The sequence below is a fragment of the Salvia splendens genome, chromosome 21, assembly GCF_004379255.2.
Source record: "Salvia splendens isolate huo1 chromosome 21, SspV2, whole genome shotgun sequence".
Classification (NCBI taxonomy): Eukaryota; Viridiplantae; Streptophyta; class Magnoliopsida; order Lamiales; family Lamiaceae; genus Salvia; species Salvia splendens.
In genome coordinates this window covers 19,546,372-19,617,175 of record NC_056052.1, presented here as the reverse complement: position 1 = coordinate 19,617,175, position 70,804 = coordinate 19,546,372, and the positions used below count along the sequence as shown (strand labels likewise).

Here is a 70,804-nt window from a genome sequence, read left to right as displayed (position 1 = left end):
CAGAGAAAAAGACATTATAGCATCAACTTTTACAACCAGAGATTGCCCACCGACAACTACAGTAATCTTATTTTTCTTTCTATAAACTTTATTTAATTTCACTATACTTTTATCAATATGATTAAAAACAAGACTAGAATGGCATTAATTACACCATTACATGATAGTGCAAGTTTGAGGGTTTTCATCACTAAAGTAGTTATCTCTTTTCACATGATGCCCATGTTGATGCTGAGCTACTACTCCACCATTATACCCATACCCATACCCGTACCCGTATCCATCGTAAATGAGCTGCGGCGGTGGTGGGAACCCATACCCGTGGTAATACGGGCCGGCCGGAAAAGCGTCCTGGCTTGGCCTGACATAGGGAAAAATCGACGGAACACCGTGGACTACGGCCGGGCCGGGCCCCATCATCTGCATAGCTGCCGGCGGCAATTTAACCAGTTCGGGCTTTCCGGGAGGCGGGGCTCCGCCGTCGGCTTTCGGCTTTTCGGGCCCTTTGGGAATGTCCTTAGGCTTTTCCGGATTGCCCTTGGGCTTCTCGGCTTTAGGTTTTTCGGCCTCCTTGGGCTTTTCCTTAGGCTTTTCGGCCTCCTTGGGCTTTTCCTTAGGCTTCTCGGGCTCCTTGGGTGTTTCTTTGGGCTTGAGGTCTATAATCTTGATGCTTTTGATGGATTTTCCACCCTTGCAACATAATTTGTCACGGATCCTTTCAGGGCTACAGCAAACCACCGTGATTTTCACTTCGTTCTTCTTTTCATCATACACTTGGTCCCTAATTTCTTTTGTTTTGTCACAATAAAAGTACATTTTTTAATTACAATATGTTAGGTTCAAATCGGTCGGAGAATTAGAAAATGTGCAATCAGAGTCTACCATACTTTAATAATATGAAATCTCTTGAAAAGTGTGAACAAAACTGATCTGTGTGTTCTGTTCGGGTGTGGTGTGCATCACAACTTATATTTGAGGTAATTCAAGAAAAGAATGTATAGAATCACCACTACAAAGTGGGTAAAAAATTCATTTACTCATAAAAAGAGAGAGAGAGAGAGAGAGAGAGAGAGAGACTGACGGGGGAATTTACAAAGAGTTTTTCTGATCTTCTTGTAGCAGCATGGACATTGGAGATCAGCCTGTAGCACCATTAGAGTTACCTGATTCACACAAAAAAAATCAATTAATTTGCATAAATATAATCAAATGGATGGGGCAAAAAGGGAAAGGCATACCTTCTCAGTTGCCATGACTGTGGTTTGAGCTATGAAACTTCAAGAGAGAGAGGAGAGAGGGGCTGCCTTCGAAAAGAAAGAGGGCAGTGAATGTGTGAAGGGTGAAAAGTGAAGATGCAGTTGATCAATTAAAATTAGTAGGAGAGAGAGAGAGAAAAAGAAAAGTGGGACTCTCTATATTGCTGACTCTTTACTCTGTGTGAGCATGTGCTGGCATTGCTTTCGATAGCCACAACCCACCTTCCAATATTCCTCCCTCGTTTCTTCCATTCCTATTTTATTTTATTTTATCCAGATTTTACATACGTATTTGCATCAAATTTAACCTTTTCCGGTAAATGCAGCAAATTTCGATGAGCAAAAGAATTGGATGATTTAATTTGGTAATCAAAACGTGGAGCGTTTGCCACAAAAATTCATATTAATATCGGAGCTTTAAATATAATGAAAAGCGGTGCATCATTTTGCCAAAATAATACACGCGGTGTTTCCGAAACTTCCGTAGTTTATTTTTATTTGTCGGTTAATCGCTCAATTTGTTTTTTCGAAAAAAAAATTATATCAATTTAATTAGTTTCCAAATCTCCCCTAATTTCTTCACAATTTATTTTGAAAAGGAAAAGGAAAAGTAAAACCGTAACAAATTAAAGAGATGTGTAAGAGAGAGAGAGAGACTTGTTATGGGGTATGCAGGCCTCACATGGGCAGCCGTCTGAAATGTCAATATTTGTGAGCCATATTTGTGGAGTAAAACAAGAATCATTTTCGAATCTTCAAACACTTCCTTCACCGTTCGGCAAATGGTATCAATTCCAATACTACATGCAATAATAAACCCATGACCCATGATTGAAGATTCAATGTCTTTATTTTACTACTATAATGATTTTTTAATTATAGTAGTAGTAGTAGTAATAGTTCGTCGGAGTACTAACAAAATTAATCATGATAAAATAATCCTCTAGACAAGGGAAGGGTGCATTTTCCTTATTTACATATTTATCAAGAAAAGAAAATTTGAAAAAAATATAATCATATTTTAGTGATTATTTTATCTTATTTATTTGAGTGTTGTTGGCTCACTAGATAAGTTGATTGTGAAATGAGTTTAGATCCCGATAATTTCTTAAATAATGAAACAGATCCGAAATTAGTATTGTGTTATAATAAGCGAAACTCTTAAAAGTTGGTGTGGATTATTTACTTTTTTGGCTAAAAACAGTAGTATGAAGTGAAGTTTCGACATGTTGGTAATTAATTATTTATACCAACTGTAGTAATTAATGAGTAGAAAATTGTATTTAAAAGAAACAGTAAATGTATATACTCGTATTTAAGAGGTGGCCAACCATCATCACTATTTTGGTTACGATTATCTATCGGCAGACTTTGACGGTTCTATAATTATATCGTCATTCATTGTCAGTCTTATCATCAATTACGTGGCAAAACACATATTGAATGCTGACATACACTTCTTCAATAATATTTATATAAATTTTGTTGTATTTTAATAATATAGCTGCTTGATTCCACTTTTGTGAGTAGTGATTCCCTTACATTTTAATAGATTGAATTAACCTGTTAACAGTTTTCTGTTTATAAATACCCATCTCATTCATCCTTATATAATTATATTGGCACACGAACTTCATATCTTTTTGTCCTAATCAGATTATTAACTCTGAAGCCTCAACAGGTTTTTTTGTGGCATACAAATTCACAATACTGAAATTTCAAAATTTCCATAATATTTTTAATGTAATTAATGATGTATGAAAGGTTGCGAATGTCCCTGTAAAACTGTTTTGGTAATATCGTCCAATATCAAAGTTGAGAGCATCTGCAGCTGCATGTCCGTTCGTCCGTGCCGCTGGCACGGCACACCCCTATCCGCCCTTGCGTTCTTGCCGTTGGCACGGCTCTGCTCGATACATAGAGCACGCCCGTGTCGCTGAGCAGGACAACGTGATACGTTTCTATTGGCCGTTGGCATTTTCTTTTTCTTTTTTTTTAAAAAAAATGAAAATAATACCAAAAAAAATCGGATTCCCAAAAATATACAGATTTTATTACCATTTTTTTAAAAAAAATTTTGAAATTTTTTTAAAAAAATTTAATCCCAAAATCATCTATAAATACATACATTCATCATCCATTTGGGCGAAATTCGGCCACGAGTAGTGGGTTTTTTTAATTTTATGAATTTAATTATGTAATTTTTAATTTTTAGGATTTTAATTATGTACTTTTTAATTTTTAGAATTTTAATTATGTAATTTTTAATTTTTTTGTAATAGTATTCCAGATATTTTTAATGCATTTTAATTTTGTGGAAATGTTTTTATTTAAATTGAATAATAGAATGGTGGGAACCTTGAGTTTGTCCTTGCGGAAGAGCACGAATGTGGGTGTTGTGCTCTTGCCTAAGGACAGAGAGTAAAAGTGGATCCGGGCCCACATCCGTGCTCGTTGGCAAGAGCACGGATGAGGATGCTCTGATAATTCGATCCTATTGTGGTTTGTTAGGTTGTGTGATTGATGACAAGTTTTATACTTTTATTTATATACGGAATTTTCTAATATGTTCTAAACTCAAATTCTAATACGTATATGAACAAAGCTTATTAGAATTTATAGGACTTAGATCACGAAAGTAGATAGAAATCAACTAGAATAGATCTAGGATATTGGAAATTCTAATTTTCAAAATTTACAAGTTATGTGGGCTAGAGTTTATATCTTTAAGCCTAGTTTATTACTTACAAAATTATAATGAGACAGGTTGGGGATTCATAGCGTTATATATTGGACTCTCATTAATCAAATGAAGCCTCTATTTAATTTTCATTCAGCAGATTATAATTTTGGGGACTCATTAATTAAATGGAGCCTATATTTAATTTACATTCAACAGATTATAATTTTGGACCATTATTGAAAATAAATGTGACAATATATGTAATCCCAAATTATGAGTAAATCATACTTCCAACTTAATTTAATTATTTCTCATATTTAAAATATAAATATCTACCATTTATTAATTTAAATCTGCTGTTAACTTTAATTAACTAACAACTTATGTCCTGAATGTTATAGTTTAAAAAATTATTATTCTCCATGGAATAAATTTCAATCGGCCGAGCTTCCGAATAATAAAATATTTTATGAATATCTCTTGAGGATATTATCAAATTAGCCCCATTTGGGCCACGATTCAATGCAATAATAATCTTAGCACCGTCAGACAATAATTATCATTGCTCAGGATATCAGGTTTACTAATTTGCGAAAAAAACATGTACATATTGATAAGTCAAAGTAGCACTGAACTAGTATCTTATGCTCAATGTTATCTACAAAGATTAAGAAATAACAATCACCGAGACCCCGTTTTTCAGTACATAGCAACAAAGATTTATCTCGTTATTAGATCCATTCAGTATTTATATCACACCAGTGTCATTAACTTTCCAGGTGACAACTTTCAGACTAACACTACAATCTTTCACGATAGGTAGTCAAAGTTTATGCATGTTGTAAAATATTGTTTTATTTCTGCAAAGAATCGACCGAGTCACAACTGTATGCATATTCTAGTACTCGATCTACGATGCAGAATACTTGGACTCGTTTCTTTTAAGACAAAAATGTTTGACCACATTAATGAATAAACAAGTACAATGTGACAAAAGTATTTCATCTCATTACGAATATATGTGGATGTATAGTTTTGTTCGAAACATGCTTTAGTATATAAACTTTAACAGACTTGTCAATATGTGCAGATTTAATTTTTCACAACCTACTAATTATGTCATCTTGAGCAGCGGTGAACAATATCTGAAAATCACTAATATTGTTATTTTATACTCCCTCTATCCGCGAATACGAGTCTCGTTTTTTCATTTTAGTCTATCCGCGAATAGGAGTCCCGATTCACTTTTGCCATAAATAATAATAGGGTCTCACCTTCCACTAATTCATTCCACTCACATTTCATTTAAAACTAATATATACAAGTGAGATCCTTATTCCAATAATTTTTTTCCACCCATTTTTCTTAACATATTTTAAAACTCGTGTCACCCATAAATGAGACTATTAATGGCGGACGGAGGGACCGAGGGAGTATAATTATGTGTCGGCACGCCAGAGAAGATATTATCCTTGAGAGATGTTCTGAAAAAGGTTTAATTGTACATAAACTTAGCTAATTGGAATTTATTTCAGTACAACAACAATGATCTTTAGAGCATCCACAACGTCCGCGCCGCTGGCACGGTGGTGTCTCGCCGCCGCTGCGCTCGAGCCAGGGGCGGATCCAGAAAAAATTGCCAGTAAGGGCTCCACTAGGGCCGAGTTGAAGTGCAGTCGAGCAGGGGAGCGTTGCCGCATTGGTGTCGCCTTGTCTCCGTGCAGCAGGCAGCAACGCTGGTGTCGCCGTGTAGAACAGAGAAGCGACGTTCCGGGCCTTCGGATGGCGCGGGCGGCGGCTGTCCGCAGCGTCGTGCCTCGCCTCGATAGAGCGATGCGGCACCGCTAGCGAAGAGACGTTTCAGAGATATTTTGGAATTGGGGATTTTCAGTTTTGCTGCTTTTCTAGTTTTTTTTTTTTACTTTTTGTTACTGAGTTATTTTTAATTAGTTATTTTGAGTAGTATTTTTTATTTTGGGCTGAAATCAAATTTTATTTTGGACCTTTTTATGGGCTGAATTTTATTTATACTCACTTGTCTAACACTTCTCGGGCTGAATTTTATTTATTTCCTGTGATGGGCTTAATTTTCTCTAACTGTATATGTATTATTTAACTTTAAAGTCATCTTCTTCCTCACAATAATCATCCACCATTGTTAATGCTCTGCAAATTTTTACTTCTTTCATTAATCTCAGCCCTTTCTATTAATTATTTCAAGATAATTTGTTCTACATTAGCATCACCTTAATAAGGGCTTAACACGATATTTTAAAATTTTTAAAAATTTATAAATACAAAATAAAAAAATAAAAAAAATGGGTAAGGGCTTAAGCCCTACCCTATTACAGTGTAGATCCGCCCCTAGCTCGAGCAGCGCCGCGCCAGCGAGCAGGACACGTGGCGTTGGGCGATTGGGCAACGGCATAGCCGTTGCCTTTAAATGTTTTTTTATTTAAAATCAGTTTTTAATTAAAAAAACCGATAAAAATTAAAAAAAAATCACTTTCCAAAAAAAATATATCCGTTTATTACCGGTTTTTACACCTTTTTAATTTTTTTAAATTTTTTTCCCCAAAAAATACACACTTTCATCTATAAATACCCCCACTTTCATACTAAAAAATTCACATCAAACTACACAATTCTCATCTTCATTCTCTAATATCCATTCTCATCTTCATTCTCTCATATCAATTTTCATCTTCATATTCTCATACCCTACAACATAACAATGTCCGGCCAAGGCGATGACCACCCTCCCTCTCACAGTTGGAACCTCGAATGGTTTTGTAACGCCCCACTTTCTGAACCCTAATTTTTGAACCATGAAATTTTGCATTTAATGCTTTTAATGCCGTGAAGTATGCAAATTAAATGATGAGTGAATTAATTGCTTGATTTCTATGTGACCTAATTTTGTTTTGGAGTTGAGATGTGTGTGGAATAGTCAATCGTGTTGAATTGTGACGTGGCTGTTTGAATAATTGATGCGGGGTGAAATATATTGTGGTGAATTATTTTTTCTAAGGGTGAGTGAGATTAAATAGGATCATCAATAATTACCTTGCCCTTTTTATTTGAAATTTTCGACCACTCCTATTTATTGGAGAGGGATTCTATTTTCATTGGATTTAATTATTTGTTTGGGATAATTATCCAAATTAAATCCAAAGCCAATTATTCTTTATTTTCTTCATGAGGAAAGTCGACCCCCATGCTTGCCCCATGGAGATTTCGAAAATCTCCTAATTGTGGAGAGGAGGAATTATTCATTATACTAATTGATCCCCTATTTATTCCCTCCCATGAATAAATTCAAAATCCTAGCAAATCTTGCCCTATCTTGTTCAATTAAAGATTTGAAATTTATTCCTTGTGGAAGAAGCATAATTCACGCCACTTCCCTATTTTTTTATTGAGAGAATTATTATTTTATTATGCTCCGTAATATTTATTCTACTCCATGAAATACCAAATAAAATCATTGGCAAATTAAATAGCCAAGATTTCAAAATCTCTCCACCAAATTCACGCCAATTCCCACTCCCTCATATCTTCCCCAAATCTTTATTTAATTGCAGGATATTTTATTCCTATCTCTATAAATAAGAGATTAAACCAAACCCTAACCCTAGCCCCCACAATTTCACACGCCTACTCCCTCTCTCACACGCCCATTCTCTCTTCCCCACTCCTCCCACACTTGTTCTTCTACTCTACTCAAGATCCTTTCGATTCGCCGAGAGTTTGTTGAAGAATCAAGAGTTATATTAGTTTCTACCTATTGTTTCGTTCAAGAAAGGTACAATCAAACCTCTATTCTTCATTCCTCTCCATCTAAACATTCTTTTGACTCCCTCATGCATATAGTGAGTGTAGGGATTTCAAATCTAAGGATTTAATCGGTGAGAATTTGTATTTGTATGTGTGTATGCGTTTTGAATGAAATTGTATGAAGATTTAATTAATCATTGGTGAATGATGTATGATTATATGAAAACATGAGTGTGAGGACTCTTTTAAGCATGTATGTGTGTTAAAACCATGAAAAGGTTGTGTTTGAATGAATGGGGATGAAACCCTAATTCGAATTTTTAAGCATTGAAAACTGTGGATTCGGACAGTAGATTCCGACAAGATTTTTACCGACCAAATGAACTCCTTTTTATTCGATTCTTTTTTCTGAGTACACGACCTATCTCATGTTCCATGACCTATCTCATGTTCTTCCAAGCTCTCATCAGAAGTAAATTCTCAAATATCTATGGGTTTTATTTGATACCTCCAAACCCTTTAATTCTCAGAGTGGACGGGTTGAGTCACATGGAACTCAATCATTGCATTGTTATTCTTGTTTCCTTGATTAATTTTGGAGCCTTCCCGACTAAAGACATCCTTAGCAATGTTGCAACAATTTGAAATCTGTTCATATCCAAGTAAGACTGTTGGGTCAAATTTCGAATCCTTGATACTAGATGGTAGGCAAATGCAGTAGTCGACTCGGATATACGCAAGGAATAAGTTTCTTTAGTCAGACATGCTCAAAAATGACACACCACTCCCGGGAGAAAAGGAAGTGGGATGATTCTCGGACTCCATACAACGGAAAACGGTACCAGTCGAGTCAGCATCGATCTCAACACGGAGGAGGACAACATACTTCTAGTCAGAGAGGAGACTACCAATCCAGGGCACCACAGTGCAACGTGTGCTCTAAGTATCACTTCAGAGAATGTCGGCATCAAAACGTTACCAATTGTTACAAATGCGGAGGGAATGGTCACTTCTCTAGGGAGTGTCCGAGCAAAAAGGGAGGATTGGGATCGAGGCAGAACGATCAAGGATCCCGTCAGGAATCAAGGGCACCGCAGAGTGAATCATGGGAAAATCGCGATCAACCTCCGCGACAACAACAACCTTACCGCCCAAGACTCCTTCCTCAGGCTAGAGCATATTCCTTGAGACAGAAACAACCCAAGACTGAACCAGGGAGTCACGAGAAGGGAAACCTGGCAGGTATGGGCAAAATCCTCGACACACCCATTGTTGTATTGTTTGATACGGGCGCATCGCATTCTTTCATATCTGAATTATGTGTGGACACCTTAAGTTTGCCCGCTTACAAATCTGAACATACGATGATGGTGTCCTCACCAGTGGGAGGGACAATAGAAATCCCTCGAACATGCCCGAACGTAGAATTTGTTATGGGAGAACTTAAGTTAGTCGCTCACAACTTACAAGTCATGGCAATGGGGGATTTCGACATAATCCTGGGGATGGATTGGTTAGCTGCGAACTTTGCTACTATTCTTTGCAAGGAGAGGCAATTATCTCTGCAAGCCCCAGGGGAGGTACCCACCATATACTATGGAATCTCGATGAACCGGCGAACATCTATCATCTCCGCGCTTCAAGCTAGTACGATGGTGAGAAAGGGGCGTCCCGCCTATCTTGTCTATCTACAAGGAGAGGAGGTAGGAGAGAGGAATGTGGAAGATGTTGACGTTGTACGAGAATTTCCAGACGTTTTCCCCGAAACTTTGCCTGGGCCACCGCTAGATCGACAACTGGAGTTCACAATCGACCTAGAGCCAGGGTCGGCGCCTGTGTCCAAGGCACCATACCGAATGGCGCCTAAAGAGTTAGAAGAACTCAAGATACAACTTCAGGAGCTTATGGACCTGGGTTTCATTAGGCCCAGTGTCTCACCGTGGGGAGCTCCTGTGCTATTTGTCAAGAAGAAAGATGGGACGATGAGGATGTGTATCGACTATAGAGAGTTAAACAAAATGACCCTCAAAAACAAATATCCACTGCCAAGGATAGAGGACCTATTCGACCAACTCCGAGGAGCCTGCGTGTTTTCAAAGGTGGACTTAAGGTCCGGATATCACCAATTGAGGGTCCGAAGGGAAGACATACCGAAGACCGCGTTCCGCACAAGATATGGTCACTATGAGTTTGTGGTAATGCCGTTCGGATTGACAAATGCACCCGCAGTATTCATGGATCTGATGAACCGAGTATTCCACCCATACTTGGATAAATTTGTCTTAATCTTCATAGATGACGTACTCGTCTACTCGAAGAATGAGAAAGAGCATGAGGAACATCTACGAATCACCTTGGAGACGTTGAGGACCGAGAAGCTATACGCTAAATTCAGCAAGTGTGAGTTTTGGCTGAACGAAGTCAATTTTCTCGGTCACATCGTGTCGGCAGAAGGAATCTGAGTGGATCCCGCCAAGGTTGAGGTGGTACAACAATGGAAGGCACCTTCGACACCAAACGAGATTCAGAGTTTACTGGGTTTGGCAGGACATTACCGAAGGTTTATAGAAGGATTCTCCAAGATAGCGAGGCCAATGACCCAACAACTCAAGAAGGGGGTGGAAGTCAATTGGAACCCGAAGTGTGAGACAAGTTTTCAGCTTTTGAAGAAGAAACTGACCACTGCACCAATCTTAACTGTGCCAGAGCCTGGAATGAGTTACGTGGTCTACACTGACGCTTCGAAGGTGGGACTAGGATACGTGTTGATGCAGAACAACAAAGTGATCGCCCAATCATCACGACAATTTAGACCGCACGAGTTGAACTACCCAACCCACGACTTGGACCTAGTAGCAGCAGTACATGCCCTAAAGAATTGGAGGCACCATCTCTACGGAGTTCGATGTGAAATCTTTACGGACCACAAGAGCCTGGAATATATCTTCGAGCAGAGAGATTTGAACCTGCGGCAACGAAGATGGCTCGAATTAGTAAATGACTAAGTTGCGGCATCAACTACCACCCTAGCAAAGCCAATGTAGTGACAGATGCTTTGAGCCAAAGGAACCATTCGCAACTAGCTGTTTTTCTGACGGAAGAGGAAAGTCTAATACGAGAGTTTAGTAAAATGCATTTGGAAGTGGTAAGGGCACCTAAAACAGTGGAAGGCCGAATTGCCACCTTAGTGGTAAAACCTAATCTAAGAACGAGAATCGTTGCAGCACAACGGATGGATACGAAACTTGAAGAAATTCGAATTGAAGCGAGAACTGGCAAATCTGGAAGTTTTAGTGAGGAGTCCGACAACGCCCTCACTTCGAAAGGGATACTGTGCGTACCAAACGATGTGGAACTCAAGAATGAGATCATGAGTGAAGCTCATGAGACTCCATACACCGCTCACCCAGGAAGCACGGAGATGTATCAAGACTGGGAAAAAAAGTCCTTTTGGTGGAAAGGCATGAAGAGAGACATAGCGGCATTGTGGAGCGCTGCTTAGCCTGCCAGCAAGTGAAGGCTCTACATCAACGACCGTACGGAAAGTTGCAACCACTAGAAATTCCATAGTGGAAATGGGAGCACATCGCCATGGATTTTGTAACGGCATTGCCAAAGACGCAAAATGGGATTAATGCCATATGGGTAACTATAGACCGACTCACTAAGTGTGCGCATTTCATACCGATTCCCGTAACGCATGGATCGAGCAAGCTAGCTCAGATCTACATAAAGGAAATAGTGCGACTGCATGGAGTCCCAGTGACAATCACGTCCGACCGTGGCTCAAAATTCACTTCAAGATTTTGGATGAGTCTGCAACGCGAGCTTGGAACTCGATTGAATTTTAGCACGACGCTTCACCCGCAGGCCGATGGACAATCCGAGAGGGCGATCCAAACTCTAGAGGACATGTTGAGAACCGTGGTGCTCGACCGCTGAGGAAGTTGGGAATCAGTGCTACCGCTGATCGAATTCGCTTACAACAACAGTTTCCAAGCAACGATACCCATGGCGTCGTACGAAGCCTTGTATGGAAGAAAGCGTAGATCGCCGCTCTATTGGGACGAAGTTGGCGAACGAAGAGTACTTGAACCCGATGCAGTTAAAGAAATGATTAAAATTGTTAGACAAATTCGCAAGAAGATCAAAGAAGCTCAGGATAAAAAAAATCGTACGCGGATGTCCCGCGAACCGACTGCAATTTCAAGCCGACGACAAAGTTTCCCTCAAAGTATCCCCATCGAAAAGGATAACGCGTTTTGGTGTCAAGGGAAAGTTGAGACCACGATTTATCGGGCCTTATGAAATTCTAGAAGGAGTAGGACCCGTTGCGTACCGATTGGCGCTACCGCCAAGCCTTGGAAACATGCACAACGTCTTTCACGTGTCGCAATTGCGGAAATATGTGTTCGATCCGAAGCACGTAATTCACTCAGAAGAAGTTGCTTTGAACTCGGACTTGAGCTACGAGGAGAGACCCCAAATGATCCTGGACCGAAAGGTTCATAATTTGAGAAATAAGTCTATTGCTTGCGTAAAAGAACTGTGGAGAAACCACGGGCACGAAGAAGCCACGTGGGAGCTTGAGGACAAGATGATGGATTTGTACCCAGAACTCTTCCCATGAAGGTACCAAATTTCGGGACGAAATTTCTTTTAAGAGTGGTAGGATGTAACGCCCCACTTTCTGAACCCTAATTTTCGAACCAAGAAATTTTGCATGTAATGCTTTTAATGCCGTGAAGTATGCAAATTAAATGATGAGTGAATTAATTGCTTGATTTCTATGTGACCTAATTTTGTTTTGGAGTTGAGATGTGGGTGGAATAGTCAATCGTGTTGAATTGTGACGTGGCTGTTTGAATAATTGATGCGGGGTGAAATATATTGTGGTGAATTATTTTTTCTAAGGGTGAGTGAGATTAAATAGGATCATCAATAATTACCTTGCCCCTTTTATTTGAAATTTTCGACCACTCCTATTTATTGGAGAGGGATTCTATTTTCATTGGATTTAATTATTTGTTTGGGATAATTATCCAAATTAAATCCAAAGCTAATTATTCTTTATTTTCTTCATGAGGAAAGTCGACCCCCATGCTTGCCCCATGGAGATTTCGAAAATCTCCTAATTGTGGAGAGGATGAATTATTCATTATACTAATTGATCCCCTATTTATTCCCTCCCATGAATAAATTTAAATATCCTAGCAAATCTTGCCTTATCGTGTTCAATTAAAGATTTGAAATTTATTCCTTGTGGAAGAAGCATAATTCACGCCACTTCCCTATTTTTTTTATTGAGAGAATTATTATTTTATTATGCTCCGTAATATTTATTCTACTCCGTGAAATACCAAATAAAATCATTGGCTAATTAAATAGCCAAGATTTCAAAATCTCTCCACCAAATTCACGCCAATTCCCACTCCCTCATATCTTCCCCAAATCTTTATTTAATTGTAGAATATTTTATTCCTATCTCTATAAATAAGAGATTAAACCAAACCCTAACCCTAGCCCCCACAATTTCACACGCCTAATCCCTCTCTCACACGCCCATTCTCTCTTCCCCATTCCTCCCACACTTGTTCTTCTACTCTACTCAAGATCCTTTCGATTCGCCAAGAGTTTGTTGAAGAATCAAGAGTTATATTCGTTTCTACCGATTGTTTCGTTCAAGAAAGGTACAATCAAACCTCTATTCTTCATTCCTCTCAATCTAAACATTCTTTTGACTCCCTCATGCATAGGGATTTCAAATCTAAGGATTTAATGGGTGGGAATTTGTATTTGTATGTGTGTATGCGTTTTGAATGAAATTGTATGAAGATTTAATGAATCATTGGTGAATGATGTATGATTATATGAAAATATGACTGTGAGGACTCTTTTAAGCATGTTTGTGTGTTAAAACCATGAAAAAGTTGTGTTTGAATGAATGAGGATGAAACCTTAATTCGAATTTTTAAGCATTGAAAACTGTGGATTCGAATAGTAGATTGCGACACGATTTTGACCAACCAAATGAACTCCTTTTTATTTGATTCTTTTTTCTGAGTAAACTTCATGATATCTTCTGTGTTGTGTGTAATTTTCAACTCATTTGGACAAAATATGAATGTTTGGTGAATTTTTGAAGTTGACTGCACAATTCTGCTGGAAAATGTTTTCTCGACCAGTAGGTTACGTTTTCGATTTGACCGACCTAAAAAGGTTATTTTGACATGAATTTTAACTGAAAGTTATTTGATGAGTCTACTGTATTGTGGTAAAATTTTAGCTCCAACAGAAGTCGGGTGTGTTTTTAATAATTTTTATAAAATGGTTGCGCAGTGCTGCCAAATTTCTATCTTTACAAAAACAACTATGTTGTTATAAGTGATATACATGATATATATATGTGATGACGTGATGTGTTATTCAAAGATGGGGAAAAAGGGAAACGTTAGGGACATGCATAATATTAAGTCGATGTTTGTGACTGATTGATAATATATATTATCTAAAAGTGATAACTCGTGCGCGAAGCGTGATAACAAAGGGAAAGCAGTACTTGAAATCTAAACGGTCGAGGTGGGCTCTCTTTTAAATAAGGACGATGTCCTAAATGCTTTATTGATGAAAATTTCTATGATTATCATGCCGTGATTTGTTTTAACGTGTCTATCTGATGTGGCTTTTGCTACTGTTATATAAATCGAATTCGGGTCCTCGTAGGGCCGCAAACCCTACGTGGATTAGTGTACACCTATGGTAGACTATGTGCTAGCGTACGGACTGGCCGGTCTAGTGGCTTGGTTTGTGGCCACATTCCAAGTCATGTATTGGCAGATATGGTTGACATCTATGGGAAAATGACTGCGCAGTTGCTATTTTGAACAATGGAAAATATTTTGGGTGCCTCCGGCCTTTCTAAAGCTCAAACCCCGATGGTTACTTACGTATGGCATGATAACATATACTCTTATTTAAAATGTTTTCGGCATGAGCCACTGAGTATTTTTATAGTACTTAGCCCTGCATGTGTTTTCCCTATGTGCAGGTTGAGCGGCGACGAGCGGTTGGTGGTGTTGAGCAGAATTAATAATATACTATGTTTGTTTTGAAACTCCGAGTGTCGTTGTGTCTTCACACATGACTTCACTCTTCTCTTGGATGCTTCCGCTGTGATATTTTCTTTACTATTTTTTTTAACTATGAAACTGTTTGTTGGGATGTTTGAAAACTTATTATCTTTTGAATAAATGCTAAACCTTTAGTCTTTTTATTTATTAAACTTAAATTCTTGGTCAGACTTTTATTGAAACCCTAGTCTTCTATGTCTGTTCATTAAGTCATTTTAATCACGATCGCCCGCTTTTATTAACCCTAAAGGGTGGTCGTGACAGGTTTGGTGGACAACCGTTTCCTAATCCGGAAATGGAATATTCGGCCTCTCATCAAACCCAAGATTCGGTCGTTCCGGGTGGCTACCGCCATACCCTATCGACGACCAAGGTGCCTCCCAAGGGCGATACGGGTGGACACTGGAGCCTAGGCCGACGACCCCCTCCCAAACTCCGCCGGCTCCTACTCGTAGCGGTGTCCGGACACCGTACACTCCGGTGGAGATGGATAAATTGTTCAAGGCGTACTTCGAAATCTCCGAAGATGCGGAGGTTGGCACGAATTTTTAATTTTTAGGATTTTAATTATGTCTTTTTAATTTTATTTATAATTTGTATTATTTATTGTGATTTTTTAATGAATTTTAGTATTATGGAAATGTTTTTGTTTAACTGAATTTTAAATTAATTGTGCTCGTCCTTGCGGAAGAGCACAGCTGTGGGTGTTGTGCTCTTGACAGAGAGCAGGCAGAAAAAGTGGGGCCGGGCTCACAACCGTGCCGCTGGCAAGAGTACGGTTGTGGATGCTCTTAAGAATGGGCTGCTTTTAAGTTAACCCGTTCTGTAATATGGCCTTTTCTAAACCGGAAGTGATGTATATATGTCCAAGAACATTTTGTTAGGTCTAAGTCTTTCATCAAATGTGAGTCAAGTTTGTTAGGACTTGGTATTACACCCTATCATAAACCTATGTCTTTTGCATTGCATTTGACTTATGGAATCAAAGAACTTTCATAGTGAAAACTACTCTATGAATAGGAAATAAAAACCAATTATACCATCTTAGATTGAATAACACCCTACAGTCCAATGGACATTCCATCCCGAAATCACTCACATTTCATGCATCGATTGGCATCTCGAAAATCATTAACATTTGATTTTCATTGTTAATGTACTCCCTCCGTCCCCGAATAGGAGTCATGGTTCATAAATGGTAAAGAGGCCACATATTCCACTAACTCATTTCATTTACATATCCTTTAAAACTAATATTGTCCATATTTGACTCGGCGCAGGTTTTAAGAAAAGTGAGAGGAAAAAGTTAGTGGAATGTGAGTTCCACATTTATATATTAGTTTTATAATAGATGTGAGTGTAATGGGTTAGTGGAAAGTGAGTTCCATTTACCAAAAATGGAACACAAAAAAGTGAACAATATTTCACGGACGTACCAAAATGGTAAAAGTGGAAAACATTTTACAGATAGAGAGAGTATATACAAGTGGAACTCATATTCCGCTCTTCCACCCTCTTTTCTTAATAGTATTTCTTAAAACTCGTGCCGAAAAGAAATGAGACTCCTATTTGCGGATTGAGGCAGTAATACATTTTTTTTTTGTTCATGAAATTGTTAACTTGTTGGTCTTAACCAAATATATACTACAAATTATAATTGAAAGATTTCACAAAATAGAATAATCTTTAAAGTTCAACCAAATGTGATCTCAAAATGTCCAGTTGAACACTATAGCCATGAAAAATAATGGGTGAATTGATTTTAAAGCAAGCATTGCTGATTGGGATGAATATATTGGGATGGTGATGTAATGATAATGAAATGCCATTGCTTCCACAGATAAGAATCAAAACATAACGTTAAAAAATAAAAAAATATGTAATTAACTATTAAAGAAAACGAGAATGAGCACTTCACTTTCAACTCCAAAATCATATCCATACCAAATTACCAACCCTAGTTTAATTGCACTCTTATCCTACTGCCAACAGTATTCGTAATATTTAAGTAAAAATAATCACTGATATTGGAATCCGATGTCTCCAGAGTTAATAGTTACTTCGATCCTTTACATATTTATATATGATTACTGATTAGTAAGTTGGTATGGCTCGATTTTTACTTTGATTAGTGATATGCCTTTAAAATATTTACAAAAATTAAGCCCTTTAAAAAAGTTGTAACAATTTTCTAGTACGAAGTATAAAATTTATTGATCAAAAATATGAATAGGATCGATGATCAGACACATCATATCATAAGAATGCCGATTAATAATTTTTGAGTTGTTGAATGACTTAATATAGTTAAACACATTAAGATAGATTTTAAAGCTTGTTTTAAAATTTAAAATATTTTCTTAATATATTTAAATTATCTAATTCTTTTTTCTATTATTTATTATATTCATAAAAATATCATAGTGGAAACAAGACGTCTTCGGTTAGTGATAAACGATGAAGTGGTGAAAAAGAAAGTAACGCATAAACATTTATTTTTGAATCTAAGAGCATCCGCAGCGGTGGCGAAAGACGTCACCGCCGTCCGCGCCGTTGGCAAGGCGCAGGACCGCCGCCGCTGCAGCCGCGCCGCTGGCACGGCGCTGCTCGATGTATCGAGCACGTCCGTGCCAGCGGACGCACACGTGGCGCGCTCCCATTCGTCAACGGCATAGCCGTTGTGTTTAAACTTTTTTTTATTTTTTTTTTAAAAATCGGTATTTAATTATAAATAATGCTAAAAAATAAAAAAAAATATTTTCCAAATCCCAAAAATATGGCCGTTTTTTCCCGTTTTTCTGAATTTTTTTGATTTTTTTTTATTTTTTTTTCCCCAAAATCATCTATAAATACACACATTCATCATCCATTTATCACATCAAATCATCTCTCATTCATCTCTCATTCATAATTCTCATACAAACTATCAACACATTCACAAAGGCGGCGGCCCAACGCTTATCCTTGAGGCGGTCGCCGACTACCGCCTATGGATTTGGCATGCATATTTCGGCGTTGCTGGATCCAACAACGACTTGAATGTGCTATATTCGTCACCACTCTTCAATGATGTGATGAATGGTGTAGCACCGGCGATCGACTTCACCATCAACGGAAATATATACCGCATGGGTTACTATACCGCATACGACGGTTGGCCAGAGGATCGAGACAAGACACACAATGCGCGATACTCAAATCCACAATCAACTACAAGAAGACCTAATCAACCACATGTGGGCGAAATTCGGCAACGAGTAGTGTCATTTTTAATTTTTAGGATTTTAATTATGTAATTTTTAATTTTTAGGATTTTAATTATGTAATTTTTAATTTTTAGGATTTTAATTATGCAATGTTTAATTTTATTTGTCATTTGTAATATTTATTGTGGGTTTTAAATGAATTTTAATATTATGGAAATGTTTTTGTGTAATTGAATTTTATATTAATTGTGCTCGTCCTTGCGGAAGAGCACAGTTGTGGGTGTTGTGCTCTTGCCAGAGAGCAGGCATGAATAGTACCGCCCGGGCCCACAACCGTGCCGCTGGCAAGAGCACGGTTGTGGATGCTCTAAATGCATTAATCTTGATTTTTATTTTTCTCCCTCAAACAATTCCGATCAAATTAAAGATGATGTGGAATACACTTGAGGGCAGTTTGGTAAAAAAGATAAATAACATAACATGATGAGAACATATGTTAAGATCATTTTTAGTCATTAGATGTATTATCTACTATACCTACATGGCGAAAGGTGGTATATAATTAACATGACATTTCATTAGCCTACAAATACACAAATTTTCAGCATTTTCTTATTTTTCCTTCAACATTTTTTTTCGAATTTAATACATAAACTATGAGATTTCTGATTTTTTTCCCGGTGAATAATTTCAATCAAATAAAATTATTTTCTGAATTACTCTAATCTAATTCTTTTCTAAGTTGTAATGTTTAACTTTTAGACAATAATTTTAATTAAAATTGAAGTTATATAGAACTATATCAAAAGTCTTGGAGAATTAACAAATTTTAAGAGATTACGAATTGAGATATTTATAATATTTGTCTATCAAATTGCATTTAATTGTGATGATAATTATTTTCATTTTTATATACCAATAATTATTATTGCTTTTTTTTGCAATTTAACATGATTATGTAAGAACTCGGAGACAAATTTTATTTTGATTATATATTTTTTTATTTAAATAATTAATTGTGTGGTTTAAAATTTTTCTTGAATTGTTGATCTAAAAAAAACCATTCTCTCTAAATTTCAAAAAATATAAATTAATAATCATACATAAATTTCAAACAAAGTCTTGGATATTGAATGATTTTATAAAAAAATCTATCGCTATGAGAAAAATCAGAAAATTTTAAAAGTTTGAGAAAAATTCTAGAATAAGAAAAATTAAAGATAATCTCAAAAGTTCATGCATAAAGACAAATGATCTTTTTCTATTCAAACGACTTCGTTTTAATACTTCACATATATTATCAACCTGGCACTTCTGCTGAACACATCAACTTCAATTTAGAAAAAAATAATTTTAAGAAAAATTAGAAAAAAAACTCAAAACTCATGTGTTTACATGATTATCGTTGAACTATATAGATATTTGTTTACCAGGATTATCGTTGAACTATCACACAAGCTGGAACAGTAGACAATAGTTGCACTGGCTAGGGATGTCAATCACACCGGCTATATTAGTTTTTTGGTCAATTTTACACAGGTTACGGGCTTATCTGATAAAAACTAATTGAGTTAGAATTTTATTAAATTATACTATCTTTAAGTCTAACCTTCTAAATTTAGTATGTTATTCGCACCATCGATCAATTTAGAAACAAACCATCTAAATAGTAGTACCATGTTATAGGGTAGTGATAAAATGCAAACTCATATGTTGTACAAACTCAAAACTTTTCAACACAACGTCAACACAATGTCAACACAGTGTAAAATTTCAAGATTTTAATGTCAACACAATTTCAATACAATGTCAACATAATACCAACACAATGTCAACACGGTGTCAACCGTTGACACTGTGTTGATTAACAGGTCCGCGTGCAATAACTATTGATAGAAATCTATGTGTTCCATCCTAAAACCAATTGGTGATAGGAGGAGGGGCCCATGAGACTTATATACTAGTTTCAGTTTTCTCTTGGCACCGATGTGGGACAGTTATATGTTATATTTTTTAGTTTCAATTGCCAACACCCTCCTAGTTTCAGTTTTCTCTTGGTACCGATGTGAGACAGTTATATGTTATATTTTTTAGTTTCAATTGTCAACACCCTCCCTCAAACCCTTCAAGGTGAACCTTGGAGGGGTTGAACTTTAGTTTTCTCTTGGCACCGATGTGGGACAATTATATGTTATATTTTTTAGTTTCAATTGCCAACACCCTCCCTCAAACCCTTCAAGGTGAACCTTGGAGGGGTTGGACTTTTTTTTTCTAATCGATTGGACAATCAGTCAAATTTTTTTCGATCGGTTGGGACCACTTGGCCCAAATTTTCAGCCCAGTTATACTGCTGGGTCAGTCATTTTTTTCGGTTTAAGCCCAGATATACTGCTGGGTCAGTTAAATATGACACACAGTCGGCGACCCGCTCTAATACCATGATAGAAATCCATGGGTTCCATCCTAAAACCAATTGGTGATAGGAGGAGGGGCCAATGAGACTTATATACTAGTTTCAGTTTTCTCTTGGCACTGATGTGGGACAGTTATATGTTATATTTTTTAGTTTCAATTGCTAACAACTATCCATGTATTTTTTACCACTTTTTTCTCGGTTTTTCAAATGTGGAGTCTGAGTTTAATTTGGAGCAATTCCTCCATGTAATATAATATAGATTGCTGAATTAAACGCCAATGTTGTGCGCAAATATAGTAAAATATTTTCATAAAATGATTGCACCACGCCAAACTCCACATAACCAAACGGACCATATTATGTAAGGTGTTACACCAAAAAAGTGAATTATTAGGGTCTTAACAATGGAAACTTCACGTCATATAACAGTGTGATAAATAAATACTTGGATAAGTTTGAATTTTGTGGCCAACCATAATTTATACTAGAGACTTTTGATATTCCGCAGCAGTAATCATTATTTTAGGAATTGCACAACTCTGAAATCATTAAATTCTTGCTAAAAAGGTGGTGGTTTGTGGCGTTCTCAATAATACTATAGTAATCCACTTGGAATAAACATTCTTCATTTATTGAACCATTGTTTATTTAAACTTATGTGTGGAACTTGGGTTCTCTACTCTACACTATCTTTTGAACTCATTGATTAATTTTATAGAAAAGTGGGAAGAATTTGAAGACATCCATTTATTCAGTATAGAAGGTAATTAATCTAAAAACAATAGTACTATAGAAGGTATATGAAGCATGATATGTGTCTAATTCTTTTCCAATAAAACAAATGTTTCAACATCAGCATGAATTAAATATCTTACATGTTTAACAGAAAGTAAGAATAATTCCAAACCAAATCCTCAAAACTTTCAGAGTAGACAATGCACCTATGGCTACTGGCTGGCTTGAGATAAACTGAGCCCACCTAGATTCCATTATTTTTGACATAGCCGAAACAGACACCAAAATTCGTAACGATTTCCGTCGGGAACAAATATAAGTAATGTACATAGGTGTGGTGTTATTTTTCTCTTTTTTTATTTCAATTTTTTATTTTGTGGGTGAGAAAACACAGTAAATAAGAGATGACTTCTACCTAATTCTTGTACCATGGATTCGACTGGAGAAACAGAGATGTTCGGTGAATACATTTTTCTATCAAATCCAATTATCCAAATGCAATCAAGGTTTCCAACTGTTACAAAAATGATTTGCATGTAGAGGTTATAATAAGCATTTTTTGAATTATATATAAGGCTAATAGTTTATAGTACTTTATACCCTCAATTTTGGTATTTTTAATTTATGACCACAATGTTAATTTACTTTTTAAATATATTAAAATTTCTGTATTATTGTATTTATCATCTTCAATATTTTGGCATCACATATCTAATTACCCGCCGCTAAAACATATTTATCGAATTAAATTGAAAGAACGAAAAGGAATAGTGAGAATCATGTTCTATGGGTCAAAATTTTGATGTAGAACTAAATTAAACAAATTTGAGAAACTCAATTAAAATTAAGATCATGAATAATTTTCCAAGTTAATGTTATAAATTAGTACTATATTATCATATATATAGAGGTTAATTTCGGCTTTCATGCTATACGCACTTTCTCCGAAATCCAAATTAATAGAATAATTGAAATTTTTTCAAAATTATGATAGTGACAATTTTTAAAAATTGCAGGATTAATTAGAAACTATCCTATATGATTTAATCAACGTCAGCCTGTTAGAGCCCAAACATAGCCATTGACCTAAAATATTTTCGTAGGCTAAGCATGAATGTAAACATACAAGGGGCAAAGTAGAAAACGGCCTAACATATGTTTTCTTTTTTACTAGAAAGAGCCTTAATTATGTCTTTATAGAATTAGGAGCATAATCAACCAAATAAGCCCAAAATATTAATATGAATCTATAGGTTATGTGGATTCATGTAGATCTAAGTGAATATTGGCATAGCTTTGACCAATATTTTTTTAATATAATTATGTTAAGGGTAAATGTTTGATTTTTTCTTTATCGTTTGGGCTATTTACTTGAAAATGTCTCACCGTTTAGGAAATTATTTAATACCCATCGTTAGGGATGTCAATCGGGCCGGCCCGTCGGGTTTCGGGCCAACCCTACTCGGGTTGCGGGTCAATCGGGTGCGGGCTAATCGGGTTGTGATTTTTTTCGGGTTATAAAAGCTCAGCCATAACCCTAAAAGCTCGGGTTTTGGGCTAGCCCAGCGGGTTAATCTGGTTGCTACCGATAATATTAACATGCGATCAATCCAATAAATAATGATTAAAATTACAAATATTCATACAATGTAAAACATTTAATTATGATATATTTGAGATATATGCTTAAATTCAATCATAAACATGATCAAATACTAATATTTGAGATATTTCGTAGAATTTTAATGCATGTTTTAGAATTAAATTTTTTTTGTGAATTTGAAGTTTTTAATTTATTTATCAATTATTATATTAATAAAAATTCAATGCATAATTTGTATATTTAATATAAAATTGAAAGTTATTTTTTTAGTTAATATTAATCAATAAAATGTCGAATTAGGGGTAAAAAAATAGAATAATAGAAATTTTATAGGGTTTTCGGGTCTGGCCCTAATGGGTTGCGGATTAATCGGGTGCGGGCTAATCGAGTTTTGATTTTATCGGACTAGAAATTTCCAACCCTAACCCTATAAATTTGGCGGGCTATTCGGGCCAGCCCACGAGTTACGGGCTACATTGGCATCCCTACTCATCGTTTCGTTTTTGGGAACAGCATGGGTTGCAAAATTTGGCGAGTACATGCAGATTTAGCGGCGTGCCACATCTGTCAAATTTCACCGAATATTAGCAGGGTCGGTTCTGGTCAGGTTAAGTTGGCATGGTTAAAACATATACATAAGCACCATTCAAAATAAATATTATCTACTTATTTGAAATTGACACAAAAATGATGCAACAATTAGAGCGACTGCATGGTTAAAGTTGATTATTTCACTACCCCAGCCTCCACAGGCAATGGAGGAAAAATTATGTTGACAATGTTTGAGATTACTTTCTAAGTTGGTGCTTCAATGGGCATTTGAGGTTCAAACTTGTCTTCCCTTCCATCTCTGCATTTCAATAGACAAATATCACCCAAAAGGCCCAAGTGCGGTATTTACCAAGAGAGAATTGAGAAGAGCACTTCGAAGGAGAATAGATAGGAACACTAACCAATTCTCTAAGGCCATGGCATCACCACTACATGATAATATGCTCCAACTTCTTTTTTGAAGAGCTGAGGTTTCTCATCACCAGTGAATCACCTTCATTTAAGATAGCATGTATAGCATTGCAAATGAATGCAGCGGATCAGCTATTGAACAATCCGAAAAAAATCAAGAACTGCTACTTGACATTTATCTGCAAATGAGCTCCCCAAAAAGGTGAGCTCGCCTCAAAATCATGCGGGAATGAACTCAATGTAATTTGGTGAAAATTGGAAGATAAGGACTCCCAAAATCACAAGCAACAAGAATAACTGCAAAGAAAAATACGAAGTGTGCACACACACCCTCTTCTGTAGCTTCAGTGTTTCATCAGCACTAGTAATGAATTCACATTTTACCCTCTTCCAAGAATCTTTCTTAAATGTCGTGGTTTTATCTCCGGACTTGTATAACATTTCGCACTGCTCTGCAAATGTTCCAACCCTACGGTTCTGAACCATTTTTTATATTAGGATATACTCAACTTCTGCTTCAATCCTTTGCACAAACAGATTCTCAAGTTCTCGTTGTTCATCTCTGTTTTCGATTTCCATCAACTTGGAGAGTAATGTCCAAGGAGAATCAGGTATACCTTCACTAATTGGCAACTGCACGAAGCTTGTTTCACGAAATTCGGCTCCAGCATCCGTAAACTCAGGATTCGCGTCCAAAATAATAAATTTCACAGAAGTAGGTTGGCTGATTTCCTTGAACTTTAGCACTTCTAAACATATGCACAGTAAACAAAATACCAATCAATCTTGTAAATCAATCAGAAGTCCAAAGTATATACTGTAAACATTTTACATAGCTTGACAGCAATTAAATAGTGAGGTGGAAAAGCTAGAGATAATAGTTTCAACTTCTTGTTCGAATGATAACAATTGTTCCAAATTTCCAATCCAGTCTTATAAGATAGATCAGCATTGCAGAATATCTTCGAGCAATCCACTGTAATTTCAAAAGCAAGTAATAAAACTAAAGAATTTGTTGTCAAATAATTCCAAAGCTAAAATGTCAAAACCTATTCAATGATCGTTTTTGTGAAACCCCAAACTACTAGTATGAGCTAAATAGTGATGAAAAATCGTAAAATGTAGGAAGCAAAGAGGAAAGAAAACATGGCTAACCATTTTCTAGTGCTTCCTGAGCAGTTTTCAGCACATTGATAGACTCAATTAGAAGATCCGGATATGAAGAGGAAGCACGTTCGTCTGTTTCTTCTCTACCATAACCTTGAACTCCGTCTCCATTTTCTCCATAGATACAAGGACACTGCAGAAACACAAAATTGGAGTTACGACGAATCAGATTCTGCACAGGAACAGGAATCGCAGAACGTGGAACTTCCCACTTGAATTCAGTAGGATCAATTGTTTCAGGATTCGATTGAATTTGTAGGCAGGGGGACTGGAAATGAAATTTAACTATAAATCGAAATTAACTGATCAATCGTACCTGGGAACAAGGCTCCATTGGGGAGAATTCGAGGAAGATTAAAATCGGGGTATGAACCCTAGAAAAGGCTTAGATGATAGGAATTAGAATAAAGTTTCAAAATGGTCCTTAACATATTGCGTTTTTTTTTAATTTGGTCCAAAGCATTATCTTTTGAATTATTCGGTCCCTCACATTTGAAATCGGATCACATTTGGTCCATTTTGGACGGTTCCGTTAAATTTTTTACGGTTTTAATTACCGGGTCACAAATCCGTCACTAACTGGAGAAACTGATGCGTCACAAACCCGCCGCCTCATGGCTCCACCGCTCCCCGAGAAACGTCTTCACCGCGTCCAAGCTCGGAAAATACGTCGGCTCCATAAATATCAGGCTCAACAGATCGTCGGATTCAACATTCCCCTACGCTTCCAAGCTCCCCATCACCACCGCCAGCAACGGCTTGTAACCGAAGTAAAACCTCTTCACCGCTGCCTCCACCGCCTGCATCGCCTGCATCAGGTGAATTTTCGCGAAATCCTCCTTCCTCCGGTAAAGCTCCATCGCCGCGTTCTGAATCCTCGGTCCGCCGGTCGGATCCACCTCCACCTCCAACACCGCCGGCATCGTGTGCTTCAGATCCTTCGACGATTTCGTGATCTCGACGAGCTCGCGCGATCTGAAGCATAACAGCTCCGAATCGGAACTCGGCTTGATCATGAGCTTATTTTTCAGCTGCAGGAAATCGTCCGGATCCATCAGCAGATGCAGATCTTCGATTTGATTCAAAATCGACCACAACTTCTCCAGCAACCAGCAATACCTCGCCTCTCTCTCACACCGCCACGAATCGATTTCCTCTCCGATCCTCGCAATTAGCTCCCTCGCGACTCGGATCCACGACTCCAGAACCTGATGCGTCGAGTAAACCGTCTTATTTTCAAAATTCTTCGACTCGACGTCGTCGTTTAAGCACCTCTTCAGCGCGTGCACCGCCGCCAGCTTGCAGATCAGTTTGCAATCGTCCTCGCATAGCTCAGCGATGATCTCGATCTGCCTCATCGCGAGAGCTTCGATCCTCCTCCACCACTCCCGCCGGTTCACGTATCAGTGACGGATCAGTTTCTCCCGGTTAGTGACGGATTAGTGATGGATTTGTGACCCGATAATTAAAACCGTAAAAAATTTGACGGAACCGTCCAAAATGGACCAAATGTGATCTGATTTCAAATGTGAGGGACCGAATAATTCAAAAGATAATGTTTTGGACCAAAATAAAAAAAAACGCAATATGTTAAGGACCATTTTGAGACTTTAGTCTAGGAATTATTTCTTCAAAATGTCGTGAATAAAGGTCATTTTTTGTCATAAACATGTGCTACGAATTTGGTCCTAAACATTCACTTTCATAAAAACAGATCCATAACAAATGCCACTATAAAATTAGCATTGATCGTTAGTTTTTTGAAGGACGAATTTGGTCATAAACATTCACTTTCACAAAAACAGATCCATAACAAATGCCATTATAAAATTAGCATTGATCGTTAGTTTTTTTACGGAACTATAAAAAGAAGGACTACTTCGTCGACATTTTCATTTAGTATGAGCCGATTTTTCAAAAAATAACTGTTTTGCACCAAATTTATATTTTAGTTATATATTTAGGATCAAAATTGACCTTTATTTCTAATTTTGAACAGTTACAAATGGATATGGCGGGTGATTTCCAATTAGTTTGCGCCGATTGGTATTCATGCGGGTCCAATGTTATGGGCTCAAGAAAATGAAACTAAGGCCCATTTAAAATCACATAATACAGTTTCTAGTAATAGTCCAGTTCTAAAAATCTACTCCATCCATCAACCAATACAAGGCGAGTTTTGAGCAGGCGGGTTTTAAAAATTATAGTTGAAAGTTGGTTGAAATAGCTAGTGGAAGGTGAATCATATTAATTTTAGAGTAAAGGTCAATTTTGTTCATAAACATATGATCAAAATATGAATTTAGTCTAAAATATTCACTTTGTGAAAAATAGGTCCATAACAAATGAAATTCATGTCGGAGTGGTCCTTTGTTTGACGGTGCTGTAAAAAAACTAACGGTCATGTCACTGTGCAATTAGCGTTGACCGTTAGTTTTTTACGGAACCTTCAAAAAAAGGACTACTTCAGCGACATTTTCATTTGTTATGGATGCGTTTTTAAAAAAGAATGTTTTGGGCCAAATTCGTATTTTGGTCATATATTTAGGACCAAATTGACATTTACTCTTAGTTAGTTTTATAATAAAATGTGAGTGAGATAAAGTTAGTAGAATGTGGGGTCCATTACCAAAACAGTAAAAAGCAAAATGAAAGTTTATTTATGAACGAATGAAAATAGCAAAATGGAAAGTTTATTGGTGGATGGGGCGTATTCCCTTTTTAGTAGTCCTATAAGTGAGACATTTCCTCTTACTTTTTCTCTCTATTTTTTTTTCTGGCTCATACTTTATTCTCATTTGATTTAGCCAATAAACACTACTCCCTTTGTCCCTTAAATTTGTCACACTTTGACCGGACACGGGTTTTAAGAAATATAATGAAAAGTGAGTTGAAAAAGTTAGTGGAGAGTAGGTCATACTTTTATATATTAATTTTATAATAAAATATGAGTTGGAATAAGTTAGTGGAATATAAGACTCACTATTAAATATGGTAAAAAGTAAAATATGACAAATTTTGTGGGACAGATAAAAATGGAAAAATGTGACAAAATTTAAGAGAAGGAAAGAGTACTATAATTTTTATCCAAAAAAATATGTGGTATGTAATGGGATGGAGGAAGTAGAACGTATTCAAGTGCTATTACAATATTCTCCAACCACCAAGTAAAACCAATTAAACTCGTCAGTCGTTTATACTTTCAAATTGAGAGCATAAGTTTTACTAGTATTATTTTAAATTATTGTTTGTACTCTAAAAATGCAGAAATAAAATTAATACCAAAAACTACAAAATCATATACTGATATAGCAAATAGAAAAAGAAAATGAAGAGACTGTTGCAAATTCAAGAGTTTAATATTAATAAAGAGTAATTACTTACGTTTCATGCACAACAATTTGTGTTGTGTTTATCAACACTGCAGAGAATCTGTTCTGCCACATATAATTATAGTGAAATCTTTTAGGCCATTTTTAATATGACGAAATGGAGATAAGTCATTTCTATCTATTTTATTCCTTTACTTAGAATATTCTTTTTTAAAAGTCAACATTCTAATTTTTATATGAATAGTCATTCTTTCGTCTGTTATGAGAATCGACATTTCATCCTTGTTGTTATTTTATTGTAGTTTGATAATATTAACATTTAAAAGGTAAAGTCTTATAATTATTATATTTAATTTTTTTATAAAAAATCATTCTCTAAGGAGAAAGTTATTTGAGAAAGTATTATACATTTTCTCATTTAAAAAAATTATTTTTACCTCTCCATTTCCATCAATGGAGAAGTAAGATATTATAACTACCATATTTATTTTTTTTTCACGAAAAATCATTATCTAAGAAGGAAGGTATTTAAGAAAATATTATATCTTGTACAATTTTTTTTAAATTAAAAAATAATTTACTTTTTCCTTTTTAAATTTGTTACTACTATTTTCTATATACATTATTCTCTTGAAGATGATCTTATACGATCAATTCTAGAAAATTGAAATATTCAAATAGTAAATTTAGGTATATCCAAAGAGTGAATTGCAAATTTGATATATGGTCTATGAAAATATGTCACTTCTTAAAAATAAATTGCACCAAAAATATGATATATGGTGGATGCTCTTATATCTACATTGAATTCTAAGTCATTCTTATCTTCATTTCATTCATTTATTTGGACGCTCCTATATCTACATTGAATTTTTTAAAAGTTATTCTAGCTTCATTTCATTCATTTATTTGGAATTTTTTCCCTTAAGAATCCCCATTTCATTTTCCATATGGATAATCATTAATTTCTCTATTATGGGAAAACCCATTCCTTTCTATTCTTATTTTTTATAAAAACAACCACCGTTCGAACCTACAGTCGTGGCGAGCTAAAGTAAAATAGCCATTCCATTCCGTTCTTATTCCTTTTAATTTTATATTTTGATCAAATTATATTATATGTATATTATATTATATGAAATGAGCTAGATTGGTCCATTAGTCTCATAGAATAATAACAATAATAATAATAATAATAAAAATAAAAAACTTTAAGCAATAATATAAGTTGGGTGGAACTTACCGATTTCAAATCAAATTTTGATGGTTAGTAGTAATTATTTATGGATTTTGAATGCAGCTAAATAATTGAACTAATCCACTTAGCCGGAAAATAATGAGTCTACAGGTTTAAATTAGCAAATAATAGAGCATCAACCATTATTTGCTTCGGAAAACTGTTGCAAATCTCAATTAATTTTGCGTCCAGCTAATGGCTTGCACAAAAATTGAACAGTATTCTCTTTGCTAAGGAAATATTAGTACAGTATAAGCTAGTTCTTTATAGTTAGCTCGACAGAGTGCATAAATAATTAACCTATATAGTAATTATTTAATGTATGATGATTTGATTACCTCGATAGGCTATTTATATGCAGTGCCCTATTAATAAATTATTATATTTCCCATATTAATGTAAAAGAATAAATGTAAAAATAATATTTAGAGACATTTAATAATATACAGCTGTGCAGGTTCATTGAAAGAAGAATTTTTAGGGGGGGTGATCATATGACACATGATTGCAGTTGTTTATTTATTTATTATAAAATGGCAGTAGTTTAAAGGAGGTGAAATAATGTTGTTAAATTAAGAAATTGGAAAGAGATTTATTAAAAAGAGGTGCAAGGTCTTGGAGGCACATGCAGCCAGGTTGCCCGGAGAGGAACTGCACTGTGCTATGCCCCATTAATATATTAAACTAATTAATCACTTATCAACAATATAGATTTTCAAAATCATAAAAATGATTGTTTAATCGAGGGGGGTTAATTTAAAAATCTAATTATGGATTACTATTTGTTTTTGTGAAAAGAAAATGTGTCTCATTGTGATGGAAAAAATGATGAAGAGATGAAGCCCCGGTCTCTATTTCGATTTGATTTCGGATTGGTTTGAGCCGATTTTTTTTTCTCTTAATATTTGCAAAAACTGAAGTAAAATTGACAAACACATTTTCCTCTATACAATGAACAACACATTAGTGTTATATATTGTAAATTAATAATAATCCAACCGTTAAGATCAATTACGATAATCTTAATATATGTTGAAGTCCGATTTTAAAACTCTGAATAATTTTACTCCTTATTTATTGCATTCAAATAGAAAATCCTATATACCCTATAGACTGAGCTCTGTTGATTGAGCACGTGTATGCTTGCTTTGAGTACACTAACCAGCTATTCAAATTGATATACATTTATTGTACACAAAAATTCTCAGAACCATAGTGTATAACCATTTGTGAAAATTTTCAGTGCAAATAATTGGATCAGAAATCGTTCAACTTAGCAATTGTGTGAGTAGCAGGACTAGATTCTGTTTATATTGGTATTGAATTCTGCCAAAACCTAGAAAGAATTTAATTTATGTTTGAAGATGGCCACCAATTACTGGCAGTGGTAGGGGTGTTGGACCGGTCTTGGTCCAATTTCCACAGCAATTTTGTGTCGGATGACACAGACACAGACACAGACACACAAAACAAACTCCCAATTTTTGGAGGGAAAGAAAAAGAAAGAAAAATACCACTTCAGTTTTCACATAGTATCTACAAATCGAGACGCAGATAAACAAGTCTGACCAATCTTTGGCTTCTGTGATTAAAAACAGATAAAAATTACCTGCTGTTTTTAATTAGTGGAATTTAGTAATATTAGCAATCCTACAACACTAAAAACAAAAAGTGGAATACTAAGCCCAACGAAAATCTATTAAAATAGGAGCCCTTGTAATATCCAATATTCAATACTGCTCTATTTACACACTCTGCAGCTCCTTTTAAAGCATTTATTGCCTTATTTTATGTTCAAATCCACAGATCCAACCCACACTTTAGATTCTCCCATATGCACAGCTTGTTCAGAGAGAGAGAGTTAGAAAGATGGGTTTCTTTCCACAATGGGTCTCTCCCTTTCCTTGAGCTTTCAATGTAAAGCAATGCATTTTTTTTTGGCTAAAATAGTTCATCCAATCATTCATACAAGAAAATCTCTACACTAATTTTTCTGTGATCTTGAACAGTGTCAAAAGCTGAGAAAGTCTGGCAATTCAGAAGAAGAAGATGATGATTCCTGAAATCACATGTTGATTTCAAAAAAGTCTTATTTACTGTTGCATTCATCCTCTGCTCCTGTCACAATCACCCCATTCAATTCAAGCTTGCTGAAAAAAATGGTATGGTTACTTCCTCTTCCCCTGCTTCCTCAGCTCTCACTCTTCTAAAAAAAGAAAAAAACAAAAACCAAAACATTGGGGGGAGGGGCCTCCGCATTCATTAACGCAACATGGATGCTGCCGCGCAAATCTCCACCGTCGATCTCACCATCAAGATCGCTTCAACCCCGTTAAACTCATCTCCGTACAGCTCGGCGCCGGTTTCCCCTCTCTCGTCCGCATTCGTCTCCGCGCTCCAGTCCCCTTACATCTCCCCGCGACTGAACTCCGCCGACGACGCCACCACCGACACCCTCTCCTACATCGGCTCCCAATCCGATGACCTCCCCACCACCTCCTACACCCCACCGCCGGAGAAGCTCAAGCTCGTCTCCTGCCTGCCGGAATCCGCGCCGCCGCGGATTTCATTCTCCTTCCCAATCCCCCGCATTTCCTTCGCTTCTCCGGCGGGAGCCAATTCGAAGCTCCGGAGCTGCGATGTCTACATCGGCTTCCACGGGAAGAGCCCGAATTTGCTGAGGTTCTGCAAGTGGCTGAAGTCGGAGCTGGAGTTGCAGGGGATTGCCGCCTTCACGGCGGACAGAGCTGTGTATGCGGATAATCAGAGCCACGAGATTGCTGATAGGGTGATCTGCTCTGTCACATTCGGAGTAATCCTTGTAACCGATTACACTCTGCTGAACCACCTCAGCTTGGAGGAGATCAGATTCTTCGCGCAGAAGAAGAATCTGATCCCTCTCTTCTTCGACACGGACGCTAAAGAGGTCGCGAGCCTCTTCAGCCCCCACGCCGACGGCAACAAGGAGTGTAAGGAGGCGTTGGATGGCCTGATGCGATGCAATGAGTTCAGACTCGAGACGAATGAGGGGAGTTGGAGGAGCTGCGTTTCGAGGGCGGTTGGGATTTTGAGAGGGAAGCTTGGGAGGAAGAGTGTTGTAGAGAGGGAAATTGATGTGTGTGAGGAGTTGCCTTTTCAGAGGAATAAGTTCTTTGTTGGGAGAGAGAGGGAGGTTTTGGAGATTGAGAGTGCCTTGTTTGGTTGCTTGGAGCAAGAATGTGAAAGCAAAGTTAGTAACAAGTTCATTAGTATGGATGTTGGGAGGTGTCAGGAGCCGAATTTGGAGGCGTGGGTTGAGGTCGAACCGACAGTTAAGAGAGCCACCAAGCATAGGAAGTCGAAGGGGGGTAGCGTCGTGTGTATAACCGGGCCTCCGGGAGTGGGGAAAACGGAGGTGGCTTTGGAGTTTGCTTATCGTTACTCGCAGAGGTATAAAATGGTGCTGTGGTTCGGAGGGGAGGCGCGGTATTTCAGGCAGAATATACTCAACATATCGGTGAATATGGGACTGGATGTGAGCGCGGATGAGGAGAAGGAGAGGGGGAGGATCCGGAGTTTCGACGAACAAGAGATGGAGGCTTTTAAGAGGGTGAAGAGGGAGCTGTTTAGAGACTTGCCTTATTTGCTGATCATTGATAATCTTGAAACAGAGAAGGAATGGTGGGAGGGGAAGGATCTCCATGACTTGATCCCGAGGAACACGGGTGGGACTCACGTCATCATCACCACGCGGCTGCCTAGGGTGATGAGCTTCGACACGGTGCAGCTGAAGACGCTGCCCCTTCCAGATGTGATGTCCCTTGTGAGAGGGAGGCGGAGGAGGGAGTTCTTGGCCGGAGAGGCTGAGTTTCTTGACAAGTTTGCTGAGAGGCTTGGGAGGTCGAGTTTCGGGCTGTGGGTCGTGGGGTGTCTGGTTTCCGAGCTTGGGATCCTTCCGTCGAATCTGTTTGAGGCGATGAACGAGGTCGAGCACGATGAGGTCAATGGGGGCTCTGGATTGAGTAATGAGGAGCAGCAGTTTTGTAGAACTAGCCCTTTCTTGATGAAGGTCTTGTCATTCTGTGCTGCTGTTTTGCAGCAGTCGAAGGGGAATCGAAACCTCCTCGCTTCGAGGATGCTTCAGGTCGGGGCGTGGTTCGCCCCATCGCCTGTCCCGGTGAATCTGCTAACTGCAGCTGCCAACAACGCAGCGTGTAAAACGAACACATTGAGGAAATGGACAGAGTGTCTCAAGCTCGCCTTGTGCTGCTGCTCGGGTTGTGTGTCAAGCCAGACGTGGAAGGGGGAGGAGGAGTCTGCCCTTCTATTAGTCCGGCTCGGGTTGGCGTGGAAGGTGAACCGCCAGCCTGGCTGCTGGATTCAGTTCCACGCCATCACACGGATGTTTGCTAGATGGAAATACGGCTTAGGTGCAGCTAATGCCACGGTTCAAGGAGTGAGGAAGCTCGGAAATCCATTGGCTACATCCGACCACCTCTGGGCGTCAGCCTTCCTCGTCTTTGGGTTCAAATCCGAGCCCCCTTTAGTGCAGCTCAAGGCGATCGACATGGTCCTGTTCATCAAGAGGACGGCTCTCCCTCTAGCGATAGGGGCTTTCTCGACGTTCTCAAGGTGCAACTCGGCCATAGAGCTCCTCAAGGTGTGCACGAACGTGCTGGAGGAGGTGGAGAAGTCGTTCGTGTCGCAGATCCAAGACTGGTGCCATGGCTCGCTGTGCTGGAAGAAGGCACTGCAGTCGAATCAGAGAGTGGACGAGTACGTGTGGCAGGAGGTGACGCTTCTCAAGGCCACGCTGATGGAGACGAGGGCGAGGCTGCTGCTGAGAGGCGGCCACTTTGACAGCGGGGAGGAGCTATGCCGGACGTGCATTAGTATCAGGACGGTGATGCTCGGACACAACCACGCGCAGACGCTGGCGGCGCAAGAGACGTTGGCCAAGTTAGTGAGGATGAGGAGCAAGATATGAACACTGTTTTGGTAGCTAGCTCAGTTTTGCTCACAATGTAATGTTTCTTGCTTCTGTTTCTTAGTTTGTTAGGTCAAAATTTTACAGATTTTTTGGATCACACTTTTTTGTTGTTCATCACTGTTTTCACAATGTATTGTTTGGAATTGAACATCTAATTTATTGGTTAACTGAAACATAATGAATTGAATATAAAGGACAAGGTGTTTTAAATAAAAGCTAAATAGTAGGCCAAGTGAATGAATCGTGTGTGATTATATACATACCCATTAATCAACAATGCCTATACATAAGAATATCGTACGAAATGATTTGGAAATCAACTATAAAATCATAAAACATTCATAATCACTTAATATACCTATTTTTAGATTTATATTAAAACAATCTCAAAATACTTTTCAGATTTTGATTATTATATTCAAGTTCAAATCATTTTATATTAATCAAAACAGAAAAAAAGGAAGAAAGAGAAATAAAAATAAAAGGATACAGAAAAACTTATATAAGTAGTAAAGCTACGATGAAGAAGAAGAAGATATGAAATACTAATCTAATTTAATTTTATCAAAGTTAATTAGTGGGCTTACCCATATTAAGTATATATTACACATTTTTATTGATTAGTTAAACTAATATTATGCCTAAACATACTACACGTTTTTTATTGATTAGTTAAGATATATACATGTTTAAATAAGGATTACAATAGACTAACAAAATAAACTACTAAATATGCTATTATAACTAACAAGGGTCCAATATTTAAACATTACGATACATATGGAAATTCTATAATTAAGTAATTTTTTATTTAATATAAAATAGATTTTATATATAGTTACTATTTAATTTAATTTAAGTTACTAACAAAGTGTCATGTGTTGGTGCGTAATTTAGATAAAATATCTAGGTACGATTGAAAAATATTAAAAGTAAGTGAGTGAGGAATATTCTTTTTAGTTTGAATTTAGTAGATGGTGGGGTAAAATCGCTATTTAGTATGACATTTATACTGAAATGAGTTTAAGTTTAGTGCAATGATTGGAGATGCTCTTATCTAAACAAATACCAGGAGGCTATTCTATTGAACAGATATTTTTTGGGTATCAAAACATTGAGTGATGCTCACATAATAAGGAACAATTCATTAAGTAAAGAGGTGCCAAAAGTTTATAGTTCTGGCGGTTAACCGTGAAATCGTAATCGGTGGGTACGGTTTCGAACCGGAATCGTGAGAATTTACCCGAACCGAAACCTTCGATTTTAGAACCATGGTTCGGTCAGGTTCAAAATTTTCTGAACCGAAACTGTGAAAAATCCCTGAAAAATCGTAAAATCGAACTGGAACCGCAAAAAACGGGCGGATCGAAACATGAAAAATCATAAAAAAACCGCCGGTTCGGAACCGTAACCGCGAAGCACCCTTGCGGTTTGGTTCCGATCAGAAAATTTCTAAAACTGGAACCGACAGTTTCAAACCGTAACCACCGGTTCCGGAATTGTGGGCACCTCTAATTAAGTGGAGTATATATGATTAGCAATAATTCTTCAGCAATAAGAAGAATCTTATTACTACCTACCATATTTAGAAAATTTCTAAACAATGTCTTTCGTGTGTGTGACTCTATGTCCAGAAATATAAGAGCATCCACAACCGTGCTCTTGCCAGCGAGCATGGCTGTGGGCCCGGCGCCACTATTTCCGTCCGCTCTCTGGCATTAGCACAACAACCACAACTGTGCTCTTCCGCAAGGACGGACACAATTCAATTTAAAATTCAATTAAACAAAAACATTTCCATAATATTAAAATTCATTAAAAAACCACAATAAATATTACAAATTACAAATAAAATAAAAAAAACATAATTAAAATCCTAAAAATTAAAAATTACATAAGTAAACTCCTAAAGATTAAAATTACATAATTAAAAGCTAAAAATACCCCGCTGCGCATGCTCTAACAGAATAAAATGGAACACTTGATGCCCTATTTTCTCATATTCGCATATTATTACAAACTCCCTCCGTCCTAATAAAAATGAGATCCACTTTCCGTTTTAGTTTGGCCCACCTAAAATAATCTATTACTAAAAATGAAAATATTTTTATTTCTGCACTTTCTATCTCTCTTATTTTATTCTCTCCATCTAATACACAAAATAAAACTACATAAAATCTCGTGCCGCCTAAGAAATGGTCATCTTTCTTGTACAGGGAATGCTTGATATAGATATATTTACATAATTACATATTTACCCCTATTGTGCTTAGCGATAACACATGTGCATGAACTAGGGTAGGGATCGAACACATGTACATGAATTAGAGTAGAGATCGGAGATGGAGTCTCACATAATCCATATAATATCCACGAGCAGGCATCGACATATAGGGCCTATATCATGGTTCTTAATAGATAGCACAAATGAGGCAAAAACAAATAGGGGTGCTTCAACGGTTCCTGGGTTCTTGATTAACCAGAACTGGAACTAGAATCGGCCGGTTAATTGAGGAACCGGAAATCGGAAAATCAGTTCCGGTACCGGTTCCAACTTTTTATATAAAACTGGTTTCGGTTAGGAACCGGATTACAATTCAATTTTATTTTCTTATAATTTAATATACTAATAAATCTAATTTTATTGAATTGAAATAAAATAATTTGAAACATTGAGTGATTTTAAGATTTAAACAAAGTTAAATTTGCAAGCTCTGTTTTCTGAAGTATTTAAAATGTTTAAACCGTGATGCTTTGAATCTATAATTATTTCCCCAATCCATTTTTTATGAACTAACTACTATGAGTAGAACATCATAAGTTTGTTTTTAATTTCCAAAAGAACTATACAAATACAATATCATTTCATATGATTTTAACTTGTTTGTTAATGATTTATTAACTGTTCCATATTAAACCAAAGAGTCACAACAAGATCAATTAGTATTGGAAATTCCATTGAGTATTTATTTAGCAAAAAAAAGGGAAATGGAAGTCAATTTTAAAACTCCTTTTAATAAAAATGCTAAATTTTAGAACTCCTTTTTTTGTAAAAGAATTGTCAACATAAACTAATCCGACCTACTACACTTAGCATCCTTTTACCCATTTATGAATATTATTGTATTGTTGGTTTGCATTTTTTTATGTATTTATTTAAATTTTTAGGTATTACTCCCTCCGTCCCTGAAAATTTGTCACATATTTCATTTTTCGTCCGTCCCTAAAAATTTATCACCTTTCACTTTTACCATTTTTGGTAGTGGAGCCTACTTCCACTAACTCATTCACACTCACATTTTATTATAAAACTAATATATAAAAGTAGGACCCACATGCCACCAACTTTTTCAACCCACTTTCTATTATATTTCTTAAAACCCATGCCGGGTCAAATGGTGACGAATTTTGGGGGACGGAGGGAGTATTTGTTAAATTTTTAAATGTTGGATTATTATTTTATGAGTATTGAATTATTTAAAATTATGAATAATTTCGGATTAAAATTACACATCGGTTCCGGTTCCGAACCGGAACCAGTCGGTTCCGATTAGGGTTGAAACGGTACGGTATACCGCGCCGAAATGGCCATATCGCATACCGTACCGTACCGTACCGTGCGGTATGACCAAAAACCATACCTTTACCATACCGCTTTTGTCGGTATACCGCAATTGCGGTATACCGAAAAGTCGGTATACCAAAATTTAGATATCGTTACCGTACCGCTTTTGTTGGTATACCGTACCGTGATTTCGGTATACCGCAATATGCGGTATACCTTGATTTCCGGTACATACCGTATTTGCGGTATACCGCGGTATATACAAAATGCATACCTTTAAAAACTGTCGGTACGGTATGATACCGTACCGAAAAGTAAGGTATACAAAAAATTCGGTATTTTTGGTATTTTTTTGGTACGGTAAGTGCGGTATTTCGGTATATTTTCCTAGTCCTAGTTCCGATTCTGGTTCCGGTTCTAGGATTTATGAAAAATTAAAACCTGTTAACAGGTCAACCGGTCCGGTTAGAATCGGAACCGTCCAAATAAGCAGGCCTATAAACAAATATTTTAGAGTACCCATAAGGGTCTATGTCAGTGTTACACACATATTTTAAATATTTTTAGGAGTTAGACTTGGTTTGATTTGAGTTGATTCAATATTGTAGACCGTCCAATAATCTTTTAAATAGTTATTTTGGAAAGTTTATTAAGTTTTGAAAAAAAAAGTTCAAATCTATTCATCTTTAAAGAATAACAATCTCATTGTCTTCAAAAGAGTTTTGCACAGATATCTTACACGCCTCGATAATACTAGCATTTTAGAGAAAGTTATGTCTATTTTACAAAAATTGCTAGAAACTATGCGAAATCGGCAGGCAGCCGAAATTACATCTAGGGTCATAACATGCCCAATAGTCCCCTGACTCTGAAAGCGCGAGATTTAAAGTATACTCAAAGCATGTTTTAACGTCACGTGAAAGGACTGCGAGTTAGATGCATCACAAACCTAGACTTGCTTTTTACTATAAGTGGGAGAGTTTTGTAGTATGATACTGTATATTTGAAAGCATGTTTTGAGTACAAGTGAGATTGTTAGCGTTTATATACTGTAAACATAATGCATCGAGCTGCTTGCATATATAAACTCTACATTCACTTTTATCCGTTAACGAGAAGAAATATTTTTGTCACATTGTGTTTTGCTTAGTCATTTATGTTATATTATTGATACGATCCTATATCTCCCAATTATTTAATTAAAATTTGATTCATCATATCTTTCACATATATGTTTAAATATTTATTTCTTGTTCATAAGTTAGGGTAGTAGTATTAGGGTTCGTTTGATACCATCCAATAACTCAGAAAAGAGTCCCATTTCTCAATTATTCCAATGTTTGATACACATTAGATTTTTCTCAAAGCCCACTAAGCTAAAGTTAGCCTGCAAAAAGCCCGATGAATTATAATACTCCTCACCTATTAACTTTTCCAAGAGAAATGGGAGAAATTATATTCCGACTTCATTAAATTTTCCAGAAAAAAAACATCTTCCCAAAAGAAAACCCTCGTCTTCTCAACGCTGCTTCTGGTTCGAGAAATTCAAGCTCTTCTCACCCGCTGCTTCTAGTTTGAGAAATACAAGCTCTTGTTTTGGATGAAAGCTACAAACGACACTGGACGAACAACACGAGGTTGTATTTTGTCTAAATTCATCTTTGTTGGTCCTCAATTTTCGCACGACAGATTTTATGCGAAGCTTCTTGCCCTACTTTTTGTTTAGCAGATTTACTCCATAGAGCACAGATCTGAGGGGAAATCAACTTCAGCCCTAATTTTCAAGGATGAAGCTTCTTTCTTCTTGTCGCCTTCTGCAACTTTCTGGGTTCCATAGGTAAAAGCTTCACTTCTTGACAATTCTTATAATTTTTTAGTATGGGTTCATAATAACTCCCTACGAAATGCATCCTACTTTATTCTAAATTGACATATTGGGTGATATGTTACTTTTGAAATCTTCTTGTCCAAATTCAAATTTCTATATACACCATTCATATTTTTGTTTATGCAAAATAATAGAGCGAGTTCACCATGCCAATTTCAACCGACCTGGTGGTTGGAATTATTGGCGGTGGCATGTATGGCCTTCTGTGTGCTTTCTATCTCCAGAAGAGAGGCATTAAGTCCACTGCTTTTTACACGGTTCAGTGCTACTTATCCTTGAATCTGCAATTGTTTTTTTTTTTGTTTCTCATTTAGGAATTTTCTCAATTTCGAAATGGGGATGGAATGTTGTTCTAATGTGTAGTCAAGAAATCAAGTAGCTGTTGTGGTTGGTTATGGCATGTCGAAATTTGATTGCTTTTTGCAGGGAATTTATGTCATAACATGCTGCATAGCTTTCGACATGTTCCATAGATCACTTGAGAATTCATTTTTAAACATAGTCATTGAAAGATGCATTTGAAGATATGTGCAAATAATACGGACATAATCCTTTCATCAATAAAGAATGAGTATAAGGTATGTATTGGCAGTGATGAAAATTACACAATTGAAGTTTATAAAGTTGTTATGCTTTGTTTATGTTGTAGTTATGCTTGACAAACCTACATGATGTAGCCATCTCCATATATGAATGTTTTTCCATTTGTGCAGTTGAGTTTGGAATAGCTCTGTTCTGAAAAGAATTTTAGTTACTTACAATGAGTACACAGTTCCTGTCAAACGAGGAATTATTTTTGCTAATTCAGGACATCATTCGTACACACCAACAACAAACCTCTGTCATTCTCCATGATTTTTTCCAACTGAATAATGTTGGTAGACGGTCGAGAGCAAACAATACACGACGTTTATTTCGTCGTTTAGCCCGCATCCCCACCCAAGTGAAGCGTTTAAATAGATTAGTAGGTGTCACTGACCACTCTTGCTTAGATAATCTGCGTATGGATAGTAATTGTTTTGGGAGGCTTTGTATACTTTTTAGAGAACGGGCTGGGTTGGTAGACAGAGCGTTTGTTAAAGTGGAAGAACAAGTAGCAATTTTCTTATGTGTATTAGCACACCATAAAAAAATAGGGTAGTTAGCTTTGAATTTTGGCGCTCCGGGCATACGGTTTCACACTATGTACATGTAGTCCTCAACACCCTAATAAAGCTTCATGCTCTATTGGTTGTGAAGCCTACTCCAGTACCAAATGATTGTGTCGACAATAGGTGGAAATGGTTTAAGGTACATACAATTAGGATTTTTTTTATAAACGAAGAATATTCTTGCACATACCCACCTGGATGGGAGGGGTCAGCTGGTGATGCACGAGTCCTACGAGATATTGTAACACGCGCATCACTAGTTGTGTTTATCAATGTATTTCTTCCAGGCAAGGGTACACATTCTTCTAACCATTTCAAATTTACTCGTAGGTCACTATTATCTATGTGACAATGGATATGCGAATAGTGAAGGATTTTTAACACCATATAAAGGAGTTAAATACCACCTAAAAGAATGGGGTCCAAACGCTGAGAGGCCCAAGAATCCTCATGAAATATTTAACAGGCGGCATACGAGTGCGAGAAATGTTATTGAAAGGGCATTTGCGGTACTTAAATTGCGCTAGGGCATTATCCATAGCTCATCATTCTACCTGATAAAAATACTAATTAGGTTGATTATAGCTTGTTTTCTATTACATAATTACATTCGAGGTGAGATTATTGTAGATCCAATCGAGGAGTTAAGAGGATAAAAATGTAAACGACATTGGATTGCAAGAAGATCATGACAATTTAGTGTATGTAGATGTCATTGATCCAACGCCTCAATGGAATGACCTACGGGATCAAATTGCTGCTGAAATGTGGGTGCGTGGGGTATATATTTGAAGTGTTGATAAGCACATTCCCTGTTTTTTTACATGCACAATATATACACATTTGTTGCACATTTCAATCTTTCAATCTATTCGTGACTAATATATTGTATACCCTATTCGATACCGGATGAAGTCCCACGAAGTTCATGATCACGATGATGCCCCACAGTGCCGATGTGGGCAAGGCAAGATGGTGGTTCGATGTAGCGGAAAATTTGCCAATAACCCTGGCCGTCACTACTATAAATGCCCATATAATGGCAAACATGCTCAATCCTTTATATGGTGCGACGAATTTGGCACCCGCGTGCAGACTATCAAAGATGAAGGATTCCTACATCAGCCGCCAGTTTAAAGGGGGTGTAGTACTAGTACTAAACTGTGTCGTCCACGGTGATTGATAAACCTGCCACTGAAACTGCCACTTCTATGCCCATCCGGTCACGGACACTATCTGATCTTGAAACAAATGTTGATGTAATTTTCATGAGCATGGTTCTTGTTTTGCTGGTGTCATCCTTGGAAAGATGTTGTAGAATTTGCATTTTTCCTTTTGGATTTTAGTTTCTCCTAACTTATGTACCTATGTGATGTTGATCCTGTTACATTAGACCTATTGTTGACTGATTCATCTGCTTGATTTATCATATTTATATTTCTGTTAGATTTGCTGTCATATATAAGAATGCAGTGGCCACATTGTCTTCAATTATCATCAGCGGCTTGATTTATCATATTTATATTTATGTTAGTTTTGCTGTCATATTTTAGAATACAGTGGTTACCTTGTTTTCAGTTATCAGCTATGCAGCCTTTTTGTTGTCATATATAAGAATACAGTGGCTACCTTGTCTTCAATTATTAGCTATGCTACCTTTTGCTCATTCATGACCATTGTTTGTAAGTCGTCCGATATATCGCGATATATCGCGATATATCGCCTGTATCGGTAGGCCAAGGGTCGATACACACCCAGATGCGACTTAGGCGACTAACATTCGAGTCGTCCGATATATCGCGCGACTCGACCGATTAGTCGCCTGATCGAGTCGAGGACGACTTAATGGGCTTCACTCCAGATTGGGCCAGGCGGACAGGTAGGTGTCTATTCAGCCCATTAGGGTTTCTTTATAAAAACCCCCACTTCAGCCCATTAGGGTTTCTTTATAAAAAACCCCACACCCCCTCCCCACGTCCTCCTCCTCCCAGAACTGATGCCGCCCCTCCAAGGTCTAGGAGGTCGTAATCTGCCAAGGGCTGCTGCAATGAAAAGGAAGAGTGGATCTAAACATGCTGCTGCTGCAAGTAAAAGGACTAAGCAACCTAGGACAGCTGCAATTCCAGTTGAAGATGAAGTGTCAAGTGAAGAGGATGATGAAATGGGAGATGAGAGTGGATCTGATTACGAAGATGATGAAGAGGGTGGTGGAGGTTCAGCTGCAGGGGCTTTCCAAGTGGATGATGTTGTGCTTTGAGTTTGCTTAATTGCTTGTTAGTTGTTATCATGCAAATCGTTGAACATGACTAAATCATTGAACAATATGATGCTGTGTTTTTTCCTGTTGTAATTTGAAGTATATATTGCATATTTTACATGTGTAAAAGGGCAAGTCGCCCGATATATCGATATATATCGGTCTTGAGGGACCTGGACGACTTGTCTGGTGAGTCGCCCGACTTACTATCGATATATCGACTAAGTCGCCCGATATATCGGCTGAGTCGATATATCGGTCCTCTGGCGACGCGGTTCGATTCACCGACTTAAAAACATTGTTCATGACTTGTCATCTCTTAGCACATGGAACTAATATGAGTCTCTTCTTGTGGTGTCTTTTTTCCTGAAATTGTGAAGCCTTGTCAAGTTAAAGACTACTCTACGTATACATCCAAAGCTAGACAAGTTATATTTCAAAACAATTGCATTGATTTGTCAAGTTGGGTCACAACAACTCCATAGAGTTGTCCCTCAATCTGAATTTTAACATTGATGTCTATGTTGAATAATAAGAAAATCAGTGTACCTTTACTCTACACTCGTTGGGTAGTGACAAAGGATTTACAGTTAGGGCGTGTTCAAGTACCCAGTAATGTGCTGAATTGGGCTGAAATCTTGGACTTGGAGGGTGTTCAAGTTTCATGGGTTTGTCTATTGAAGCCCGTTGGTATTTTCCGGGCCCGAACTGTTCAGTCTTGGTATACATTGAATCAATTTCAGGTAAAGGAGGTACTTTATGAAATCTGGATCGGATTTCGGATCCAGATTAGAAGTTGAATTTACCATTTTGACCCTGCAATTTTGATGACACACTGATTTCAGCTTCTCCTTTACCCCCATTCAACAAATTTCGGACGAACCCTAGATCTAAATCACTTGAACGCGCGCATTACCATTTGGCTAATCTGGTGGACTAGTGCACTGTTCGGCTCCAACAGGTCCCCATTCAATCCAGGTGTGCCCTTAATCGGTTGTTTCGTTGCAATTTACACAGACTGATGAATGTTGGTTTTTTTTGGACAATTATCAAGAAGCAGGAAAATTTTCAACATCAGAGTGTAGGGGTCGACACCGTGCTTCCGATCTTGTCCAGATATTCCCTAGGTAAGCCACAATTACACCACCAAAAAGATATTCCCTAGGTAAGCCACAATTACGCCACCAAAATTCGTTGATTGTTTATGTTCCCTATTCAATTGGTTTTGGCAAGGACATTGCTCCCGCATCCGTCTTATTTTGGGATAATATCGATTTGGACTTTGTTTGTTTCAGAATTTATAGTCTGTTAAGTTTGTATGCACACAACACCAGCGCGTATGTTATTTTTGGGTGTAATTCAACTGTGTGTGCTGACTTGATCATCCGCCTACTTGCTCATCGATTGTTAGGTAGTTAAGGCCAATAATCACACCCAAAAAGATGAGTCTTTACTCAGCCAAAACAGCTCATCTATGTTTGTTGCTCGAGGACATTATGCTCCTTTATCGTGAAGAAACCACCACATTGTTACGTCGCTACATCCGTGCCCGTTGTCGACGTCAGCGGCGTAAGGTTGTTGAGCACGCTCGGCGACATAGCGTGCTTAACAAAATCCCTGCACAGTTGAAGTACTTAGACCGGTTACTAGACGTCACAAATTCTGCCTGTGTATCAAATTTACGCATGGACCGTAACACGTTTGGTAGGTTGTGCCGTCTCCTTTCTGAGATGGGAGGGTTGACAGTAGGTATATGCCTTGGTGTCGAAGAGCAAACGACAATTTTTGTATCTGTGTTGGCACACCATCAGAAGAATCGAGTTATCGGGAATACTTTTTGGCGTTCAGGTGGAACTGTATCGTATTATGTACACAAGGTACTTGCTGCTGTACTTAGCCTTTACCCAGTGCTCCTAGCGAAGCCGGCACCCGTTCCGGATGACTGCACCGACCCTCGTTGGAAGTGGTTTAAGGTAATACGATCACAAATGTATATTCTGTTTTACTATAAACTTTGATTATATGGTTTTTGTTGTCTTACCAAATAATACAGTGTATCATTTCATCTGTTTAACTCCAGGGTTGTCTCGGCGCGCTGGACGGCACCCATATAAGTGTCTTAGTACCTACCGATGACAAACCACGTTATAGATCGAGGAAAGCCCAGATAGCAACTAATGTTCTAGCTGTATGTGATCGTCAAATGCAGTTTGTGTACTTGCTCCCTGGCTGGGAAGGGTCTGCGGGAGACTCCCGCGTCCTCAAGGATGCAGTTTCACATGCTGGAGGCCTTAAAGTACCGCAAGGTTAGCATATAACTTACAACAATGGTTTATATATTCAGCTATTTTTATCATATCCGTAGCATTAATCGGGTCCCACCTTACCCCAAATAGGTTGCTATTACCTTTGCGATAATGCTTATGCAAATTGCAATGGGTTCCTCACACCATTCAAGGCAACACGCTATCATCTCAAGGAGTGGGGTCCAGAGGCTGAAGCTCCACAAAACCCGAAGGAATTATTCAACATGCGACATACCAAAGCGCGAAAAGTGATTGAACGCGCATTTGGAGTATTGAAAATGCGGTGGGGCATTCTAAGGAGCGCTTCCTTTTACCCTGTTAAAATGCAAATCCGTTTAATCATGGCATGTTTCTTACTCCATAATTTCATTCGACGTGAAATGGAGGTGGATCCTGTGGAAATTGCGTTAGACACAAACATGAACTTAACGAACGCCGAGGAAGATAACATTGGTGGGGATTATGTTGGCTGTGTTGAGCCGTCTTCCGATTGGACTCAGTTCAGAGACAGTATAGCACGCAACATGTGGAATAACAGATGAATGATCCTTCTATTTGGATAGAAGTATCTTTGAACTGAGATTACACTTTCCTATGTTAATTGACCATATTGTACTCCGATTTATAAGACTGTGCTACTGTTTTATGATATGTGTATGTTGCTCTTTGATTCCTCCTGTCATTAATCTCTAATCGATGATGTACATATGTGTTATCTTTTGGTTTGATTTTCAGCAATATGCATACAAAAGAAGCAACACCAGAATGCGTTTGCGGGAGTGGGAACATGACACTTAAGCGTGCCGGGCCGTCGGCGACCAACGCAGGCCGCTACTACCTGAAATGTCCAGTCGACGGCAGACATCCTGGGTCTTTTAAATGGTTGGACGAAGTGGTTGGCGAACCTTCGTTCCGCAGCTGCAATATCCAGCCTGAATTAGGTAAACGCACTCGAGCTGTACGTGGAACAGATACAACCTCTGAAGCAACGTCCCCATCCGTGATATGTGCTCCTTACTACAACACCCTTCGAATGTTGGAGTGGAAGAGCAATGTCCTGATTGTGTGCACCGGACTCTTGTTGGTAATGGTCGGAATTTTGATTGGGAAGATTGTCTTAAACTAGGTTATTTGGCACTTTCAGCGGAAGCTCAGTTCCCAAACATAAAAGCGGCGTTGATGTGTTTTGTATTGTAAACGTTGAATTATGTTCCGAACGCCCAGTTAGTATAATTAGTACTTAATATACACATGTCCATCATTATCATTTTTTACTACGTTTAAAAGAATATACTGAAATAACTAAAGAATTTGATTTGAAAGGTGATCTAAAAGCGCCGGTGCAAATGGACACAACAGATTCCACCGTTTTCTGTTGCTTTTGGCTGACTTTGTAGCTAAACACGCGATTGATTCATTACTTAAGTAACAAACATTCAACATTCACCGGCTCTTGACCAAGCAGTGTAGCAAGTTACATGAAAATTTGCCATGGTCACATGAGCGTAGACACCATTCATTACAACCTACACAACGATACTAGGGAGCGTACTTGAACAAGATGTTGATAACTTCAGCTCTACCAACGATTTTAAGGACGGTCAAACACAACTTGAAATTGGACACCAAAGGAATACACGAGCTTGAAAGTGCAACGCACCCCTACAACCAGGTTGTGATCGTGCTTGAAGCGAGCCCAGCCATGCTTCACCCATATCTTCCTCGAGTTGTGTTGGAGTGTACAGAACCACATCCCCCGTTCGGTTACGAGATACACGCCGGCTTGTATTGCCCCCATCGGGATATGACGTTGCCAAAAGCGGTATGGGATCTCAAGTCTCTGATTGATGGTTGTCGAATTGAGAGTGAACTCGAATGTTGGGTAACCATCGATATTGAGTGCCCTGCTATCGTCCACGTATTCTTCATCCATAGTTGTGTCAGTTTCAGTCTCCGATGGCACGTACTCGTCCGACGTATCCATGTCCGGGGCGTACTGTCACGCCCGCATTTTCTAAGGATAGAAAACCCGGTTGATCGCGACTAGGGGAGGATTAAAGAAGCGGGGAAGAAAGGGGAAAAACATACACATTTGACCAAAAATTTACTAACTGAATGAACTTTGAAAACGTCATATTATTATTCTAACAACAATACCAAATCTAAGAAAAAGAATGGACAAAAACAATTTGTCAACGAGTTAGACTCTCCACGGATAAACAATTCTAAAGAAAATGACTCTTAGCGGAAGCGTTCAAGACACGGAAAATGCCGAGTATGAAGACACGACAAATCCAACAATTATTAATCATGACAAAACGATCCATGAACCCTGCTCAACATCCTCCACGCCCATCGCCGCTCAATCTGCACATTAAGAAAAATAATATGCAGGGCTGAGTACTTGATGCACTCAGTGGACACATGCCAAAACATAGTTTGTCAAGCCATAATCAAGTGACCTTGGGGGTTTTAATTAAAAGAAACCCAAGTACACCAAAACATATATTTCACAAGTTCGGTCGGCCAACCATTTTCCATCCACATTCACCATCACCATATCTGAACATACATGACAAGGAACGTGGCCACGAACCAAGTCACTAGACCGGCCAACTCCAAAGAGATAGCACACGATCTACGGGGTGTACACTAGTCCGAGCAGGGTTTGCGGCCCTACTGGGACCCGAATTCGATTAAACATACATGGCATAGCCACTTCAGATAGGTTCATTCAAAAACAAAACATGGCAAGACAAACACTTTCCACCTCCTTTCACATAAAATGTATTTAGGACATAGTCCTTATTTAAAAGAAAGCCCACCTCAAGTGCTTAACTCCTCAACACTTCCTTGTTCCAATCCGCAACACGTGCACAAATTCACCCTTTTTGAAATATCATGATATGCAAAATTAGACTTTGCTAAATAAATAATTTAACAATGCATGCATCCTAAGTGTGTGCTCAATTTATCCATTTCTCTTTTCTTAGCAAAACCTCATATCTCAAACTTGTTCCAATGTTACTCTAAAAATTAAGAAATCAGTCTCGTCAACTCAAATGGCCATTCCTATTAAATCAAACTAAAGTATGAAAAAGAGCATGTATCTTAAAATACTCCCAAACCCCACACGTCAATACTCCATGCCCACATCTATCTGTTTCCCAACTACTCAAAACAAAGAAAATAAAAAGTAGTACGTATACCCAGCAACTACGCCTATTAAATAAACAATTTAATAATAAAAAAAATACTCCTAATCAGAAACAACAAATAAAAGAATTTAGCAAAAACTTTCAACATCACACGTATATACTATATATATACTACTAGTATACTCCTCAACCCCATTTACCATATCATGCCAATCCACACAAACAATTTAACCTGCAAAATATAATAAAACTAAAGAAATAAACTCAATATTAAACTAAAGAGATGGAAAGGGGTGAGTATCCTAAACAATTAATAAAACTAAAGGAATGGAAAGGATAAGTGTGTCAGTACGTATACTCCCCTTCTCGCCAACACCCAGGCATCTCTTCCATCTGAAAATCAAACCTCTCTGTTCATCGTCTCTCTCTCTCTTTTTTTTCCATCGTTCTCAAAATTTTCCTCTCTCTGAAATCAATCTAAAATTTAAAGTTCAGAAACTACAAGTTCATCTCCCTCCTTATTTCGACCATAACTATTCTCCCTGCCTCTCTCGGCCTCTCCTCTTGGATTCAAAAAGGGAACAGACGGCAATTCTCATCCCTCTCTGTGGTAAGTCCCTCTCCCCTTTCCCCCAAAATGAATCTTTTATTAAGTTTCTAATTTGTTCAGTTCACATTTTTTTTTTGGGGCAGACAAGGAAATTTTGTGAATTGGAATTGCAGAGAAACAAAAAGGCCCCTTCTAAGCATTAAAGATTAAAGCTTTAGGAGAGAGTATCATCATTCAACAAGTTTCGGGAGAATTACAGTGAATATGTGAACTAAATCATGGAATGGAATGCAGAGACTATCAGAATTGTGTATATACCTTCCCGAAGAGGCAAAACTTGCAGAAGAGAAGGTATTGAAAAATCGCAACTCTCTTGGTTTCTCCCTCAAACTGCGATGTCAAGAATTTGCGTTGTGAAATCAAGAGTATTTGAGATTTTTTTTTTCGTTTCAATGGGAGGAGAAAATTACCTTAACAGAGGAGGAGAAAAATTGCAGAACGGAAGACGGTAATTTGCTGAGATTAAGGGAAGATATATATGTATGTGGCGTAAAAGGGGGGGGGGTTATTTGGTTGGAGAGATTTTAGGAGTGAAGGTTTTGGAGAAGGAAAGAAAACGTGTAGAAGGGTTAAGGAAATAATGGCTATATTAATAGTAGCCCAATTGAATAAGAATAAATGGGCTAAAAAAATAGACAAAGATGATAGGCCCAAATATATATAATTTTAGTACCTTGATTAAATTGTGGTGTTTTATTATTTTAGTACTTTGGTGTTATTCCAAGTACATTGTAAACGAACGCCCAAATTTTCCCATCGACGATTCTCGCGTCAATCTCGTCGACAATTTACACCACACAATTAATCAACAACACGACTCAAAACATTCGTCGATCTTTCGATAAAACATATTCATAGATTGTCGAAACAAAACAAGGACGCTTAAATAAAAAAAAAAAATACATACCCCAAAAAGAAAGGAAAAAGGCGGGCGTTACAGCTACCTTCCACATCGTCGTCTTCAACAAAAAAAATGAGATTGTGTATAAGACCCCGAATGAGTAACGAAACTGATGTGAAGGGTAATTACCGTCCACGTCTCCCTGAGGGGGACAGTGCGTTGCCCTATCAAACCGCTTGACATTGAAAATTCCTACGTCCACCAAAGTGAAGGTGAGATGATCGCCGTGTCCGACGCCGGTAGCACGCACAAAATCTCTCCATCCGGTTGAGAAGTAGAAGCCAGTGTCAAGCTTCAGGATTCACACCATATATCTGCTTCTATTCGGCCAAACAAGCCTGCAGTCGAACGGAAGGTCATGGCCGTACAGCCCCACGAATTCGTCTGGAAGCCTCTGCAAGTTACAATTTGACGCTGATTTTATCACGCTATCAATGTGATTTTGTAATAAAGCAAAATAGCAAGCCATCTACCATATCATCCTTGCATCGAACACGATGGAACCCCTTCATGAAGGCAGGGAGACTTAGGTATTCCGGAGCTACATGCGGTACCGAGGAAGCGCCTGCAACTGCCATTTTCGACCCTTGTGTGAATTCAATTTAGCTTAGTTGTGTTCAAGGGTTGATATACAAGTGAAGAAAACAACCATATGCTTTAAAGAGATGGTCAATGGAAGGTGAAGAACATTTATGATTTCTGATTGTAATTGAATGTGTGGCCAACGCCTTAGGTTATTGGCATGCATGGCTTCATCGGTTTGTGTGATGGTGGGGGGGGGTGTATTCTACTTGTGTGTTATGAGAACTCACCAAGGTTACTTACAAGACAAATTTGCAAATAATATTCGAGCAACATGTGTATAGGATATAGAATTTTGGTGTCTTTATAGATGGCCCTACTTTATTTTACCCAAATAATACCTGCAAGTGTACGGGGTGAGCGTACCTATTAGCAATCTAGCGTGTATCGTATCTCACATATACGTGAATTATAGGAGTCTCAACTAATATATGTGAATCAATTTATGTTGTAGGCTTTGTAGGTGACGCAATTAATGTTGTTGACTTTATAGGTGAAGCAATTAATTTTGTTGAAGTTATTTGGTAATAATTCCACCCGACCGGGTGTGAATTTCTGGACAACGTATTGTGCTTAAAACGGCAATAGATTCTTATACGAGAATCATTAAGAGCCGTTTAAGATACTCATTCGAAGCTCTTTCCCAGATGATTACAATGATATGCATTGGCGGGCCGTTGGACTTCGAAATTTCCATTCACAAATGTCTCAAATCAAGGCTGCTTCCCAGCCGAGTATATTGCAAATATTTTTCTACAGTTTCTTAAAACCATGGCCGACAAATCCTCTCCAATAGCGAATTAGATTAATTTTGCATTACGTTGACTACGTTATTTTGTATGCTCTTCCTCATATAATTCGCTTTGAGCTCTGAACGCTTTTACTAGACAATGACTACCATATGCACACGTACGCATACATTGTGTGGATTGTGTGCATTCAATGGAAGGTGGGATATTGCAATTTTCAAGAATTGGTAGATAAGTGTCAATCTAATTTAATGCATCCCCTCCTACTTAATCAACAAGCCTTTTCAGCCTTCGGTGGACGCCACTTCACTACAATCAAACACATAGCAAACACCACAATGGCTATACCTCTACAAACAGAGCTCTTCTATAAAGGGAAATGGTGCCCGGCATGCGACGATGCGTTGGTGGACTGCCTCGTCATGCTGAAGGCAGAGCGCAATGTATCGACCACAGAATACCCTGCATGGTTCCTACTTAATGCATCAGATTGGATCAAGAACAAAGCAAGTGTCATTTTCTCCTCGCTTGAGCTTAAGGATAGCATAGCCATGCTGCGGAAGCGGTATTACACGTTCAAAGCAGTCATCCGCCTCCGAGGTGCATACTGGAACCCCGAAACAAAAGCGGTAGTGGCACCCCAAGAGTCATGGGATAATATTTTGAAGGTATTGTATTCGTTCTGGTTGTTACAGGTTGAAAATAAACACTAATTACTAACGCTTTAACATGTGCTATAACATGCAGATGAACTCATTTGCGGGTTCCTATTTCTATCAGGAAGAACCCATATGGGCACGCCTCGCATGTGTTTTTGGGTTCGACGATGTAAAGGTGGAGGGAGAAAAGGATGTGGTGATTATCTCCGACAACACCGTCGAGCTACACGAAGACGAAATCGTTGTCAACGCTTTCGTCGGTGGAGAAGAAGAGGTTAACTCTCCAGCCGTGTTCCCGGGTCCAAAGGTCCGCCGGAAGTTGTTCGAGGCTGATACAGTGGCCAAGGATCGCGAGTCCAGTACCGACCCCGGGGTATTCTTCATCGACTTAACATCAGGCGGGATGATGTGAACTCGGGAAGAGAAGGGGCGGATTCTGTATCAACCTCCTTCAAACGCGAAGTCCCCTCGCGCAAGTTCGTGTGGCTCTAACTCCCCGAGGAACTTGTGTCCCCATATATAGACTTAACCTGCCCTGACCTCTAACAAGCTAATGTTTGGGTGAAGTCATACCATGATCGGCTTCAAAGCAGGGGGCATACTTTGTGATTACGTTCTAGTATTTTGGATTGTCTAACATATATGGAAATTTTGTATTTTGTAATATGTCAAACGGGTGGTGTTGCTCGGCAAGTAGGGTATAAATGATGGCATTGTAGTGGTTATAGTGTTTTTGTAATGTCTAGTATGAAGTCTAACCATTGCAATTTTCCAACTAATCTTGTATCCGTTTGTAAATTGTAGTAGTCCTCAGCAATGAAATGATGCCAAGATTAAATAAATAAGACTGCATATAAGATCCGTTATGTAGTTCTACACCAAAATGCAGAGTGTTTCAGTTGCCACATATAACAAAAAAGCATGTGATGTAGTTGCCAAAAGATAAGATGTATGTGCTCAACCTACATAAGGTCACATACGTAGCAAAAAAGACAGTTGTGGTGCCTACAACGTTGACAAATGTGCTGTAATCAGACTTCAGCCTGCTGTTCCTCGATAAGGCATAAGAGATATCCAAGCCACGCACTGGCCGGCATGCCAATGAAAACTTCAAGCCGTTGAGGTTTGTCACCCAGAATATTGCACAGACGGTATCGTTGGGGCAGGGTAAGACCTTCAACGGTGCCGAGCTTGTCAAAGACTTCCTGTCGTGCTTGGCCCATGTCGAACTCATATCCGATGGGTTTAGAAATCATCTCAAGACGCACATCTGTTCTCTCATGGAGATTGCCAAGGAACTCCATAAGATCGGAGTGGGGTGACGGCTTTTTGTTCTTTCGATGGATAGTTTTGTTATTCGCCGTTTGTTTCCCACTGTAGTCGGAGCTGTCATCAAGCACCTCATTGTTGTTGGACAACGGTGTAAACGGTTCGGGGATGAAATCTTCAAAGGTGGGGAGGTGGTCGTTTTCATTAACCTGACTGATTCCAGATACTTGAGCACGGAGACTTTTCGCAGCTGCGCCCATCTCTTCAGCAACACTCCCTGAAGCACGGTCCTTACCAAATATAGTCTTCCACGTCTCCCACAATGGCCACGATTTGTTTCGCATATATTTGGTCTCTTTATCTGCCTGCATTTTCCACCAAATGCTATGTTTGTGTTTACAATAAAAGTGAAACATATTGATAGCATAATACCTGTACCATCTGTTCCCATTGCTCATCACTACAATCAAACTTGTGATCACCGTGATGGTTCCACCCTACCCCAGTGTGACTAAGTATGGAGCGGAGCAGGCCATAGCTCTTCTTCCATGACCCCATTTTTGAGTTGATATGCGGGTTGCCTTTCAAGTCAGTGTTAGGGAACTCGGCACGGAGACTGTCCTCTATCTTACTTAAGTACCCCGCTCTGAAACCGTTGTCCGATTTTCAACCAGTTGCAGTCAGCTCAAGCAATGTCGCTGCTAGTATGTCTTCCTCCTTTGGAGTCCACATTCGTCTCGATCTATCCCCCTTGCGAAACTTGTTCCTTGGCGACTCAGGCATAACTTGCAGAGAAAAACCCACAATCCCATTAACTAACTCATGTAAAATCAGCATGAAAACAGACTTGGCGTTAACAGACACAGAGGGTGTGCATACCATCGCTATCGGACCTGATGCTGGAGCTACCACCCCATGGACGTTTTACTGTGTTGGGGGTACCTACATTCAGGACGCCGGATAACGATGACAGAATTTAAGTTGAAGAATATTTAAATTATCACTTCAAAAAATTAATGAATGAAAGATGGAACTCGCCATAGTCAGCACAAAATTGCAAACAATATAGCATAGGGGCTTCATTGGCGCCACAGACTCAGCATTGCATACGTAAATAATTAGAACATCACATTTTCGATGGCCGAAGGTGCACAGTAGGATAAAGCGTAAAAAATATTATCAGCCGGGGATGAACATGAACTGATGAACAATTGGAAATACATAAAGCTTGAACATCGGACAGAATCGTTCATACCTTTCCCGTGCTCGTTACCCGAATCCATTGATTTTGTTTTCCTTCCTCAGGCTGCACACAGTAGCATCTTCCAATATTTATCCCCAATTTTGGATTGAAGCGCGCAAAAACAATTTCATGGCGGGATGCGAAAATGACGATGGCTTATTAGGAATTACACATTGTTAATAAAAATAAATGAAAATTACACAGCCTATATTTGTTTCCATTTCTTCAACCTTGAACACCATGAACCTTTTTCAAAAACCCTGGTGGAACAGTACCCAATTAGAAACAGATTAGATTTGGGCTGATATCATTTCGCGTAACTTGAACGCGCCCTTAAAGTGATAAATGACAATTCATAGAAGCTTTACTATTAAAGTGTTTATTAAAAAATTCAATAACTTTTCATGGATCATTGAATGTTATAATATTTTTTAAGCTATAGCAGGAAAGTAAAGAAACTTTACCACTTTAATACTTGGCTTTTCTATAGCTAGGTGTCAGCATATCCTTAGACATGGATTTGAAGCAAAATATTTCTCATTGAAGTACAATATTTCTCCACGCCACAATATTTGATGTCAGCCTTTTAGTTATATAAATATGGAGTAATGCTATTCAATTGTTCGTACACACTCATCCAAATTCAAAAAAATCTTAGCTCCCATCTAATATGAATCCCAACTTCAAAGCTCAACATGATTATTTCTACCATGATGGGTAGACACCTGAAATGGATAGCATAATACTCAGTAGTATTTTGAGAGAGAAGCAAGCGCATAATTTTGATGGCCACGGTGGAGTTCTTGTACGAGGCTGAGGCAACTCTCGAAGAGGATATTGGTGTGCGAGTCAATAGGATTACATCTACTATCGTTTGCTATTTCTGGAACGTCGTTATCGGTCCTTCAAATGACTAGTCGAGCATGCAGGTACAAGGTGGGATAAGCCATCGAACAAGGTCTTTGCTTCAGAGAGAACACGGACTGCTCTTTTGAAGGTGCAATTATTATCTTTTTGTGTTTGAACCCTCTCATAGTATAAGGTATTATTTTTTTGTCATATGTCCTTTGTTATCTCTTCAGGCTTCTGAATTTCTTGGAGCATATACTATTGATGGCGAACCCGAATACAAGCAAATGCAAATGATATTTGGTGGTGAAGGTTTAAAGCTGGAAAATAATGAAGACGTCATCACATTTTCTGACACCACTTTGGAAGCAGAATTTGAAGACACAAATCGTTTGGGTAAAGCACACGTCAGTGGGCAATCTTCTTCAGCAGCTGGCAAACAAAAGGTTAAGATGAATCCACGCAAACTTTTCGACGGTGTCGGAAACGCCTCTGACCGCGAATCCACGAATGATAAAGGAACAACTAGATCATCAAATGCTACTTCATCTCGACCGAATGCATGGTGGCGTCGTCCGTATGAATGAAATCAAGTTCCAACATGCAACACTCCATAAGTAATATTAGGATATCCATTTGGATAATAAGTTATATGTGACATGCTATCTTCTTTTGCATATGTATGTAGTGTGGATTATGTAAGATATGTACTCATGTTTGAATGTAAGATTTCTAGACTCATGAACCTCATTAAGTAGTATGTAAGCTTATAGTATTTAAGAATCAATCTTGATGTAGCTTTTGTGAATATATTTTGATCTTGACTAACTACTTATATTGTATACCCCAAAAGCTTTCTTATGTAAAAACCAAAAAGTATATTTTAAAAGAGGAAGCTTAACATATTGTATGTAAAAAACATGGAATGCCAATACAATAGCTAGGTTCTATGCTTCCTATAGCAACTTGAGTTGAGTTCACCTAAGAACAGATCATGGCTTTATATTCCGGGTGACTATCTGTTCTTTTTTATGCTCTTTTCTTCCCTGAGAGTGAATTATAATGATTTTCCTCATTCTTGAAATTAGATTCAGGTATTCTTTTCTGTCCTTAAGCACATAGCACTGATAATAGAGATACCCAATTCTTTCTACAACCTTCAAGTGAAAAGGGAAGCAGAATCAAGGAGGAAAAAGTTGGAATCTAAGCTTCTTGTTCTTAAATCATATAGAGAAAAGCAGGCCAAAGCTCTAAGAAGAAAATATAATAAAATGATTGTTAGAATAAGTTTCATGATGGAGTGGTACTTCAAGCTATATTTCTCTATGGGAACTAACTTGTTCTGTATACACAAAGATTAGGATTATCTATGTGCGGCCTATTTCACAGAAATCCAAACATAAGGACACTAAATCAAGAACATGAATATAAAAAAAAGTAGATGCTAAATGCAGATAAGATATTATATAAAAAATAATGGATGTTGACAGTTTTTAAATTCTGTAATTACATCAACTCCAACAAAACTAGAATGCCAATGTTTTAGGTTTACACACCAAAAGCAAAACATACGTCTACGGAGACAATGGAGTTGGGGGATTAGAAATTCCAACACATCCAAATAGTTTTAGGCTTGCACACCAAAAGATAATTACCAACAAGAGACAAAATAACACAGTAGATCATCACCTACATCCTTGATCAAGTGTGCTTCTCAAACATACACACCACGTACGTATGACGAAAAGCTTCAGGAAGAGACATGAACAAGTCCAAGCGCTATACCTTCTCAAGAATTATCCCAGCGGCATCGAGCTGCTACCCAAGAGTGAGACCTTGAATATCTCTGAGAGTTGCAAAAACTTCCTTCCTTGATTTGCTAACATCAAACTCATAGCCAATCCTATTGGTCAACTTATCAAGCCTTGAGTTAATGTCTTCGTTACTTTTAGCAAGCATCTCCAGAAGGATATCAGACCTATCAATGACCTTACGTTTCTTGTTCTTTTTCTTAGCTGACTGTGTTTCATGATCATTGTCACTTGCACTTTGATCCAAGCCCTGAAGAGAACTCTTAGTATTATGTGGGGATTGGCACCAGAAGGTGCCCCACCAGTACTTCAACATACTCACTGTCTCCACTTTCAAGGATTGGGTCACCATTTGAGTAAACTTCTTTAGACATCTCTTTCAGGTCCGCAGCAGGTGTGTCTACAGCACGATCTTTTCCAAATATCTCATTCCATGCATCCCACATAGGCCATGACTTGAAACGCATGTTACGGGCATCCTTATCCGCCTAACACCATAATAGTAAACAATGTAATTGTGATCAAATGAGTATTAACTGTCCATGTTATAAATTCAATAGAAAAATATAGCATTCAGATAACCATCATGATGCATACCCTAATGATTTGTTCCCATTTGTCGTTGTCACAGTCAATCTTGTAGTCAGGTTGAAGCCTACACCGCTTCGTCCGAGGATTCCACAAAGAGAGTTGTAGCTTTTTTTTCCATTGGGAAATCTTGGATGTGATATTGGGGCTTATCTTCAAGTCAGTACGAGGGAATTCACGCTTCAACGCCTCCAAAATACGAGACAGGGAGCCGTCACGGAAACCGTTATCCGCTTTCCATCCAGTGACATCGAGGCTCTTCATGGAATCACTTCCTCTTCATGATCAATCTTCATTTAGAGTGTCACCCTCCCCTTGTTTAGATCTGCATCAATGATAATCATAACACATTCAAGCCTCAGTCATGCTACTAACCAAATCATATCATATAGTATAAAAGAGAAGTTCAAAACTAACTAACCATTGTGAGTCTAATCTGGATTATCATTTTCACGGGATAGGTAAGAGTCTTCCACGGTTAGACTACCTACAAGACGTGAAAATGTTGAGGGTGAAACTTGGTTTTATTTTATTGCACTAAACTTTTATTGTTATACTGTGACTCTTTGAGATGTATTAAAGAATGTATACATTACTGAATGACAGAAATATGATAGAAACATAATATTTATTCATGAGATATTTGGTGTTGGAAACATAACAACTGTTGAGCGATTAATTGATTTTGGGACAATTTCCTTTTTTCTACCTAAATTCAAACATATTCATGTTCCATGATATATTTTGAGAAAATAAAAAATGGCAATGAAAATAAAGTTTGAAACACCATCACAACGAGAAGAGACATACAAGTCCAATTAAATCGAACTCTATTAATTCAGTCAAAATTCAACCAAAATATTATAGGGTGTGTTGGCTTGCCAAACTATACACAAAACCATTTTACATATTACTCAAGTGACATCAAGCTTCGAAAATTTGTACATTGTATCTAGTCTCCAATACATACATCCATTTTTTCCCTAACCAATTTGTGACATCTAGTTTAGACGAGTTACTTCAATATTCAAAAGAATATCCAGCAAAACTTGTAGGAAGAAGAAAAGAGTGAAATACCTGTTGTTCGACCTCTTGATTCCTCAGACGTGTCTCCGCCGCTTCAGTGAAGAGAAGAGGAGTATGAGCTGTGCTTAATTTGTCTGAAGCGTGATGTAAACCCTTATTGCTGCTAGGGTTGTGAAGGGTGAATTGGCCACACAACAAAAAAAGTAAGTGTAAATTTGGGAATATACTACCATGAAATAATACTCCAATTGTATCAAACACATTTGTAGCAATTCTGAAATATATTCAAATAGTATCAAACGTCTTGATATGCACTTATTTTCCCCAAAATATGGATTTTTTTCAAATTTATATTCTGACTTTAGCATTTCTATTATAGGCTATCAAACCAACCCTTAGAGTTTTATAAATAGGATAGATTGTTATCATTTTAATCAATGAATGAATGAATGAATGAATTATTATCTTCTTGTTGCGTATCAAGGAACTCTATTATTCTTCGTAGCCGACGAGATTCAGCTCTTATTCCGGAGATCACCGCCGACCCAAGCACTTAGCCGCCGGATTAATTACCCAGAGAACCGATTGCTTAAGAGAAAAACCCCTCTTAACAACTGGTGTTTTCATCGTGCTCTCACCATCCAAAACACCGATCAAACCACAACTACGTCGCTGCCCGACAAGAATCCACCGCGCACAGCAACTAGCCACACCATTCAAACCACAGCTACGTTGTTGCCCGACGGGAACCCACCCGTCCACAACAACTAGCCGCACCGCTGCCCGACGTAATCATTCTGCGCACAACACCTGCCCCACTGCCGAGTATCACCACCACCGGTAAGGGAACCACTCTCACCCCCTCATCATCCTCCTCTGCCCGACACCCCAAATCTCACCAATCTCCATCTTCTTTCATCCATAACCCAAATCTCACCAATCAAAAAAAAGAAAGACCTTCTTCACCAAGAAAATCACCAAACAAAAGAACAAATTACCTATTTTTTTTACCCTTCATCTTCTTTCATACACCATTTCATGGCCATTTTCCGGACCTGCTGGGACCCGCCATATCAGTCCCACCACCAGCAATTGGTGTAGCCGAGACAGTCACCCTGCGACCTGCCAGGAAAGAGACGATCAACGGGAGTCCGGCCTTATGATCCGCCACAATCACCGCATCTCCGAGTGATGCCTTCTCAACTCGAGATGCCAAAGGAGCAAACCTACAAGCAACCACCATACTACACCGGAATGGGGTGTTATGAACAACTAATCGATCAATTGGACGCTGCTACCTCTAGGTTGGAATCGCGTTGGGAAGAAATCGAACGACGTGTGACAAAATTGTAGGCGTCAAGAGTAGCGAATAGACAACAACCTTATGCGACCTTCAATTCCGGAGTTAACAACGCCTATTCGGCACCACCACTATCACCACCGCCCAGGCATCGTCTAACCTGCTGTGATCCGTCATTCCGAATGCACGGTCGCTATGTTGAAGAGATTCGCGCTCCTCCGCTGCCGGAGCCATCGCCACAGTACACGCCTACGCCGTTCAAACAACCGCCGTTTGTGCAGACCCGCAAGCCTACTTGCTGCAATCACGTGGAAGTGCGACCCATGATCAGCCCTATGGTGTGCCCCCTTATGCACAGCCGTCGCCAACACCGTGACAATATTCTTGTTGGGACCCATCAGGAAAGCATACAACGGAAGTCGCTGATTCCCGACACCTATTATATACTGTTGAGGCAGATGTGTGTCTGGAGGAAAACGAACCACTTGGCCTGGTATTAGGCCATATTTGACGTCGTATGGGGAGACGAGTGTTAATAAGGAAGTGGATCACAAAAGACTGCCCATCACATGTTCGAAGATTGATCACGCAGATGGCAATGACATTAGAGCAACGGAAGTCGCTGATTCCCGACACCTATAATAAGGAAGTGGGTAGAACTCTTTTCTTTGGGAAGACTCTTGGAGCTGAGCCCAAAGCATTCGGGTCTTTGGATTTAAACCTTACATCCGAGGACCAATTAGATGAGTTGCTAGGGCTACGACGTGTGAGACTCAAGATAAAAGACGAGCCTTTCAATGGGGAGGAAAATTTTGACCATCCTGCTGTCCCGCCGCAACCATTGTTGCCTGCTGCTATCTCATGCTCAATGACAAAGATTGTGGTGAGAATTGGGTTTGCTGTGGGAGGTGTATTGTTGAAATTTTTTTCCAAGGATTCATTTTGTGTTGATAAAAAGGAAATTTACATATGATTCGGTGTTTGATGACAAGTGTGGTGGTCTTCTTAACCCAACACAATGGGAATTGGAGATAAACGATGAGGTAGGAAATGGATCCGCATTTGCTCGACTACAACGACCATGGACATTTGACCCGGAAGGAGATAAATCATCAAATCTTTTGCTTCCAACTCTCTTCGTTGCTTTGTGGTTTCCACCTTGAGGACAAGGTGGATTACAACCGTGGGGAAGTTATATTTGTTTCTTGTTCGATAAGTTAGGGTAGTAGTATTAGAGTATTATAAATAAGATAGATTGTTATCATTTTAATCAATGAATGAATGAATGAAATTATTATCATCTTGTTGCTATCAAGGAACTCTATTATTCATCGCTGCCGACGAGATTGAATCTCGCGTTAAGCTCTTCTTCCGGAGATCACTGCCAACCCAAGCACTTGGGCGCCAGATTAATCTACGAATTTCTTGTTTCTGTGCTCTACCCGGAGAACCGATTGCTTAAGACCCCCTCTTAATAGTTATACACAAGCATTTATGTCTATAAGCAAACGAGTCTAAGCCTTCTGCTTTGTAGACTAGACTCATTCGGTTCCTTGCAGAAGTAACAATATTTCACAACCTAGAGAGATTTCCTTGTTTGGAGAGACTAGCGACATCTAAGTAACATAACACTGAACGGATCTAACTTTGAGACAAATACTATTTACTGAAAGACAATGTCTCGATAATTGTTACTCCCTCTGTCACACCATAAGTGAGACTGAAGCAACATCTCTATGCGTTTTGTAAAATTAAACTAGAAAGATTGCAAATGGGTCGAGCAGGTTTACCGGACCTAACGGGTCAAGCAGAACCTAAACCTATTCACGTGTCGTTGGACGCGCTATCAGAGCTACTGTCAAAACCTTAACCCACAATACTATTTACTCCCTCCGTCCCAAGAAAGATGACCCCTTCCTTGGGCAGCACGGAAATTTATGCAACTTTATTTTGTGTGTGAAGTGAAGAGAGTAAAATAAGAGAGAGAGAATAAAGTAGAAATAAAAGTTTTTCATTTTTAGTAATGAGTCATCTTGGTTGGAACAAACCAAAAAGGAAAGTAGGTCACCTTTAGTGGGACAGAGGGAGTGCTAGTATAGGGAATTAAGGATCGATCTCACGAGGAAGAATGTGCTAAAGCATGTGTTTGGGACATTTCAGAGGGTTTTTGGCAACTGCCACGCAATCTAAGTGGGTTAAGAATCTACTTGACTTAGAGGATTTAGTAGAATTATATCTAACGGACCAATTAGATGAATTATGTACGGACACATGCATGATGACTAAACTTCCAACAAATATTTAAATATGTGATTAAACTACAAGAGTACTTGTGACTACAAGACAATTCTAGAAACTTTCCCAAAATGGGCGGACAATAGGCGAAAGTAGCATGGGGACCGAGTTTCCTAACATGGTTGGACTTAACAGAAAAAAGCTGTAAAAGCACAAAGCAAAAAGCAAATTCAGATCTGATTCTAACTACCTCTACTTCTTCTTCTCCAAGTAATAAACTAAAAACAGAGCAAGAAACAGAGCTTCAATCAACCATGATATCAAGAAACGGAGCATGCTTCAAACAAGATAAAATCGAGAAATTAAGCTGCGAACAACAAGATCTAAGCTAACAGACCAAGCAGAATAGCGTACACACCGAATCAGACCAGAATCATGCAACTCTTAAACTAAGAACGCTAGATCTGAGAAATTAAAACACCAACTCACACACATCCATGAAATCAAACTTTAAGTAAGCTAGATCTACTAGGTCCTAACAACTATCAGCTGCGAAAAGCATCCTAGAACATAAAACGAATTCAACACCATGAGATCTAACATAACTGCATACACCGAAACAAACCAAATCCAACAAGATCCGATGTAGCAATTCAGAACTAACAACTAAACAACCTTGGAAATTCTGAATCTACTAGTTCGAAACACCAAACACTTGCAAAACGAGATTAAAAGTAGCAAAACATGAATTGAAATTGTTTCTTCACTCCTACGAGTGGTGGGACACGATGACAACTGAAATAACACCGCCGGAACAGAATTTCCCCCCTCAAAGTGTAAGGCAAAGATGCTGGAACGTAGAGTGGTAGAGTGGTTCTTAGCTCCGAAAGGCTAAGAGAGAACTAAGGGAAACGAGAAGAGCCCTCTTCTTCAATTTTTCTCTTTTTTTATAGGGAGGCTTGTGGCTCAAATCCCTAGGTCACACCTCCTTTAATTTGACCATTGTACCCTTAAAAGTAAGAGTGTCTTCAGGTTTTAGCTCCTCTATTTCCACTCCATGCTGCTGCCTTCATCTGCATTCGATTCTCTTAGGTCGGTTTGGCGGCTTACAACAAATTCACTCCAATTCCACTCATCTTACGTCTACTTAGGCCAACTAACACGATCTTCTGGACCTAGTGGATTCCTGCACACCTGAACTTAAATTTGCAAATTAGTTCCCCGAAAGTGTAGAAATTCACCCAATAACCAATGCATGACGAGCCTTATCAGAGACACTTCATTTTTGCACTCGTTTGGGAAAAATAATACTACTATTCTCTACATTATTCTCACACTTACCTTATATTCTCTCTATTTTAACTATTCTGTACAATATTATTTTTTCAATACGAGTATAAAAGAGAAGCGCCTTGCTTATAGTGGGAACGAAGGAAGTACTCTCTCAAATCATAAAAAATAGTCTTAATCATGAATGTCACGAATTTTAAAATTGCATATCTACTGTTTAATCTAGAATGAGTATTTTTTTTCTCAAGATCATATTCTTAAGGATAAGCATTCCCAACTAAAAAGAAACCATGTGACTATATTGACTTCTTCTCAATAACTTACAATGTGATTTAATGTATAACACCACCGGTAACCTGAATATCCGCTATCATGTTACTTTTACTATAAATAGTAATAGGGTCATGCGTTCCACTAATTTATTATATTAACATTTCTTAATATTTCTTAAAACTCGTGTCATCAAGAAATGAGACTCTTAATGGCGGACGGAATACGTAATTAATACCCTGTTTATCAACCGTTGACTTAATATAGTGTATAAGATTGAAAATTTTAAATATTGGTTAAATACTTTGAATACTGAATATTTCAAATAATTTCGGTATGTACATGAATAATCTAACATAGTTTTAGACGATTTTCCTTTTCGAGAAAAAACGGTAATTAGCGGATAACAAATCAGTATTTTGAGATGTTATATTTCCCCAAATTAATTGAGAAAAAGAAAAAGAAAAAGAAAACGAGAAAAGGGGTCAAAATCTCCAAACCCCGAGCGATGGAGGGGCTGTCTCTTCTTCAATAAGGGGAGCCGGAGACCGGAGGTGATCTCGAGCTATGTCGTCGGCCGCCGACTACAACGATCGCGCCATTCTATTGCGCTCCAATTCCGACGACGATCTGGAGCACGGCCCCTCTCAATCCCCCGAAACCAGCTCCGGGGGCGGCCTCGCCTCCGATCTCTTGAAGCGCCTCGATCGCGGCCTCAGCGCTTCCGGCCGCCGATTGACCGTCCACCACCGCGTTTCCTCTTCTCCCCCCTCCTCTCCCTCGCCTTCTCATCGCCCTATTGCCGCCTTCGATGATTCGCTCGGGGACGGCGCGCCTCCCGAGTGGGCATTGCTGCTTATCGGCTGCCTCCTCGGCGTTGCTACCGGCCTCTTTGTTGCCATTTTTAATCGCGGGGTTAGTTCAAGTTTTGATTTTTAATGCTTTTTTGTTGGATTGACTGTTTTTTTTTCTCGTCTTATTATAGATTTTGTTAGTTTATGTGAGTAATGAATGATAGAGGAGTTATATGAAGGGGAAAGTCTTGCTATGTGATGTAGATTCAACGCTATGAGTTAGTTGCAATAAATTAGTTAGATAGATATGCTTATATTGGCGCCCTGTTATTTCTCTAGGGTACTAGGATGAATGTTGTTAGTACCAACTAGAGAACTTAGTGTAGCAAATATTAAATTATTCAACTTCCAGATAGTTTTGGAATTTCGAATTATCCGATATAATGGCTAGCATGCTGGCTGATTCATTTGCAGATATGGTACTTTTATATTGTTCAAAAACTGGTCAAGTGCATTGTGAACTTTCATGATATTAACTGCATTGCAAGCTTTCATTGAACATTTAATCAGTTTAAAACTGGGAAATGATTTGATGGAAAAACTTGCTAAGACATTTTATTAGTATAACATAATTATGCAGAAGAAGTTTAAACTTCATAAACAGGTGTTATCTGTGAAGCACTCATCTGGTCATCAGTCCTTTTTTAATCTTAGATTAGTTTAATAGATCGGAACCTAATTTATTCCATCGTAATTGTCTGAATTTTGTTTATTTAATTTAATTTTAATTCAGGTACATGTGGTACATGAATGGGCATGGGCTGGCACCCCTAATGAAGGTGCTGCTTGGCTTCGGCTTCAAAGGCTAACTGATACTTGGCACCGTATACTTTTAATACCAGTTTTAGGTGGAGTTATTGTAGGTGTTTTGCATGGACTTCTAGAAATATTGGGTCAAATAAAGCAATCTACTTCTTCACAAGGACAAGGCTTAGATGTGTTTGCTGCAATCTTTCCTGTACTGAAGGCTGTTCAGGCTGGTGTGACCTTAGGAACTGGTTGTTCGTTGGGTCCTGAAGGCCCTAGCGTTGATATTGGAAAATCATGTGCCAATGGATTCTCACTGATGATGGAGAACAATAGAGAAAGGAAAATTGCTCTGGTTGCTGCTGGTGCGGCTGCTGGAATTTCTTCTGGTATCCCCACGTCTTTATCTTCTTTGATCTTTTATCACATCTATGTATAAGTTTTTGAAGTCACCCGTTTGTGTTAGTGTTAATGTTTTTTACTTCTGTTCTTGTTTTTTTAACATTTGTATTCTTTTGGGTTTGGGAAGGTCTTCCTTGGAATCTTCATGAGTATTTGGTCTTTGTTACTTACTGCATACGGTATTGGTTGAATATGAAGATTGAATTATTAACTCTTGCCTCCAGTTCACTAGTTTTGTTAATCTTTATGAAAGGCCAATCTCATTGATTCTCCAAATGTACCACAGGTTTTAATGCAGCTGTTGCTGGATGTTTCTTTGCTATTGAAACAGTTTTGAGGCCTCTCAGTGCTGAAAACTCTCCTCCATTTACAACAGCAATGATAATTTTGGCCTCAGTCGTCTCATCAACTGTATCAAATGCTGTTCTTGGGGAGAAACAAGCTTTCACAGTGCCCACGTATGATTTGAAATCTGCTGCTGGTATTTTATCTGATTCTAGATTTTGAAATAATATTTGGGCCTGCTGTCTGAAAATCTTGTGAATACTCATGAATAGCTCTGATGTGAATTTTCAGTATGAATTAGTTTATCAAGCCACATACATATTATTTTCTATTTTTCTTGATCTTGGCTTGTAAAAAATTACTACCTCCGTCCTTGAAAAATATAAACTTTTGAAATGGCACTGATTTTAATGCATAGTTGGTAAAGTAAGAAAGAGAGAGAGAGAGAGAGAGAATGGGTAAAGTAATAGAGAGGAAAAGAAAAAGTAGTGGAAGTAGTGTTAGTGGATTGTGGGGTCCACTTCCTAAAATAGAAAGTTTATAAAGTTTCTATTTTTAAATGACAGACTAAAATGGAAATAGTTTCTATTTTTAAGGGACGGAGGTGGTATTAACCTCTATGTTATTATTATTCTACCTCACATTTTTAGCATACAGAAAGAATGTGGTGGGCTCCTGGTTAGTGGTTATATAGCTGGATGATTTCTCTACTGCATTCCCATTATAAATTCTGAATACTAGCAGAATGCTTCCTTTACTAGTGAAAATGAGTTCTGATAGAAAGTAGAATGCGGAAAATAATATAAAGGCCACATTGTATTGGATTAGATAATTTTCTTCTGATTGTTACACAATCTTTTATAGGATCCTGTTCTAGCTATACATGTAAGATTTATTCTAATTCTAGTAAATATTCTCTTGATTTGGTTTTCCTTGATCTTTGTTTGATTTTTGCCTTTGGTGGAGATCTTCTTTCCAACAAGTTCAAATACTTGATGGCTTCTCCATTGTCCAGCATGAAAAACATGTCTTTTGTTCAGTCTCATTGATTCTTTAATAAATAGACCTATTGGATTCTCAAAAAGTTAACTGTTGTATCTTATTGAATGTGAATATATATGGAAATAGTTTCTATTCTTTAATAAATAGACGTATGAGCAAAAGTTAACTGTTGTATCTTGCTGAATGTGAATATATATCTGACCTATTGGATTCTCAAAATCATTGCTCAGAGCTACCATTGTATTTAATACTGGGGATGCTATGTGGAGTTGTAAGTGTGGCTTTCACTCGCTTGTTGGATTGGTTCACAAACATATTTCAGTTTATCAAAGAAAAATATGGGCTTCCAGATGTAGTCTGCCCTGCTCTAGGAGGTTTAGGAGCTGGTCTAATAGCACTTAAATATCCGGGAATATTGTATTGGGGATTCACCAATGTCGATGAAATATTACGTACTGGAAAGACTGCTTCAGCACCAGGAATCTGGCTACTTGCTCAATTAGCTGCAGCAAAAGTTGTTGCTACTGCACTATGTAGGGGATCTGGCCTCGTTGGTGGCTTATATGCCCCAAGTTTGATGATTGGTGCTGCTGTGGGTGCCGTATTTGGTGGCTGTGCTGGTGAGATTATCAACACTGCTATTCCCGGAAACACTGCTGTTGCTGAGCCACAGGCCTATGCCCTGGTAATATGCTCTATGGCTTTCTTCTTGACTGTACTTCTTTCATATATATATTATATCTATTGTTATATGCCATCGGACTATTTCCTTTATCAATGACACTTTGAGTGCTACTCTAGGTGGGAATGGCTGCAACATTAGCCTCAGTCTGCTCAGTACCTTTAACTTCGGTTCTTCTTCTGTTTGAGCTCACTAGAGATTATAGAATCTTGCTTCCACTCATGGTAAATTTCTTACTAAGAATTAAGATACCGTGTTCTATATCCTCATGCTTCCCTAAAATGAAATAGTTTCTAAAATTTAAATAATTTTTATTGCATTATCTGTTTTGATTTTTGTAACTGAAATAGTTTCTAAAAAATTTAAGTAATTTTTTATGCATTAAACTTTGTTATGTAACATTCCCTAAACTCACATATATATATATATATCCATAACCTGCAATATTTTTACCTTGCGTGTGAGGTTGTAAATGATTAGAAGCTATACTTATTGATTGTTTCCCTAGTAAGTGGCCTTTGAATGGTTTACTATGATGTAAACCATTTTTTGGGTGCTCATTTTAAATTTAACGACCATCATTTTACAGTAAGTTCCTTGATTTTTACTTATTGCAACAGGGTGCAGTTGGATTGGCAATATGGGTGCCCTCTGTGACAACTCAGCCAAAAGAGTCAGAGGCATTGAATACAAAGATTTCTCCGCGAGGTTATTCTGCTGTTTCACCTAGTGAAGACAAAGATGATGATGTTTGGAGGCGAACTAGTCACAGAAATGATATAGAACTCTCTGCCATTGAAAACTTTAGTGGTCATAAACAAATAGATGTTGATATTTTACTGGAAAATATGAAGGTTCATCCTTTCCCTTTACCTTTTGAAGTCATTCATCTAATAAAGCCAAGTAGTGCATATTTTTCCTTATGCATTGCTTTTTGGTAAGCTTTTCTTCACAGAAATCAATTTAAATGATGTTTTTTCTACTCTATCAGGTTTCACAGGCAATGTCAAGCAACTTCTTAAAGATTTCCCTAAACCAAACTGTGAGGGAGGCCCTGAGTTGCATGCGTGATGGTCAGCATGATTGTCTTCTTGTGGTTGAAGACGAAGATTTTCTAGAAGGAATCTTGACAGATGGGGATATCAAACGCTGGTTGACGAAAAGATTTGGTGACTCTTCCAGCAGTGATTCAGCAGATGTATGTTATTTTCATTTTCTCGGCGATCTCAAATGAAAATCCATTTTAGATACAAATCTCTGTTTGTCGCTTCTCTTTCGTGTCCAATTGGTTCTGTTTGCAAATGGTTACTGATGTATGGACTTTCTTGTGAATTGTTTTGCAGGTAAATACTTGCACTATTTCCTCTATCTTAACTCGTGGGATAAGCTATAATGGGCGAGAATGTGGACCTTTGATTTGCTATCCAGATACTGATCTGGCAATGGCCAAGCAGCTGATGGAGGCAAAGGGAATCAAACAGTTGCCTGTGATCAAGCGTGCAGAAGATGGTCAGAGAGAAAGGAGAAGACGCAAGATTGCTGGAGTTCTTTACTACGATTCAATCTGGACTTGTCTAAGGTAACTGCTTGTTCATAGCATATGTCATTCTCTTTCTGTTTCTCAAGCATATGCACCCTTTCCTTGTGGTTTAAATTGATTGTTCACTGCGTAGTTATATATTTTTGTGTGTGAAAGGCCTAATATAGAGTTAGATCAGTGAAATTTTGATGTTTTTCCACTAAATTTAGAGTTTTACTTAACATATCTCTTTTACATCTTTCTGAGCGTCTAAAATTCGGTGATTGCCTTTCTGCTTGTTCAGAGACGAACTGTATCGTCAAAAGTCAGTCATGCTGCATGAAGAAGACGATACCGGGAAGTTAATGATAACAAATGGCCATCAACGACAAAGCCTTTGATAAAAAGGCGATCAACATTTGATATGTGCTTGAGCTGAGGGATCAAAGTGCTTACACCAGAAAATCATTTTTGCATCAGTAATCTTTCTCAGTCCTTTTGACCAGTGACTATAAATGTAATATAGCTCTTACCTCTTTCTTGTACATGATAATTTCCGGTGGTTTAAATTGTCGACTACCGGAAAGATCCGAGTTACGTTGAATATTTTTGGCAGGAAATGTAAGTTCTCAACGACCATTGTAATGTATAAAAGCTTAACACAAAATCAATATATCGAAGTTCTATTGTTTTTTATGCATTTGAATCTCCAACCATGGTTTATCAGTTTTGTTTTAGTTGTTAAATCCTTGATTTAGATGTGGAAATATAGATAAAAGAATCAAACTTTGCTATATACATTGAAGGCCTGATGTTGTGATTATTTAATTTCCTAATGTGTTTTCTCATTTACATTTTTTTAACTATTTAATTTCATTATGTGGGGCAGTGGGGGAAGGAAGGAAGAGGCTGCGTTGCAGATGAGCGGACCGCACCCCTTGGGAGGGTGGAGAGAACCAACTATTTTTACTCCAAATTTAGAACTCTCAAAATACAACATAACACCATCATAATTCACACAACTTACATAATTTCTCCTACAAAAAAATTCTCTGGTGGCTGAATTAATATTGCAAAGGCTGGTAGAGCAGAGAATTGCTTTACGGATGGCTGCACGTAGTCCACGACCGAT

At 38.1% G+C, this 70,804-nt stretch overlaps 7 protein-coding genes, 2 long non-coding RNA genes and 1 pseudogene across 12 annotated transcripts in view; 5 read left to right on the top strand and 5 right to left on the bottom strand.

Annotated features, from left to right (window-relative positions):
• Positions 1 to 1,436, bottom strand: part of LOC121784982 (protein PYRICULARIA ORYZAE RESISTANCE 21-like) — a 1,493-nt gene extending 57 nt beyond the window's left edge. Inside the window, exons 1-3 of the mRNA XM_042183289.1 lie at positions 1,239 to 1,436; positions 1,082 to 1,163; positions 1 to 788 (exon numbers count right to left, since the gene is read on the bottom strand). The exon at positions 1 to 788 is cut by the window's left edge and continues 57 nt beyond it. Of these exons, the coding sequence (XP_042039223.1) occupies positions 157 to 788; positions 1,082 to 1,163; positions 1,239 to 1,253 (729 nt within the window). The 5' untranslated portion in view covers positions 1,254 to 1,436 and the 3' untranslated portion in view covers positions 1 to 156. The remainder of the gene's footprint in view (positions 789 to 1,081; positions 1,164 to 1,238) is intronic.
• A 22,058-nt stretch (positions 1,437 to 23,494) lies between these two features.
• LOC121783496 lies at positions 23,495 to 25,316 on the bottom strand. Of its 2 annotated transcripts, XM_042181586.1 has the most exons (5): positions 25,253 to 25,316; positions 24,925 to 25,069; positions 24,387 to 24,518; positions 23,760 to 23,851; positions 23,495 to 23,656 (listed from the first exon to the last, which is right to left on the bottom strand). In XM_042181586.1, the coding sequence occupies exons 1-4, from the start codon at positions 25,268 to 25,270 to the stop codon at positions 23,787 to 23,789; spliced, it is 360 nt and encodes a 119-aa protein (XP_042037520.1). In that variant the 5' UTR covers positions 25,271 to 25,316; the 3' UTR covers positions 23,495 to 23,656; positions 23,760 to 23,786. The 2 variants fall into 2 exon arrangements, 1 of the variants encoding a protein (XP_042037520.1); XR_006046581.1 differs by having other exon boundaries at positions 23,760 to 24,518.
• A 216-nt stretch (positions 25,317 to 25,532) lies between these two features.
• Positions 25,533 to 26,294, bottom strand: LOC121784343 (annotated as a pseudogene).
• Positions 26,295 to 31,200: 4,906 nt separating this feature from the next.
• On the top strand, positions 31,201 to 34,595 carry LOC121783441. Of its 2 annotated transcripts, none has more exons than XM_042181510.1 (2): positions 31,201 to 31,422; positions 31,515 to 34,595. In XM_042181510.1, exon 2 carries the CDS (start codon positions 31,778 to 31,780, stop codon positions 34,469 to 34,471), a length of 2,694 nt encoding a protein of 897 aa, XP_042037444.1. In that variant the 5' UTR covers positions 31,201 to 31,422; positions 31,515 to 31,777; the 3' UTR covers positions 34,472 to 34,595. The 2 variants fall into 2 exon arrangements, with proteins under 2 accessions (XP_042037444.1, XP_042037445.1); XM_042181511.1 differs by having other exon boundaries at positions 31,348 to 31,395.
• A 5,264-nt stretch (positions 34,596 to 39,859) lies between these two features.
• LOC121784794 lies at positions 39,860 to 46,311 on the top strand. The gene is made up of 4 exons (XM_042183028.1): positions 39,860 to 39,876; positions 45,184 to 45,308; positions 45,416 to 45,641; positions 45,732 to 46,311. Exons 3-4 carry the CDS (start codon positions 45,539 to 45,541, stop codon positions 46,181 to 46,183), a joined length of 555 nt encoding a protein of 184 aa, XP_042038962.1. The 5' UTR covers positions 39,860 to 39,876; positions 45,184 to 45,308; positions 45,416 to 45,538; the 3' UTR covers positions 46,184 to 46,311.
• A 1,469-nt stretch (positions 46,312 to 47,780) lies between these two features.
• On the bottom strand, positions 47,781 to 50,519 carry LOC121784795. The gene is made up of 4 exons (XR_006046784.1): positions 49,820 to 50,519; positions 49,668 to 49,739; positions 48,467 to 48,528; positions 47,781 to 48,008 (listed from the first exon to the last, which is right to left on the bottom strand). It is a non-coding gene; the product is annotated as an uncharacterized LOC121784795 (long non-coding RNA).
• LOC121784796 lies at positions 48,535 to 49,527 on the top strand. The gene is made up of 2 exons (XR_006046785.1): positions 48,535 to 49,409; positions 49,493 to 49,527. It is a non-coding gene; the product is annotated as an uncharacterized LOC121784796 (long non-coding RNA).
• Positions 50,520 to 52,177: 1,658 nt separating the features above from the next.
• Positions 52,178 to 52,971, top strand: LOC121784792. The gene is made up of 2 exons (XM_042183027.1): positions 52,178 to 52,309; positions 52,389 to 52,971. The coding sequence occupies exons 1-2, from the start codon at positions 52,193 to 52,195 to the stop codon at positions 52,710 to 52,712; spliced, it is 441 nt and encodes a 146-aa protein (XP_042038961.1). The 5' UTR covers positions 52,178 to 52,192; the 3' UTR covers positions 52,713 to 52,971.
• A 4,237-nt stretch (positions 52,972 to 57,208) lies between these two features.
• On the bottom strand, positions 57,209 to 60,799 carry LOC121784791. 2 transcript variants are annotated; one of them, XR_006046783.1, is made up of 3 exons: positions 58,482 to 58,533; positions 58,070 to 58,385; positions 57,209 to 57,960 (listed from the first exon to the last, which is right to left on the bottom strand). XR_006046783.1 is itself a non-coding variant. In XM_042183026.1 (3 exons), exons 2-3 carry the CDS (start codon positions 58,322 to 58,324, stop codon positions 57,742 to 57,744), a joined length of 474 nt encoding a protein of 157 aa, XP_042038960.1. In that variant the 5' UTR covers positions 58,325 to 58,385; positions 59,138 to 60,799; the 3' UTR covers positions 57,209 to 57,741. The 2 variants fall into 2 exon arrangements, 1 of the variants encoding a protein (XP_042038960.1); XM_042183026.1 differs by lacking the exon at positions 58,482 to 58,533 and adding an exon at positions 59,138 to 60,799.
• A 3,831-nt stretch (positions 60,800 to 64,630) lies between these two features.
• LOC121784900 (chloride channel protein CLC-f-like) lies at positions 64,631 to 70,372 on the top strand. The gene is made up of 9 exons (XM_042183168.1): positions 64,631 to 65,096; positions 65,769 to 66,171; positions 66,471 to 66,665; positions 67,702 to 68,156; positions 68,273 to 68,377; positions 68,774 to 69,007; positions 69,145 to 69,351; positions 69,497 to 69,732; positions 69,977 to 70,372. Exons 1-9 carry the CDS (start codon positions 64,749 to 64,751, stop codon positions 70,071 to 70,073), a joined length of 2,280 nt encoding a protein of 759 aa, XP_042039102.1. The 5' UTR covers positions 64,631 to 64,748; the 3' UTR covers positions 70,074 to 70,372.
• Positions 70,373 to 70,804: the final 432 nt, after the last annotated feature.

Coding starts and splice junctions, on each gene's coding strand:
- LOC121784794 (XM_042183028.1), top strand. CDS start 45,539: ATGCAGTTTGTGTACTTGCTCCCTGGCTGGGAAGGGTCTGCGGGAGAC. Junction 45,642..45,731: donor AGGCCTTAAAGTACCGCAAG/GTTAGCATATAA, acceptor TACCCCAAATAG/GTTGCTATTACCTTTGCGAT.
- LOC121784900 (XM_042183168.1), top strand. CDS start 64,749: ATGTCGTCGGCCGCCGACTACAACGATCGCGCCATTCTATTGCGCTCC. Junction 66,172..66,470: donor GGCTGCTGGAATTTCTTCTG/GTATCCCCACGT, acceptor AATGTACCACAG/GTTTTAATGCAGCTGTTGCT. Junction 68,378..68,773: donor GAATCTTGCTTCCACTCATG/GTAAATTTCTTA, acceptor TTATTGCAACAG/GGTGCAGTTGGATTGGCAAT.
- LOC121783441 (XM_042181510.1), top strand. CDS start 31,778: ATGGATGCTGCCGCGCAAATCTCCACCGTCGATCTCACCATCAAGATC.
- LOC121784791 (XM_042183026.1), bottom strand. CDS start 58,324: ATGAAGAGCCTCGATGTCACTGGATGGAAAGCGGATAACGGTTTCCGT. Junction 57,961..58,069: donor AATGGGAACAAATCATTAGG/GTATGCATCATG, acceptor TTATGGTGTTAG/GCGGATAAGGATGCCCGTAA.
- LOC121784792 (XM_042183027.1), top strand. CDS start 52,193: ATGCTGCGGAAGCGGTATTACACGTTCAAAGCAGTCATCCGCCTCCGA. Junction 52,310..52,388: donor CATGGGATAATATTTTGAAG/GTATTGTATTCG, acceptor TATAACATGCAG/ATGAACTCATTTGCGGGTTC.
- LOC121783496 (XM_042181586.1), bottom strand. Junction 24,519..24,924: donor TCAGGAAGCACTAGAAAATG/GTTAGCCATGTT, acceptor GCATATGTTTAG/AAGTGCTAAAGTTCAAGGAA. Junction 23,852..24,386: donor GCAGTTGCCAATTAGTGAAG/GTATACCTGATT, acceptor TCTTAAATGAAG/GTGATTCACTGGTGATGAGA.